The following is a 72,089-nucleotide window of genomic DNA, read 5'->3' as shown; positions in this document are numbered from 1 at the left end:
CTTAAGAGCCTTTGATGTGGGTCCTTGTCCAAGTATGCTATATCAACTGGATCACCCTTGTCCACATACTTGTTGACATTCTCTCAACAATTCTCATAGATTGGTGAAGTACAGTTTTCCTGATAATTCTGTTTATTATAGTTTCAGCCAATTTGCCTGGTCCTGAAGTTGGGCTTACCAGCCTGTAATTGCCGGGATCATCTCTGGAGCCTTTAAAAAACCAAACACTGCCTGCCTCCCCTTTTCCAGAAAAACAGCATTACATAAGCTATTCACCAGTCATCAGGTACTAAGATTTAAGCAATAGGTTACACACCCAGTTAGTCCTCTGGCAACTTATAGACTAACAGACGTATTGGAGCATAAGCTTTCGTGGGTGAATACCCACTTCGTCGGATGCATGTAGTGGAAATTTCCAGAGGCAGGTATAAATATGCAAGCAAGAATCAGGCTAGGGATAACGAGGTTAGTTATATATTTATACCTGCTTCTGGAAATTTCCACTACATGCATCCGACGAAGTGTGTATTCACCCACGAAAGCTTATGCTCCAATATGTCTGTTAGTCTATAAGATGCCACAGGACTCTTTATCGCTTTTACAGATCCAGACTAACACGGCTACCCTTCTGATACTTGATACCACAGTTAGTAGTTCTGCAATCTCACATTTGAGTTCCTTCAGAACTCTGGGGTGAATACCACCTGGTACTGGTGATTTTATTACTGTTTAATTTATCAGTTTGTTCCAAAATCTCCTCCATTGACAATCTGGGACAATTCCTTAGATTTATCCCCTAAAAAGAATGGCTCAGATGTGTGGATTTCCCATATACCCTCTGCTGTGAAGATCAATGCAAAAAATTCCTTTAGCTTCTCCACAATGGCCTTCACTTCCTTGAGTGTTCCTTTACCACCTTGATTGTACAATGGCCCCACTGATTGTTTGGCTGGCTTCCTGCTTCTGAAGTGCTTAAATGTCAATTGCTGTTTATTTTTGTGTCTTTTGCTAGTTAGCCTTCAAATTCTCTTTTGGCCTGCCTAATTATATTTTTACGCTTGACCTGCCAGAGTTTATGCCCCTTTCTATTTTCTGCTGTAGGAGCTGACTTTGAAATGTACACCAGTATCTCATGGGAGCTTCTTATTGAGGGTAACCATAATAGCCATTGAGTCCCATCTGTATATGTTAAATAAAAAGTTTCCACATGTTTTCATTAATTATGTTGATGGCATCTGTGTACCAGAGGAATGAGCACTGAAGAAAATGCAGTTAGTCATTGATTCAAAATTGTTCACCTAGAACTGACAGCATTTTAAGGTTAACTACTTCCCTTTGCTCCCCCACACATGATACCCCTGGTTGTTTCGTATTTTTAGCTGTAAGTGCTTCCCGTCATCAGTGCTGGGTTTTGTTCCCTCAAGAATCCTAGTATAAGTAAGGTTTTAAAATGAATAGCAGTCACGAGATCTCGGTGAAAGTTAAACTGAGCAGTGTTAAACTAAGCTTCTGCCTCTTTCTCCTGTTAGATTTAAATGAATAGTTGTGAAAGATGTCACATCACATGTGCCCGGAGCTGCTCTGCTTACCCAATGGACAGACAAAGTGATACTTCTCAGGGGATGGTATCTTTAATATAAGACTGCTATATAATAAATATTTTAACATATCAAAGGTAGGGATGGCTCCCTCCTGGAGAAGGGAAAGTGCAAGAATTAAGTATTAATAACTTCATAGTGGTGAAGCAGCACTAATTTGGTTACTAGATAATGGTGGAATGCTGTAGAGCCCTGTTTAAGGGACAAATGGAATCTACTATTCATCAGGTTTCAGAGTAGCAGCCGTGTTAGTCTGTATTCGCAAAAAGAAAAGGAGGACTTGTGGCACCTTAGAGACTAACCAATTTATTTGAGCATAAGCTTTCGTGAGCTACAGCTCACTTCATCGGATGCATTCAGTGGAAAATACAGGGAGGAGATTTATATACACAGAACATGAAAAAATGGGTGTTATCATACACACTGTAAGGAGAGTGATCACTTAAGATGAGCTATTACCAGCAGGAGAGCGGGGGTGGAGTGGGGGAGAGAAAACCTTTTGTAGTGATAATCAAGGTGGGCCATTTCCAGCAGTTAACAAGAAGGTCTGAGGAACCGGGGGGGGGGGGGGGGGGGAATAAACATGGGGAAATAGTTTTACTTTGTGTAATGACTCAACCACTCCCAGTCTCTATTCAAGCCTAAGTTAATTGTATCCAGTTTGCAAATTAATTCCAATTCAGCAGTCTCTCGTTGGAGTCTGTTTTTGAAGTCTTTTTGTTGTAATATAGCGACTTTTAGGTCAGAGGTCGAGTGACCAGAGAGATTGAAGTGTTCTCTGACTGGTTTATGAATGTTATAATTCTTGACATCTGATTTGTGTCCATTTATTCTTTTACGTAGAGACTGTCCAGTTTGACCAATTTACATGGCAGAGGGGCATTGCTGGCACATGATGGTATATATCACACTGGTAGATGTGCAGGTGAACGAGCCTCTGATAGTGTGGCTGATGTGATTAGGCCCTATGATGGTGTCCCCTGAATAGAAATGTGGACAGAGTTGGCAACGGGCTTTGTTGCAAGGATAGGTTCCTGGGTTAGTGGTTCTGTTTTGTGGTGTGTGGTTGCTGGTGAGTATTTGCTTCAGGTTGGGAGCTGTCTGTAGGCAAGGACTGGCCTGTCTCCCAAGATTTGTGAGAGTGATGGGTCGTCCTTCCGGATAGGTTGTAGATCCTTGATGATGCGTTGGAGAGGTTTTAGTTGGGGGCTGAAGGCGATGGCTAGTGGCGTTCTGTTATTTTCTTTGTTGGGCCTGTCCTGTAGTAGGTGACTTCTGGGTACTCTTCTGGCTCTGTCAATTTGTTTCTTCACTTCCGCAGGTGGGTATTGTAGTTGTAAGAATGTTTGATAGAGATCTTATAGGTGTTTGTCTCTGTCTGAGGGGTTGGAGCAAATGAGGTTGTATTGTTGAACTTGGCTGTAGACGATGGATCGTGTGGTGTGGTCTGGGTGAAAGCTGGAGGCATGTAGGTAGGAATAGCGGTCAGTAGGTTTCCGGTATAGGGTGGTGTTTATGTGACCATCGCTTATTAGCACCGTAGTGTCCAGGAAGTGGATCTCTTGTGTGGACTGGTCCAGGCTGAGGTTGATGGTGGGGTGGAAATTGTTGAAATCATGGTGGAATTCCTCAAGGGCTTCTTTTCCATGGGTCCAGATGATGAAGATGTCATCAATATAGCGCAAGCAGAGTAGGGGCATTAGGGGACGAGAGTTGAGGAAGCGTTGTTCTAAGTCAGCCATAAAAATGTTGGCATACTGTGGGGCCATGCGGGTACCCATAGCAGTGCCGCTGATTTGAAGGTATACATTGTCCTCAAATGTGAAATAGTTATGGGTGAGGACAAAGTCACAAAGTTCAGCCACCAGGTTTGCCGTGACATTATCAGGGATACTGTTCCTGATGGCTTGTAGTCCATCTTTGTGTGGAATGTTGGTGTAGAGGGCTTCTACATCCATAGTGGCCAGGATGGTGTTTTCAGGAAGATCACCGATGGATTGTAGTTTCCTCAGGAAGTCAGTGGTGTCTCGAAGATAGCTGGGAATGCTGGTAGCGTAGGGCCTGAGGAGGGAGTCTACATAGCCAGACAATCCTGCTGTCAGGGTGCCAATGCCTTCAAAAACAGACTCCAATGAGAAACTGCTGAATTGGAATTAATTTAGGTTTGAATAGAGACTGGGAGTGGATGGGTCATTACACAAAGTAAAACTATTCCCCCCCCCCCCGCCCCGTTCCTCAGATGTTCTTGTTAACTGCTGGAAATTGCCAACCTTGATTATCACTACAAAAGGTTTTCTTCCCCCTCCCTCCCCCGCCCCCCCGCTCTCCTGCTGGTAATAGCTCATCTTAAGTGATCACTCTCCTTACAGTGTGTATGATACACCCATTTTTTCATGTTCTGTGTGTATATAAATCTCCTCCCTGTATTTTCCACTGAATGCATCTGATGAAGTGATCCGTAGCTCATGAAAGCTTATGCTCAAATAAATTGGTTAGTCTCTAAGGTGCCACAAGTACTCCTTTTCTTTTTACTATTTATCAGCGTCTCTGTCCAACGGATGACACTAGAGCTACTGGTGAGAGTAACACTTTAGAAGGATAGTGTCAGGTCAAATTTAGACCCAAATTTAAGTTTTGACAAAATTTAAGAACAAAGGAAGTACTTCCATGATATGTTTTTAAATTCAAAAAAGAAAAGGTACGTGCGTTTAAAGAAACAGACATTCCTCTGCCGTGCTGGCAACCCAAACATTGTAGCATTGAATTAGAGCCGTGTTTCTTAATCTTTTTGTGTTGGCAGCTGCTTTTGGACTTAAAAAAAAATTGTGACCCTCCTACCTTAAGCTCAGGGCTTTGGGCTTCAGCAACCGCCTGCAGCATGGGGCTCAGGGCATGGGGCTTCAGCCCTGCTCGGGGCATGGGACTCCAGGCTACAACCCCGCTCGGGACTGAAACATCTAAATTAGCTTCGCAAGTCCCCTGTGCTGTGGGGCCCCAGGCTTCCTATCCCCAAACGTCAGCCCTGCTTGTGACCTCTTAAACCGCTCCCATGAACCCTAGGTTAAGAAACTCTGGATTAGAGAATGAGAATCTGAAAGTGAAACTGGCTGGTGTCAGCTGAGCTATTTTCCATTCTCAAAATTGAGAGCAACACAGTCCTTAAATAAATATCTGAATCCCTAATTGTTTTTGCTAAGACAAGCGGCTTCCTTGATTCATTTTTAGAAAGAAGTGCGAAGCAAGTCTTTTGCGAAGGTCTAAAGTGTTCAATATAGTTTAGGAATATACACAACGTTCATCACAGTGATATCTGAATACCTTATTCAAAAGTATGATGCCAAAAAGAGGGCCCAAGAAAAAAATACAGGAATTTGATACCCCCCAAATATGATGATTTGGCATCCAGGGTGCCCACCTTTAACATAGGAAGAAGTAATTGAAAAAGTGCAGGGAAGGAAAAAGCATGGATCAGTGAGAGAGCCCTAGCCTGTGAGGTCCAGGTTCAAATTACCTCTCTGCTACAGTTTTTCTGTGTGATGCTGGGCAAGTCATGTAGTGCTAGTTTCACAAAGGGGACTTAAGCATTGCAATTCATTGAGCCAGAGAGAAAAAAGCAAGAGATTGATGCTATAGGCTGCTGGTTAGCGCACACACCTGGAAAGTGGGAGAGTCAAGTTCAAGACCCTATTTATTTATACAGAGTGGAACAGCCTCAAAAGGAGAGATCTGTCCCAGAATACCCAATAGCCTGGCAGTTAGCGCACTCTCCTTAGAGCAGGGGTCGGCAAACTTTTTGGCCCAAGGGCCACATCGAGGTTGGGAAACTGTATGGAGGGCCGGGTAAGGAAGGCTGTGCCTCCCCAAATAGCCTGCCCCTGCCCCCTGTCCGCCTCTCTCCCACTTCCCCCCCGACTGCCCCCTCAGAACTCCTGACCCATTCAACCCCCCCCCCCCCGCTCCTTGTCCCCTGACCGCCCCATCCTGGGACCCCCTGCCCCTAACTGCTCCGCAGCCCCTATAAAACACCCCCTGCTCCCTGACCCCTATCCACAACCCCACCCCCTGACAGTGCCCTGGGACTCCCATGCCTATCCAACCCCCCCCCAATCCCTTGACCGCCCCCCCCACAGAACCTCTACCCCATCCAACTGTCCCTTATCCAACCCCTCCCCCCGCCCCGCTCCCTGCCCCCTTACCAGCCGGAGCTAGCCGTGCTACCCGGCAGAAGCTCGCTGCCTAGAGGGCCCGGGGACTAGCTTCCCCAGCCGAGAGCTCAAGGGCCGGGCAGGATGGTCCGGCGGGCCAGATGGGGGGAGCACTGGCCTGCTAACCCTAGGGTTGTGATTTCAATCCTTGAGGGGGCCATTTAGGGATCTGGGGCAAAAATTGAGGATTGGTCCTGCTTTGAGCAGGGGGTTGGACTAGATGACCTCCTGAGGTCCCTTCCAACCCTGACATTCTATGATTCTGTGTGGCCTGCAGGCTGTAGTTTGCCCACCTCTGACCTAGATGGAGCTACTATAAGGTAGGTGCATAACTGGTTGGAAAATCATTCCCAGAGAGTAATTATCAATGGTTCAGTCATGCTAGAAGGGCATAACTAGTGGGGTACCGCAGGGATGGGTTCTGGGTCCAGTTCTGTTCAATATCTTCATCAATTATTTAGATAATGGCATAGAGAGTACACTTATAAAGTTTGCGGATGATACCAAGCTGGGAGGGGATGCAAGTCCTTTGGAGGATAGGATTAAAATTCAAAATGATCTGGACAAACTGGAGAAATGGTCTGAAGTAAATATGATGAAATTCAATAAGGACAAATGCAAAGTACTCCACTTAGGAAGGAACAATCAGTTGCACACATACAAAATGACTACCTAGGAATTAGTACTGCAGAAAGGGAACTGGGGGGTCATAGTGGATCACAAGCTAAATATGAGTCAACAGTGTAACACTGTTGCAAAAAAAGCAAACATCATTCTGGGATGTATTAGCAAGAGTATTCTAAGCAAGACACGAGAAGTAATTCTTCTGCTCTACTCCGTGCTGATTAGGCCTCAGCTGGAGTATTGTGTCCAGGTCTGGGCGCCACATTTCAGGAAAGATGTGGACAAATTGGAGAAAGTCCAGAGAAGAGCAACAAAAATGATTAAAGGTCTAGAAAAGATGACCTATGAGGGAATATTGAAAAAATTGGGTTTGTTTAGTCTGGAGAAAATAAGACTGAAAAGGGACGTGAGAACAGTTTTCAAGTACATAAAAGACTGTTACAAGGAGGAGGGAGAAAAAATGTTTTTCTTAACCTCTGAGGATAGGACAAGAAGCAATGGGCTTAAATTGCAGCAAGGGTGGTTTAGGTTGGACATTAGGAAAAACTTCCTGTCAGAGTGGTTAAGCACTGGCAGAAATTGCTTAGGGAGGTGGTGGAATCTCCATCATTGGGGATTTTTAAGAGCAGGTTGGACAAACACCTGTCAGGGATGGTCTAGAAGATAATACTTAGTCCTGCCTTGAGTGCAAGGGACTAGATTAGATGACCTCTCAAGGTCCCTTCCAGTTCTATGATTCTATGATTTTAAGCGATTATAAGGGATAGCAAATAGAACAAAGCGGATTACTGAGCAAATAAAAACAAACACACAAACTAGGTTTAATACATTAAAGAAAATAGGCTACAAATAGTAATTTCTCACCCTTAATGTTGTTTTATGCAGGTTGCAGAGTTTCTTGAAGGTAAACTGCACTGCTTGCAGGTTATATCTCCAGATATACCCTTCACAGGGGGCTGACCTTTCTCGCCTGGGCTCAGCCCCCTGCTCCTCCCTCCCCCCAGCTTAGTTCCTTTGTTTCTTCAGGTGATTTCAACAATCTTCCTTCTTGGGTGGGGAGACAGTGGAGAAGAGCCAAGATTAACTCACTTCCCAATCTTAAAGAGGATTTGCATATGGGTCCAACGTTGTTTGCCAGTTGGACCCTCGCCCTCTTTATGGAAAAACACTAGACGTTCAAGTTGGGGTCTAGTACCAAGTGACACGATCACCTGACCCTGCAGTGTCAAAGCAGCATCCCAGGAAACTTCTCAGGGAGGAGTGAGATTAGCATCTTCAAAGTCCTATTGCCCTTCCTAATGACCCAGCCAGGCTGATTCTGGGCAGATGGACAGTCCCAAGGTGAAAACACAGTTGTAATTATTACATAGTCAATATTTCTAACTTCAGATAAAGAAATGATATATGCATACAAATTGGATAATCACATCCAGTAAATCATAACCTTTCCAATGATACCTCACATGACCCATCTTGCATAAATATAAGTTATGCCATATTCATATCATAAGAATATCTCTATGAAGAATATGGGGCGTAATGTCACAGTAGGAGACGTGGATAAAAGCCCCTGATTGAAATCAGTAAGAGTGGGGATTCAAACCTGGGACTCTGACATCCCCAATGAGTGTGCTAAACATTGGACTATTGGGTAAATTGGCATCCATGAGGAGTCAGCTAACTTGCCCCAGATGTCTTTTGTGCAGGTTCAGGCCCCTGCCAGATCAGTCCCCATAGATGAGCTAGGCAGAGGAATGCCTAATTTGAGAATTCCAATAGGACTTTGGCATGAACAAGGGTGCCCAGCAGCTGGGCACATGTAAGCAGTTTTATGCATGCCTACAGGCAGAAATTTAGACACCTACAAGGATAGGCAGCAGCTGAGCAGTGGTTCTGTGCCTGTCAGTGGTGTCTAAGTGTTAGTCTTTGGCACCCACAGAAGCAAATAGGTGCTATGTCCCTTTGTGAATCTAGCCCTTAGCCTCTGTGTTGCATTAGCAGAGTGAAGGTGAATGAAGGTGAAACAAGTAGAACTGTTCACCTTTCTGGAGCAGCCACTCCTGCAGGAGGTGATTGCAAGTGCCTCAGACTGTCCTGTTCTGAATCAGGGAATCTGTAAAGTCCCCATAATTGCATGTAGCAGTCAGTGTACATAAGGCAGTAACACAGGGGTCTATCCCTTCCCCTTCAGACTAGTCTCCTAGTGAAAATCCTGTGTTGCTCCACATTTTTGTTTTGCTTTGGAGAGCAATAGTTCCCCAGAGCTCCTAAGACTCCTATGAGGCTTGGGGCAGTGATGAGCTTCAAAGTGTACTCCTGGGGGAATTCTGCGACAAAAAATAAAAAATTCTGTGCACAATATTTTAAAATTCTTTATATTTTATTTGCCAAAATAACACTACATAATCATGCCAATTTCAATTCTTTTGGTAATTTATTTCAAAATACCTGCCAGCAACTATGTCTGTGATAGTACAGACAAACAAAAAATTCCCCCAGGAGTAGAGTTAAAGGAACCCCTATTTCTCTGACCCCTCCCGCTCAGAGCCCAGAAAGGGGGCCAGACATCCGCACCCCCTACCTCCCAGAGCCCAGCCACAGGGTGCCCCCCACCCAGACAACCACACTCCCTACCCCTCCAGAGCCCAGCTGCAGAGCCCCCCCCCCCACCCAGACGCTCACATACACCCACTCCCAACCAGAGCCCAGCTACAGGGCCCAACCCAGCCCAGACACCTGTACCCCTTATCCCCCAGAGCCCAGCCACAGAGACCCCCCAGCACTGAGTTGCGGGGCCTTCCCCAGGCGAGACACCCACACTCCCTAACCCTCAGAGCCCAGGCATAGGGCCTCCCCAGTGCCCAGCTGAGGGCCCCCCAACCCAGACACTCGCACCCTCTGCCCCCCTCAAGCCCAGCTGCAGGCCCCCCCAACACTCACCCACCCAGGACCCCAGGTGAGGGCCCCCCCAGCCCAGACACCCACACCCCCAGAGCCCAGGGATCCAGAGGGAGAAACAGCTTGATGCTGGGCCCTGGGCTTGTATGGAGTTTCCCGCACGCTGCCTCCTTCCTTCAGGGCATGCTGAGAAGCGCAACTGCTGGGAATCCTCAAGCTCCTCCCCTCTCTTCCCCCATCAGTGTCTTCTATTTATGAGCTGGGCTCTGCCAGGTCGAGTGGCCCCTAGTGGCAGACAGCAGCTCTGCAGCCCATTTCTGTGGGAGAAAAAGGAAATTCTGCACACACAACATTAATTTTTTGCGCAGATACTGCATGCGCAGTGGTGCAAAATTCTCCCAGGAGTAAAAGTGCAGCTCTCTCTGCTTGTTCTCAGATAAAGTAAAATAACAGTTTTTACTTTCCTGTGGTTGTCATCCTTCTGCATGGCCAGGTCTGGGTAGAGCTCCAACAACTTCTTCCACTGGGTCCGTTGCTGGGCGAGGTTGGTGTCTGCAAAATCCAGGGGGCTGGAGGGCTTCAGATTCAACAGCTCACACTGCCAGTTGCTGCACTGCAGTGAATGCACAGCTCTGCCTCTGCCACCATGTTTGAATAGCGCACAGTAAAGCTGAGTACAGGTTAAATCAAACAGGTTGGTCTTTATCAAACCCGGTGCACTGCACTGTCCATGTTGGCTCCCAGTGTAACTCCCCACTTTCCCTGATGTCCAGTCCCTCCAGGGAACACGGGCCCCCTTACTTTAGTTCCACTGAAGATGAGACACTCTGTGCCTCAGTACCCCATCTGTAAAATGGGGATAATAGCACTTGCTTATCTCACAGGCGTGTTGTGAGGATACGACATTAAAGATTACGAGGCACACAAATGGTATGCTGATAGAGGAGTGGATTAGTAGGGGGTGGATAGTGACTGCCATAAAGGTAAGAATGCAAGCATGAGAGGAGGTGGCATACAGGCAGTAAAGCAAGGAATAGCGGGGGGGGGGAGGAGGGGGTGATTCTTAGGGGAAAGGTCATCCATGGTGTGGGGGAGCTGGGAACTGGTCACCTCAGGAATGAGGGGAACTGTAGAGTAGGAGCTTCTGGCTCGTGAAGGAACAGAGTTTCAGACAAAGAACTGGGGAAGAAGTTCTGATGCCTATTCTCAGGTCAGCCCAGCTTCTGAACACTCACTGACCCACGCAGCATACAGGGGAAGTGGTGGGCAGTATTTGGATAGGCAGCTGACTGGCCTGGGGGTGGACAAATAATGCCCAACATATTAAAATAAAACACAAAACTGGCAGGGGGAGGGGAAAGGAGTCATACGACTGCCACTCGTTTGAGGTTTTCTGGGCCTATAATTGAAATTATTCTGAAGCCTATGAAAGTGCCCATGCTATAGCTGGCACAGAGATGACATTTTGAAGCAATGTAATAATGTTTTCATGTGGCTTGGAGAAAAAGAGACAGGGCTGAAAGGGGTGGAGGAGGGGAAAAGAGAGACAGGATATGACAGTAAGGTCTGAAATAGCACATCCTGAAACTGAGATAAAGGAAAATAAATCTATGAATAAGCATTTGAGGCTACACTGCTAAAAGGTGTCTGCAAGCAGATGTAAGTAGGGGAATGGTCCCGCTATTGTGGGGAACTTTTCTGGCTTATAAACTACCCAGGTGAAATGGGCTAGCAAAAGGATCTGAGTCCTCACTCCCACTTCCTTTACCCAGAGGCCTGCCTGACTTCAAGGACTCCCCTTCCACTCTCCTGGGTGGCAAAGTCCACGTAACCCCAGCAAGGCTGGGCCCAGGATTTCTGGGTGGCTTGACCCCCAACCTTGTTATGGTCACTTAGGGCAGGGGTCCCCACTCCGGGATACTCTCTCTGCACTGGATGATTCCCTGACCCACTGATCATTACATACAGTTCAAAGCAAATACAATTGATAAAACAGCAATCAATTAAAAAAAATAAGGGAAAAATGGGAAAGGTTAAAGGAAAACACATCACCCCATTCTGTGGCACGGGGGCATCACAACCAGCGTCTCTGGAATGTAAGGGAAGTTCAGTCTGTTCCTCACACGTCCCAGGCCTCCTGCCCAGGCCCTGGCTGTGCTGCAGGGATGCTGTGGATAGGACACTTGCTCTGGCGTTGGCCACGCCCTCAGGCTTTAGGTGGCAGAACCCTTCTTCCCAGCGTTGTCTCCACCCCGTCGGGGTTACGATCCCCTTCCAAGTCTGGCCTGCCAGGCCTCTTGGTTGGGGGCGTCTCCCTGTGGTGGGCCTCTGCCCAGGGTACCCCTGGCTCTTCCCAGCTGCTCACCGCACCCGGCTCTGGACTGCTCCAGCTCCACTCTGCCTCAGCACTGCTGCTCTGCCTCCAGCTCCCTGGGCTGCTTCTCTGGCCCCTCTGGCTCTGGTTGCTGCAGCTCTGCTCCCAGGACAGGTCTGCCTTCTGGGCTGCTTTTGTGACTCTGCTCCCAGCACTGACCTGCTTCCTGGGCTGCTTCTCTAGCCCCTCTGGATCTGGCAGGGCTCTGCTCCCCAGCTCAGCTGCGGCCCCTGCTCTCTCCTGAGCTTGGCCCCACGCTGTCTGACCCAGGCAATACCAGGTCACAGGGAGGATGGGATCCACCCACCCTGGCCTCCTGACTCCCTGATTAGCCTGCCTACCCGGTCAATCAGGCTGATCTGGAGCACTGACCTATTCCCATTGCCCCTGTGGACTGTCAGTCTCAGAGTCCTGATTTTCCATAGACCCTTCCCCTTTCTTTTGGTACGGAGAGCTAGCCAACCAAAATACCCCCACTGAGTTTTAGTATGGGGACAACAGTCCCCTTACACGGGGAAGAACAAATGCTTGAAGGACAGAAAGTAGTTCCTCTCTGCATGAGAGAAGAGTAAAGAGACGAACTACACTAATTAAGAAATATTTTCCATCCTTCTCATCTAGGATTTATTGACATTTTTGGAATGCCTGATCATTTTAATTCAAAAGATGGCTGGATTATATTTTACATACTCATCTCTAAGATGGAAATGCTGTAATATGTAGGGATCATTTTAACTACAGGAAATTTGTAGAAACTACTTTATTTAGCAAAATAACCATATGACTTGCCAGAAGCAGCTGTTTGATAACTATCCACCTGTGATTTGTTCAAAGGCCTTGTGCCTGGCAAAAGGTCTCCATCCATTTCTTTGTTGGCAGGGTATCTACATAATTAATATCCAAAGGGAACACTGAAGGTTTATGTTGTCACACAGACACTAATATTTGTCTTTTGTTTCACACAGGTGACAACTACAGGAGAGGGTGCCCTTCAGAAGTTGACCAAATAGGCATTTAGGTACTTTTACGTTGGATATAGATCTGGCTACAATCCCAACAACAAATAAAAGACAGAATAAAAAACATCAACAAACAACAGAAATGAATTTCTTAAGGAAGTAGAGGATTCTTTTTTGAGGCCAGAAGTATTCCTGGGTTCAAAAAAGAATTAAATAGGTTCATGGAGGATACGTCCATCAATGCATATTAGCCAAGATGGCTAGGGATGCAACCCCATGCTTTGGAGGTCCCTTAGCATCTGACTGCCAGAAGCTGGGACTCGATGACAGGGACTGGATCACTCGATAATAGCCCTGTTCTGTTAATTCCGTCTGAAGCATCTGTCACTGGCCACTGTCAGACAACAGGATACTGGGTTAGATGGACCATTGGTTTGACCCAGTAATGTCATTCTTGTGTTCTTTTGTTAACCAGCAGGGGGAAACAAAGAGGAGAGTCAGCACTATGGCCCTGAATCATAGTCCATTGAAATTTAGTGACTTTGGTGAATTTTGGATCAGGCCCCATATTGATCAGCCATCTCTTGTGAGCCACAAGCAAGTGCTCCATGGACCACAGGTTGGGACCACTGTCCTACAGTATTCTTACATTAGTTATAGTCCTTTAGTCAAAAATGCTGAGGAAAAGTGGCTTGATCTGTTGGAAGGACTCTCCTCTCTCATATTATCTGATGGAAACAACATTCCTGTAGCAATAACAGTCTCACTTATATGACTCCATCAGCATTTATCTCAGTAAGTACATGTTTAGGAGTGGGTAGTTCTGCTTTGAATTGTGTCTCCATGGAATCTCTAAGATGCATACATTATTATTTCCTTTAACACTAGTGTCTTCCCGCAAAGTTTTGATTGATTGGCTGGCAAACCCATAGCATATAGATGAGTATTGTATTAACTGCCCTATGCATATGGATTTATTTGATTTTTGAAATATTCTCTTATGCCACTTTGCTTGCTGCTAGTAAAGTTATAACATAGCACAACAGTTGAAAATAGGCTAGGATGGAATGGAAAATCAAGTCCACAGCATTTTCTAAGTTTACATATCCTGTTCAGGTTTCAGAGTGGTAGCTGTATTAAACTGTATCAGCAAAAACAACAAGCAGTACTTGTGGCACCTTAGAGACTAACAAATTTATTTGGGCATAAGCTTTCGTGGGCTAAAACCCACTTCATCAGATGTATGGAGTGGAAAATACAGTAGGCAGGTATATATACACAGTACATGAAAAGATGTATCCCCACCACTAGCCGTCACCTTCAGCCCCCAATTAAAACCTCTCCAGCGCATCATCAAGGATCTACAGCCTATCCTGAAAGATGATCCATCACTCTCACGGACCTTGGGAGACAGGTCAGTCCTCACTTACAGACAGCCCCCAAACCTGAACCAAATACTCACCAGTAACTACACACCACACAACAAAAACACTAACCCAGGAACCTGTCCCTGCAACAAACCCCATTGCCAACTCTGTCCATATATCTATTCAAGGGACACCATCATAGGATTTAACCACATCAGGGGCTCGTTCACCTGCACATCTACGAATGTGATATATGCCATCACATGCCAGCAATGCCCCTCTGCCATGTACATTGGCCAAACCGGACAGTCTCTACACAAAAGAATAAATGGACATAAATCAGACGTCAAGAGTTATAACATTCAAAAACCAGACGGAGAACACTTCAGTCTCCCTGGATACTCAGTAACAGACTTAAAAGTGGCAATTCTTCAACAAAAATACTTCAAAAACAGACTCCAGTGAGAAACTGCAGAACTGGAATGAATTTGCAAACTGGACAGCATCAAATTAAGCCTGAATAAAGACTGGGAGTGGATGGGTCACTACAAAAACTAATGACAGGTTTCAGAGTAACAGCCGTGTTAGTCTGTATTCGTAAAAAGAAAAAAGAAAAGGAGTACTTGTGGCACCTTAGAGACTAACCAGTTTATTTGAGCATGAGCTTTCGTGAGCTACAGCTCACCTCATCGGATGCATAGCATATCGTGGAAACTGCAGAAGACATTATATACACACAGAGACCATGAAACAAAACTTCCTCCCACCCCACTGTCCTGCTGGTAACAGCTTATCTAAAGTGATCATCAGGGAGGGCCATTTCCAGCACAAATCCAGGTTTTCTCACCCTTCGCGCCCCCCCCCCCCCACAGACACACATACAAACTCACTCTCCTGCTGGTAATAGCCCATCCCTCTTTGAAACCTCTCTTTATAATGCGCATGATAATCAAGGTGGGTCATTTCCAGCACTAATCCAGGTTTTCTCACCACCACCCCCACCCCCCCCACGCACACACACACACCCCCCTCCAAAAACCACACACACAAACTCACTCTCCTGCTGGCAATAGCTCATCTTACAATGTGCACAGCAATAATCCAAGTTTAACCAGAACGTCTTGGGGGGGGGGGGGGTTTGTAGGAAAAAAACAAGGGGAGATAGGCTACCTTGCATAATGACTTAGCCACTCCCAGTCTCTATTCAAGCCCAAATTAATAGTATCCAATTTGCAAATGAATTCCAATTCAGCAGTTTCTCGCTGGAGTCTGGATTTGAAGTTTTTTTGCTTTAAGATAGCAACCCTCATGTCTGTGATTGCGTGACCAGAGAGATTGAAGTGTTCTCCGACTGGTTTATGAATGTTATAATTCTTAACATCTGATTTGTGTCCATTTATTCTTTTACGTAGAGACTGTCCAGTTTGACCAATTTACATGGCAGAGGGGCATTGCTGGCACATGATGGCATATATCACATTGGTGGATGTGCAGGTGAACGAGCCTCTGATAGTGTGGCTGATGTTGTTAGGCCCTGTGATGGTGTTCCCTGAATAGATATGTGGGCACAGTTGGCAACGGGCTTTGTTGCAAGGATAGGTTCCTGGGTTAGTGGTTCTGTTGTGTGGTATGTGGTTGTTGGTGAGTATTCGCTTCAGGTTGGGGGGCTGTCTGTAGGCAAGGACTGGCCTTTCTCCCAAGATTTGTGAGAGTGTTGGGTCATCCTTCAGGATAGGTTGTAGATCCTTAATAATGCGTTGGAGGGGTTTTAGTTGGGGGCTGAAGGTGACGCCTAGTGGCGTTCTGTTATTTTCTTTGTTAGGCCTGTCCTGTAGTAGGTGACTTCTGGGAACTCTTCTGGCTCTGTCAATCTGTTTCTTCACTTCCGCAGGTGGGTATTGTAGTTGTAAGAATGCTTGATAGAGATCTTGTAGGTGTTTGTCTCTGTCTGAGGGGTTGGAGCAAATGCGGTTGTATCGCAGAGCTTGGCTGTAGACGATGGATCGTGTGGTGTGGTCAGGGTGAAAGCTGGAGGCATGTAGGTAGGAATAGCGGTCAGTAGGTTTCCGGTATAGGGTGGTGTTGATGTGACCATCGTTTATTAGCACTGTAGTGTCCAGGAAGTGGATCTCTTGTGTGGACTGGACCAGGCTGAGGTTGATGGTGGGATGGAAATTGTTGAAATCATGGTGGAATTCCTCAAGGGCTTCTTTTCCATGGGTCCAGATGATGAAGATGTCATCAATATAGCGCAAGTAAAGTAGGGGCGTTAGGGGACGAGAGCTGAGGAAGCGTTGTTCTAAATCAGCCATAAAAATGTTGGCATACTGTGGGGCCATGCGGGTACCCATAGCAGTGCCGCTGATCTGAAGGTATACATTGTCCCCAAATGTAAAATAGTTATGGGTAAGGACAAAGTCACAAAGTTCAGCCACCAGGTTAGCCGTGACATTATCGGGGATAGTGTTCTTGATGGCTTGTAGACTGGGAGTGGCTAAGTCATTATGCAAGGTAGCCTAACCCCCCCCCAAGACGTTCTGGTTAAACTTGGATTATTGCTGTGCACATTGTAAGATGAGCTATTGCCAGCAGGAGAGTGAGTTTGTGTGTGTGGTTTTTGGAGGGGTGTGTGTGTGTGGGGGGGGGGGGGGTGGTGAGAAAACCTGGATTAGTGCTGGAAATGACCCACCTTGATTATCATGCGCATTATAAAGAGAGGTTTCAAAGAGGGATGGGCTATTACCAGCAGGAGAGTGAGTTTGTATGTGTGTCTGTGGGGGGGGGGGCGCGAAGGGTGAGAAAACCTGGATTTGTGCTGGAAATGGCCCTCCCTGATGATCACTTTAGATAAGCTGTTACCAGCAGGACAGTGGGGTGGGAGGAAGTTTTGTTTCATGGTCTCTGTGTGTATATAATGTCTTCTGCAGTTTCCACGATATGCTATGCATCCGATGAAGTGAGCTGTAGCTCACGAAAGCTCATGCTCAAATAAACTGGTTAGTCTCTAAGGTGCCACAAGTACTCCTTTTCTTTTTTCTTTTTACAAAAACTAATTTCCCCATACTAATTTTCCCCTACTGTTACTCACATCTTCTTGTCAACTATTTGAAATGGGCCACCCTGATTACATTGGCCTCATTACCACGACAAAAGTGATTTTCCTCCCTTGGTATTCTACTGTTGAGAATAGCCCACTTCCACTTTAATTGAATTATCTCATTAGCACTGACCCCCCCACTTGGTAAGGCAATTCCCATCTTTTCATGTACTGTGTATGTATACCTGCCTACTGTATTTTCCACTCCATGCATCTGATGAAGTGGGTTTTTGCCCACAAAAGCTTATGCTGAAATAAATTTGTTAGTCTCTAAGGTACCACAAGTACTCCTTGTTGTATATCCTGTTCAGTTACATTGGTACAACTAAATGGAGTTCAATGAATTGTGCTGACACATCTGAGAGGAAGATTTGGCTCAATGTCACATTCATTCCAAGAGTCTGAGGTTTGACATTGCACTTAGCACACTGAATGTCATTCATTCAGTAGCTGTGTTGTCATAATTACAAAGGTGTTGGCTGAAAATTTCCCTCCCACAGATGGCCATTGAAATAGTTCAGAGTCTAGCACCATTTGACAGAGGCTAACACTGAGACTAGATCAAATCTGCAGACTGGCAGGAAAAACAGGTTTTTTTTAAGGGCTTCACTATTGATTTTCGTTAACTACAGTTTAAGAAAAATATCAGACTATGCATTACTAGGCCACCATTAATACAAGTGTAGGATTTATCCCAGTGCAAAAGCTACTCTAAGTAGCATTATAATGCCTTATCAATCAATAGTATGGATCTCATTTTGCTAATGAATGTGGATTCAAGCATAAATCTTTATGTGGTATGAAGTCTGACTAACTCTTACAGTAGTCAGATGAAACTTTACAGAAAGGTGATACTTTTTTTGCGTATCTAGCCTTATTTTAGGTAATGTTTTGACCTTGTCTTTCAAGAACATAAGGTATGTTAATTTTTGAAGCTATGCTATGGTGTCAAATAAATGAAAAATGTGAAAACAAAAAATCCATGGGAAAATTTTTTCAGAAGCATGTAAGTGACTTAGGAGTCCTGATTTCCAATGAGACTTGAGGCTGGGATTTTCAGATGTGTATAAGTGAGCTAGACACTCAACTTCCTCTGAAAGTAAATTGGAGCTAGGCATAATGAAAAAGAAGTCGGTGTGAGCTCAAAAGCTTGTCTCTTTCACCAATAGAATTTGGTCCAATAAAAAAGATATTACCTCACCCACCTTGTCTCTCTAATGTCCCAGGATCAACAGGGCTACAACAATGAAAGATCTTTCTTCATGCTTGATATCTTCATGCTTGATATCTGTATCACACTCACCCTGTGTTATTCTGTGGCTTCACTTGTCTTTGGTGCAAGTGCTGTGCTGCCTATCAGTAGTCTGCATCCAGCCCCCCTGTTGTAACGTCTGACAGGCATCAGGCATGCCCAGAGCATGCCTACAGGATTGGGCCCTGCTGGTGAGATACATGGTCCCCTACTTAATTTGAGAATCCTTCTTTAGCGTAAGGGAGGTTCTCTGAGCTGCTCACTAGTTGTGGGGCAGGATCAAGACTCAGGCAACTTTGCAAATGCTGACTGACAGAAACTTCATAGATTCTAAGGCCAGAAGGGACCATTGTGATCGTCTAGTATGACCAGCTGTCTAGGGGATGTTGGCTCCTGTGGGGTTACATGGCAGCTGAACAGCAGTTTTGAAAGTGTCAATGGCAGCTAAATTGTGGCGTTAAGCACCTTAAAGAGGCAATTAGGCTCCTAAATGCCACTGCCTAACTCACTTTTGAAAAGTTGACTGGAGCTCCTAAGTCACTTTTGAAAATTTTACTTGTGATCTTCCATCTGTCATCACAGCCCTCTCATGTGACCTGCTTCTTCATGGAGATATTCCATATATTTGTTTTATAGCAGTCTACATACATTTCAAATTGTAGGAAACGCTCATCTTCAGAATATTAACACAACATCTTAGGGTGACCAAATGTCCCAATTTTACAGGGACAGTTCCGATTTTGGGGGCTTTTTCTTATATAGGCACCTATTACCCCCCACCCCCATCCCGATTTTTCACACTTGCTATCTGGTCACCCTACAACAAATCTAGTTGCCCCCTTAATGTCATTTTTTATTGTTCCAGTGTGCATTTATCAGATCATGAATTACTGGAATGAGAAATCGTAATGCAAATTTCCAGTAAAATTAAATCAAAGTACTTTTGAAGTTTGGTAAAGATATTGTAATAAAAATAATTACCAAAAAAGTAGTTAGATTTCTGTCTGACAGCTGGATAAGGTAGATTAGGGGACAAAAGAATGCACTTTTCATTAAAATATTGGAGAATATGGAGTTAGCTCTCCAGCCTAAGGAGTGCTCTCTGCAGGCCGGTGTCTTGCCTGCCACTGGCTCCCATATCCCTCCTAGACCCCAGTGCCGGTTTACCCTGGGGTTCTGCTCCAGCAGTACCCTCACACTCTGGGTCTCCCCTCCTCTCCCAGGGGAACCCCCAACCCTCTTTGTTATTGTTTTAACCCCTTCAGGGCCAGAGCGGGGTGACCACCCTGCTACAGCATCAGAGATAGCACTTTAGTTACTTTAACCAAGAAGAAAATCTACAGCTGTCTCTTTGAACATGCTTTTTTAAAGAGAGCTAATTCCTGAGATGACCAGCAGGAGGTGCCGCGCCAGTGAGTTGTTGCTTCGCTACAGATGCCTATTGCTTTTATTTTAAAACTGAGTCTCTTTAAACAAACTGAGGGACTTGAAATGAAGGATTAGATGGCTAAGAGGGTATTCACAGTTATAAGGAACCTTTTGCCAGTAGTTCAGTTTTCATTCAGGATGACAGTGCCTGAAACTCAGACTGTTTGATGACCTATGTGAAATGACTTTATCCTTTCAGTCTAGTTTCACATTACAAAAATACACCATAAAAATGAGCATCCCCTGTGGAATGGCTCAACAACTTATCTATACATAGAGGATTAACTTCATTCTCAGAACCTGGGTGGTGGTCCTTCCAAGTCTAGGTTGCACAGACATCAGAAGGAAATCCAGGGCTGGCAGGTCTATGGACAAGAAGAAGGTGTTTTATAAAGTTTAAAAAGGACAAAACAAAACCTTGCATTATTATAGCTCTATAATTAATGCCAGGCAATTGATTTTATGCAAAGTAGGTCTCATCAAACAAACCTGATTTTATTCTTTGAGGAGATTACGAGTTTGGTTAATAAAGGTAACTGTGTAGATGTTATATATTTAGACTTTTGTAAGGCATTTGACTTAGTACTGCATGATGCTCCGATTAAAAAAATAGCATTATACAATATCAATAAAGCACATATTAAATGGATTAAGAACGGCTAACTGACAAATCTCAAAAGTACTTGTCAATGGGGAACCATCAGAGAAGGGTGGTGTTTCTAGTAAGGCTCTGCAGGATCGGTACTGATCCCGATGCTATTCCACATTTCCATCAATGATCTAGAAGTAAAAATAAATCACTGCTGACAAAATTTGCAAATGACACAAAGATTGGCAGAGTGATGAATAATGAGGAGGATTGGACAGTGATACAGAGCAATCTGGATCACTCGGTAAGCTGGGCCCACTCAAATAAAATGCATTTTTAAAAAGCCAAATGCCAAGTTATACATCTAGGAACAAGGAATGCAGGCCATACCTACAGAGGTGGGGGACTGTATCCTGGAAAGCAGTGAGTCTAAAAAGAATTTAGGGATGTATTAGACCCCTAATCTCACCATGAACTCCCAGTGTGATGCTGTGGCAAAAAAGGGATAATGCAATCCTTGGATGTATTAACAGGAGAGTGGGGAGGTGATTTTACCTCTAGAGTAGCATTGGTGAGCTCAATACTGGAATCCAGTTCTGGTGTCCATGTTTTGAAAGGATGTTGAAAAATTGTAGTGTATGCAGAAAAGAGCCACCAAATTGATTTGAAGGCCGGATAAAATGCCTTACAGTGGAAGATTTAAAAATCTGTTTAGTTTATCAAAAAGAAGATTGAGAGGTGACTTGATTACAGTGTATAAGTACCTTCACGGGAAGAAAATACCAGGCACTAAAGGGCTCTTTAATCTAGAGGAGACCGGCATAACAAGAATCAATGGCCGGAAGCTGAAGCCAGACAAATTCAAATTGGAAATTAGGAACTTTTTTTTTTTTTTTAAACAGTGAGGGCGATTAACAAATTACCAAAGGAAGAGGTGGATTCTCCATCTCTTGATGGCTTCCGATCAAGATTGGATGCCATTCTCGAAGATAAGCTTTAGCCAAACAATTATGCTTTAGTCAAACACAGTTACTCGGCTCCAGTCCAGGGGTAACTGAGTGAAACCTGAGTGAACTTTAAGGGCCTTGAAATACAGGAGGTCACACTAGATGATCTAATGGTCCTTTCTGGCCTTAAACTCTATGATAACATCTATTATTCTTCCCTTTATGAAGAAAGTTTCCATTAGAGTAGGTGGCAGTTCCTGGATTATGATGATAAATCACTGTAGAAATAGACAACAGCAAGCAAGAAAGAAGGAGATGATTATCACTGAGCTTCCCTGTTCATGTCAGAATGGTTTATTTTTGCCTCTCTTGATAACCTGGGAAATCTCAAAGTGGGCAAATACATCGGCTGTTTCCTGAACCTTCCAGCTGTAAGCAATGGCAGGTTAGGGTGTGCATTGCTTGATATATTTTAGGTGTGGTGTGAGGCCCTGGGCCTAAAGTTAAGTGCTTTCAATGGACTGAAAGGGCACCAATAGCCATGTAATGTAAATCTTGTTGTGGCTTATTGCTGGTACAGTATGTTAAAAAATGGCAGCAGATATTTTGGAACATTAACAAGTTTAATTTGAAAAAGAAGGAATCTTATGTAGGTATCACTATGCCAGAAAAAATAGTTGCTTACAAAAACAAATTAGAGGGCCTATTTCAGCTCTCCCACCAGCTTTACACTGAAATAACTCCTCTGACCTTGGGGGAATTGCTCAGGTTCTAAACGGAGGTAAAGTGGAGGAAACCAAGCACAGGTTGTTTAAGAGCAGGAGCCTGAGTTGATCTCATACTAGTTTTATTTCAGTGGAGTAACATTTGGTTTATAGTGTGGCAACGTTTACCTAGGCTTGTCTTAGGTTGGGTGACCCTAGATCCCACATAATCCGGTTAAAAATAAGATTATTTAAAGCAGTAACTGAAAGCAAGAAAATTACATTTTTTAAAAATGTATTGATGCCTCAAGTTGGGTCATTTGTGGGGACTGAATCTTTTTCTAAAACAATGGTAAATTAACTTAGGGAAGAGTTAAAGCAGGTACAGTTAACATGTATATGACTGACTGACTGACTAGGATGCAGTATCCTGTCCAGGGGTTTTATTTTTGTTCCATTGGTGTCTGTGATGGTGCATCTTCCCCCACTTCCCAGTCAGGAAAAGGCTAACGAACAGCTCTGGGATCAATCAGCACTAAATAGTTATACCTACAGAGCCTGTTCCACTTGGATAAATTAGCTTAAAAGAGAGAGTTTGTCACTGGAAGGGGAGGCAACCAGAAGAAAAGGTGCCATGCACCAGAGTTAGCAAACTCTTCCAACAGAGCTGCTGAGAGGAAGACAGTTTGTGAATCTCTGCTGCCAGCAAGGACTCATCAGACTGGGTACAAGCAGATCGCTGCTGGGAGGCACTGAAGATAAGCCCTGACTCTGAGTCTAGCTGTACCCCATCTTCATAAACAAGATTCTTTTTTAACCACTTGGAGACTGAACATCCCAATAGCTGGAAGGACTTTTTGGAGTTCCAAATGCCCAAATGTGACTAAAAAGAGCCCAGCCTATGTGGTACCTGAGAGAGAAAGGCATGACAACTTAATGAAATAAAGGAGAAGATGAGTTTCAGAAGGTGAAGATACAATGTGATCCCAACTGTTAGTCCTGCTGTTAGCAAGAAGCGAAGCCTATTCCCAATATAAATATTAAAATAATACTTTGCATTTCTTTTGAGCATTCTATCTAAGGATATCCATGCCCTTTACAATCGGTAATTAATTTAGCCTCATTAGCATGCCTGTGAGGTAGGCGAATATTATTTCAATTTTACAAATGGGAAAAGTGAGACAGTCAACATTTGACTACTCAATGTTAAATAAACAGAGCGGGGGGAGAAAATGAGATGGGAGGAAGCTGACATATAGACTTGCTCCATATTCTCTGTGTGGTGCAGCGTGACCCTAGAAAAGGGATGCCTGAGACACAGGCTAACTTCCAGCTATCCTGAGATACCAAAACCCAACTGTTAGCCGGGGTTATTTCAACCCAAAGCTCTTGGTAACTTTTACTCTGTGCAAGGTGGTGTCAGGAAATAAATCAGGGGAGACACGTCCATCCCACCGATAGATGGCTGGCACAAACAGGACAACACAAGAGTGCTTTCACTTAAAGCTAAACTTTACTTAGTCTCAAGCACTTATACACACGTCCGCAAGAGGTTAGTAAAACGCCCCCAACCCTTGATAATTACCAAAGCTGAGCGTGGCTCTCGAGTGGCAGCCTGTCTGCCGCTGGGAAACATAAGATGCATCCAGAGAGAGAGAGTCCAGTCCTGAAGAGTCCCACTACCTCAAACTTTTTCCCCTTATTTATACATTAGTAATAGAATGACATGTCCCTTAAAGCAAACTTGTTAAGTAAGCAGTTTCAATGGTTAAGCGAGAGGTTCCTTCTGATTATTGATTAACCAGGTGTGGGTTTTTCCAGAGTTTGCAGCCTTGAGGCCCCAATAGACATTCCTGGGGCACATCCTGCTCTTCTAAGATGCATGTATTAGCAACTTCAACACAATTCTTATCAGGAAGGACGCGGGGTCAAGCTGCCCTTTCTGTGGCACCCAAAACTCCCTCCTCCCCTCCTGCTTTGGTCAAACTGAGAGTGCTGAATGGCCAATTTACAGCCTGCTGACTTCGCTGCTTTTAGCAATAAGCCATAGTGGTTTCAGGCACTTTACTGGTTTGCCAAAGTCTCCCCGTACACAGTGACTTTGATCATCTTGTCTAGGATTCAACCCCACATATTACAGAAATGGTTCCAGCATTCCATCACACATGCTATCTTTAGAATGCCCTAGTGTAGCTGCAGACTGAAGAATTTGTTTGTTCCTTTTTCTGAAACTGCTGCTTTCTGCTTCACCCAACTCAAAACAATAGAGTGCTTTGAGTGCACAAGTTTAAATCCCTGGCCCTTTCCACATCCATAGATAACCACTGACTCCTTGCCAGTTTCTACTGACCTCCATCATTATCACTCTCCGTGTTAGATTTAAGCCATGAAATCTATATACCTATTATTTCTAGAGCATCCACCGCTCTATTATCTATACATAGTTTTCTTCATTCTTTCATAAGATATTTAGAAAATCTATACTAGACTAATTTTTCTACTGTTTACAGGAAAAAGTCCTGATATGATTTATTTAAATTATATACAAAACTGAAAAGATTTATTTGTACCACATAGAAGGTTAAACACAGTAAAGGAAACATTATAATGAAAGAATATTATGAAATAAACCACAATACTGAGAACTAGATTAGAGGCATTGGTAATGCAAGGAGGAAAAGAAGCTATAAAAAACACAAAAAGAGATAAAGCCCAGTCCTAACTGCTCTTGTCACCCTTTAACTTTGATAGGAGTTTAACTTGAATAAGGCATGTGTAAACAGTATACACATTATACATATAAAAGTAAATATACAACCTCATTTTTTTGGAACCTCATCTAGAGACTGGTGTCTCTGGCAGGTGAGAGCATTAAATCCTAGGTGAGAACAAGCCAAAGCACTGTTTCCCTATATAAACATCAGACCTCCCTCACTTGCCCAAGCTCACTGAGAAGCTTGAGCAGAGACAGGTGACATTAGCCAGTCTTTCCCTAATGGTCTCACATAAAGTCACATAACTTTGGGTTTCATCAGCTTGGTGCTGGATGCATTTTTACAGACTAAATGGTGCTTTCCTTAGTACCTCTTGGGTGTCAAACAATTCCTTTTGTGAACTACAAGTAGGCCCTAGGGTAGATAAAATTCTGGGATAATTAGATATTCTCTTGTTTTCATCACGTGAAATCAACTGTACAAGTCCTGAGTCATTATTCCCGCCATTACAGCATACCAGTTTCCGCCTAGTCACAAATGCAGGTCTGCACTCTGAGTAAGGGATTAAAGCATTTAAAAAAAGCAAGCCACCTGAAAAATATGTTGTGTAATGATACAATGAAGAGTAGCAGTTTAGTTGGCATTTGTAGTAACAGTGTGGCCCTTGCTCACGTTTTTGGCCCCTGCTGCCGGCAGCCTCATGATAGCACGAAAAGTTGCAGGAAAGTTTCAGACCAGTCAGGGGGAAAACTCCCTCCAGTTGGCTGCCTTCCCCACTTCCCTGCCTCCTGAGGAAGAACAGCCCATCATAGCTGCAGCAGGAGGCCAAAGAATCCACAGAAGTTTATGGGTAGGGGAGCAGAGAGAGGAAGCAGCTGATATCATTTGCATGAGAGGGAATAGGGGAAGATAAAGCAAAGAGCCCAGCAACAAAAAGCAGCCTTGCTCCCTCCTCCCTTCTTGTGAAAATAGAGTGGTTCTCTGCACTCCTCTCTCCTTCTCCCTGCCTCTCTATCCCAACACCACTAGGCCTGGGAAGGGGGAGAAACAGAGCCCTGCTGGAGGTACCGCCTGCCCCAGGCCTTGGGGGTGTAAGAATCCCAGAAGCTGACATACCACCTGGCCTCGTAAATCTGGGATACAAGGGGCAGAATTGAGGGCTGACAGGGTACAGAAATAATTAGTTGGTAGTTTGGACACTAGCTCCAAGCTCCACACCATCAGGCAACATGTCATACACTTTTGTATCAACTTTACTGCTTGGTTCTTACACTTCATACAAATGAACAACTCCCCCCAAAACTCCACCGCAAGTCTCAGAGCCTGGATCAACTGACTTGGGCTTGCGCTACAGGGCTAAAATTAGCCATGTGGATATTCCTGCTTGGGCTGGAGCCTGGGCTCTGAAACCTGGTGAGGGAGAGGGGTGTCATGGAGTCACCGGGTGATACTCTGGTGGAACTACTCCATAAGAAGCCAGTCAGCACTTTGGTGTAGCATGCCTCCTCTCTCTGAGCATACTGTCACCAGGGCAAGAAGCTTACACAGCTTCAACCTTCCTGGGTCTGACCTTGGAGCATTCAGCATCCCCTTCCTCACCGTGCGCTTCCCGCAGTAAATCCACCTGGGCGGGGCTGCTGGGAAAGCCAGAGAGCCCTGCACCCAACTCCACAATCAGATGTGACTCTCAGCCAGACAGTAAAACAGAAGGTTTATTACTCAACAGGAACACAGCGTAGACCAGAACTTGTTAGCACAGAAATCAGTGACTTTCAGCCAAGTCAATCTTGGGGAGTCCTGGGCCTGATGCCCTGGACTCCCCCTCTTCCAGTCCCCCCAAGCAGACTGCCAGCTTCCAGCGACCCGATCTCGGACACCCCCATTGCTCCTCCTCCTTGTCTTTGTCTTGCTTCCTGGGCAAAGGGTCACCTGGTCATCACCTGGTTGCATCCCCCTTCTGGGTCTCAGGTTACGAAGGGCACCGGTCATAACATATGCGCAGGCAGATGGAGCAGTCTCACCTGCCCCAGAGGTCTCAGTCAAAGTCACATACCCCTGCTCCCACCACCGAGGTATTGGTGCAGCACACAGGGAAACTGAGGCAACACAGTATTCATGCAAAACACTAAAACTCACATAGGCTCAACAGTAAGACTCACATACAACATAACAAGAGAAAATCCCCACTTCGTCACGGGGGTCTCAGAACCCAGGGTCAAGCCTGAATGAGAACATCTGTGCTGCTAATTTTAGCCTCATAGCACAGATCCTACAAGCCTGAGTCAGTTAACCAGGGCTCTTTGACTCACTGCTGCAGTGGTGGTGGGTGGTTTTGTTTTTTGGGGTGTTTTTTTGCAGTGTAGACATATGCCATGCTGTCTGGAGTGCTTCATGACCATGAGTGCCCACCTCAGAGCAGACTGTCAAGAAGGAGGGCCGAGACTCCAAACTGGTTGTATATTCTATAATTAGATTCCACCAACCTATTAACAAATGTGAACTCCTCAAGCACTGTAACAGTCTTACCATGGAGTCACAGACAGTCCATTGGGCATTCCAGTCTATCTTGCCACCCAGGCAAGCTGGACTTAGTGACAGTTAGTTGCTACACACCAAAGATCACAAAAAATTCAGGTTGCTTCCAGTCCCAAGATGCCAGTCACTTACCCCAGGTCAATTGGTATTGTAGATCTCACACCAAAGACAAACACTTGTAGCTAATTCTACAGCAAACTAACTAAGGATTGATCAAAAAGAAATGAGAGTTGTTTACAGGTTAAACTAAACTGGGAGGAGAGGTAGATATGCTGGAGGGTAGGGATAGGCTACAGAGGGACCTAGACAAATTAGAGGATTGGGCCAAAAGAAATCTAATGAGGTTCAACAAGGACAAGTGCAGAGTCCTGCACTTAGGACGGAAGAATCCCATGCACTGCTACAGACTAGGGACCGAATGGCTGGGCAGCAGTTCTGCAGAAAAGGATCTAGGGGTTACAGTGAACGAGAAGCTGGATATGAGTCAACAGTGTGCTCTTGTTGCCAAGAAGGCTAACGGCATTTTGGGCTGTATAAGTAGGGGCATTGCCAGCAGATCGAGGGACGTGATCGTTCCCCTCTAGTCGACATTGGTGAGGCCTCATCTGGAGTACTGTGTCCAGTTTTGGGCCCCATACTACAAGAAGGATGTGGAAAAATTGGAAAGCGTCCAGCGGAGGGCAACAAAAAATGATTATGGGACTGGAACACATGACTTATGAGGAGAGGCTGAGGGAACTGGGATTGTTTAGTCTGCGGAAGAGAAGAATGAGGGGAGATTTGATAGCTGCTTTCAACTACCTGAAAGGCAGTTCCAAAGAGGATGGATCTAGACTGTTCTCAGTGATACCAGATGACAGGAAAAGGAGTAATGGTCTCAAGTTGCAGTGGAGGAGGTTTAGGTTGGATATTAGAAAAAACTTTTTCAGTAGGAGGGTGGTGAAGCACTGGAATGCATTACCTAGGGAGGTGGTGGAATCTCCTTCCTTTGAGGTTTTTAAGGTCAGGCTTGACAAAGCCCTGGCTGGAATGATTTAGTTGGGGATTGGTCCTGCTTTGAGCAGGGGGTTGGACTAGATGACCTCCTGAGGTCCCTTCCAACCCTGATATTCTATGATTCTAAAGCATGTAAACTTATTACACAAAAGAGTTACCGTCTATAGTTACAAAAGTTGACAGAGTGGTAATCTGTCAGCACTGAATGTCTTTTAGGGTTAACTCAGGTTGACCTTGGGGATCTCTGCTGCTGTTTCATAGTTCTAGCCCTGTCAGTGTCCAAACAACAAAGAGATGAAGATTTTTGTCATTTTTAAAAATTTCTTTCTTCTAAAATTCAAGCTGATGGGATGAGCCCCTTTGCATGTTGCCTCTTCATAAACGTGAAGGGGAAATTAACAAAAGTCTTTGTATTATGATTTCCCATTTAGTTTTAATAGGCCTTCTTGATGAGCAGGAGATGATCCCTCCTGACAGGTTCACAGTTCCAGAGCAAAGGTTTTTTACAGTTATAAAGCACAAACTTAAATAGTATCTTTATCACATGCTATATAATACTATAAGTGAGATTAATGCATGAAGCACCATACAAGCATTTCATAAAGTCTGAACACTAAACCGTGTTAGAAGTTCAATACCTGTCTTAACCATATTAACACACAGGTGAGCTGGACTAGTTTCCAGCAATGAATATGTCAATGCTTGGCTGAGGCCTAAAGCCTTGGCAAGAGCAGGCACCTGCTCTGCCAGTGTCACAACACACCCTTTTATAAAAGGTATTTGGCAAGATCTGGGTTTTGGAGAAGCAAAAGTGTGTGTGAGACAACAAGGTAGCTCAAAGCTGCTCACTTGTTTGCAGTGGGCAAGGGAGTTCAACCCTCCCGCACCCTCCCCCAAAACCCATGATTTCATTTTGTAAATCATAATGGGGGGGGGGGTCTGATGATTTATGAACTTTCAGGGTGTAGGTTTGAATCCCAGTTGAATCTTATTTCTTGGCTTCTATTGCAAAACCTGGGTGAGGGTTTTGAAGGCAAGGAACTTTGTCACTGCTTCCAGTGGCTACTCTTTTTTTAAAAAAGCTCTGAAAATGATCATCATTTTAGGACTAATGCAGCCTGGCATGTGTGTTTTAGAAAGAAACCATGCAGCACTGTAATTTTATATTAGACAATGGATTACAACAGAAAAGTAAAATATTAGAAAATCTTTTTCTTTCAAATAGAACTTAGTTTTAGTCTAATTTAAACTAATGATTAACTATTTTAGTTTCTACTGACCTCCATCATTATCACTCTCCATGTTAGATTTAAGCCATGAAATATTGAATAGAATGATGTCACACACACTGAATCCCCACTTCCGTCAGTGGAAGTACTCTGGATTTACACCAGTGTTACTGAAAAAGAATTTGCCCCACTATGTTAAATGACACTAAAAAAGCAGTAAAATATATTTTAAAAATTATAAAACCCTAGGGAGACGTAACTAGACCAGATCATCTGAGCAAGATACATATATTTTAGTAGCTTATGAATCCCTTGAAATAAAACCATAACCAGACAGCAAAACTTAAGTTCCCCACTGCGGTAATTCACCAGGGGAAATCTTACTTCCTGCCCAACACTAAGCATCCGTATAATCATTTAACTAAAAAGCCAATAGCCAAAAGAATCATCATGGTTAATCATCAGGGAGTGGGGAGGGGAGATGGGGGGACAACACTTTTCTACATGTCATGTTATTCAGGCAGCACAGGCTGGAGGAGGGGGTAGTCTGGGTAACATGACGTAGGTTGTCTTTCAAGATGAGACATATGGAGTTTTTTGAAAATTAACATTGGAACAAAAGGCAGTCACCATAAAACTCCCGAGTAAAATTACCTGATCTTATTTCATGTTTCTTTTTGAAACCCAGAAGTTATCAAAGAGGATACAGTAGGTTATCTAAAGCTACTGCTTGAGAAAAACCCTTCGGTCCCCAGCAAACACTGGTGTCATGACAGTATTTATCACTAATGAGGGAGAAAACATGCACTAGGACACAAATTACTATATCTAGTCATGCTAATTTTTAAACCCTTCCCACCTACAATATGTTTACTGTATGACATGTGACTCTAGCAAGATGAAAAACTGAGCAACTGGGTTTTTAAATCCTCTATTTTTAATCCCCTTTTAAAAAAAGCCTTGTTAGTATAACACAAACTGAAATTGTGACTCTTCGGTTGTGTGGTTTTCTATTATGTTATAGTGAAGTACGCTGGAGTAAAACGGTACGGTTCCTGGGGCCCTCCCCAAACCAAGATATGCACCTCAGACCTCCTCACTTAGGCACATGCAAACGTTTTTGCAAGATCGGCACCTAACTTAGTGTGGTGTGGTTCTAGTCACACTGTATAAAGTTAAGCTCAGTGTAAGGACTGGGGCCTTAGATACTACAGTGCTATATTGAATCATAGAATATTAGAGATGGAAGAGACCTCAGGAGGTCATCTAGTCCAATTCCCTGCTCAAAGCAGGACCAACACCCACTAAATCATCCCAGGCAAGGCTTTGTCAAGCCGGGCCTTAAAAACCTCTAAGGATGGAGATTCCACCGCCGCCCTAGGTAACCCATTCCAGTGCTTCACCACCCTCCTCATGAAATAGTGTTTCCTGATATCCAGCCTAGACCTCCCACACTGCAACTTGAGACCATTGCTTCTTGTTCTGTCATCTGCCACCACTGAGAACAGCCTAACTCCATCCTCTTCAGAACCCCCCTTCAGGTAGTTGAAGGCTGTTATCAAATCCCCCCTCACTCTTCTCTTCTGCAGACTAAATAACCTCAGTTCCCTCAGCCTCTCCTCATAAGTCATGTGCCCCAGCCCCCTAATCATTTTCATTGCCCTCTGCTGGACTCTCTCCAATTTGTCCACATCCCTTCTGTAGTGGGGGGCGGGGGAGGGCAAAACTGGACACAGTACTCCAGGTGTGGCCTCACCAGTCAGAATAAAAATACCTTAGAAATACTTAAGCGAGCTAAATAGACACGGCTATGCCAATGACCAACATTGTAAATAAATAGAACTTTATGCTAGGTACTTATATGGCTCCCCCCATATAGTATCTGAGAACCTCACAAGATAATAAAGTATTTATCCTTACACCACACCTCTGAGGTAAAGAAGTGTTTTTATGCCCATGGGAAAGTGAGGGTATGGCTACACTGCAATTAAACACCCAGGGCTAGCCCATGTCAGGTGACACAGGTCAGCAAGGGGTATTTAATTGCAGAGTAGACATACCCAAATTGCCCAGAACCTTAAAAGCATCTAAGTATCTAGCTGCCTCTTTAGGCACCTAAGTCCACCATTTAAGCACCAATCCTATAGGCATGATCAGAGCACGCCTAACATCGGTTACCTGCCCAGTCCCCTCATCAGGAGGCAGGAAACGGGTAGGTTGAAGGGCAGCAGAGCACCTGTACAAAAGACAGCTGGGTACACAGGCACACCTAGGGCAAGCATGGGACAGGTACTGAGTGTGAGCAGGAAACAGAGAGAGAGTTTCAGCTGCTAAGGCATAGGGCCCTCCAGGAGAGGGCTCGCAGCTGAGGATCATGAGCAGAGGGAGGCACCTAACTCTGGCTCATCTGTGCACTGATTTCAATGGTAATTTTGAAAATTTTCTCTGAAAAAAAAAAAAGATCAGGCCACCCATGGCATTTAGTTTCCTAAAAAATAATATAGTCTAATTTTAGGTGCCCAATAAGGCTATAATGAACATAAGCACTGGTAATTTGGGAAGTAACTATCCTGCACATTATGGGCAAAAGTCTCAGGTGTGTAAATAGGTACAGCTTTACTGAAGGAAATGGAGCTATGCTGATTTACACCAGCTGAGAATATGTACCACCTGCAGCATATAGCCCATGGAAACCCCTTATGTTGCATGTGGGATCACACTTTATTTTTAGAGATCACTGTATATGCCAGGTCCAGGCTGTGGGCAGCTTGGCCTAGGGATTAGCATCAGGCACAGACCAAGGACGCAGGAGCCAATTAGCAGGAATTAGGCCAAGTCAAGATACTGGGAAGCCAGGTTACCAGGAGGCCAGAATCAGATGACAGAACTGGAGGACAGGAACCAGGAGGCAGTTACCAAGAGTCAGGCCAAACCAGGATACCAGAAGAAAAGAACAGGCAGGATGCAGCCCCACTGTTCGGAGAACTTCCAGTTTCTGCCTCTTTCTTAATTAGGGGCTGTGGCCCAATCAGGAGCCTTGGAGTTCTCCCAGAGCATAAGGGTAGGGCTTGAGCCCCAGTTGGGCTTCATGGACCCTGATCCCAGCTGCTGCCTGCAAGCTGCCAGGTGGAGGATTGGAGTGTGAAGATTCCCAACACTTCATGTGGTGACCCCAACACCCCCCCCCCCCCATGGATCTGGGTTCAAGGCCTGATATCATGTCATAATGACTTAGTCTTTATGGCCACTCATTTGGGAAACTGGAAATCTGTAATTTACTCCTAAATTTCTATTAGCACTCACTGCTATCAGTGAGTTGGTGTGCTGCTGTCTCGACAACCAAGAAGAGGGGATGGTTGATTATACTCCTATTGACTTGAATGGGAGTCACTTGTATCCCTCAGCAGGAGAATTAGGCTTTGGACATAAGGATTTTTTTCTGAAATAATTTTTCCATACTGCTAGTGTGTGGAGGGGCATTTCTTTGTTTTTAGATCTATAGTCTAAAGCACTGATGGCTATTTTGGAATGAAAGACTGCTATGGTGTAAATTACTATTATTATTAGGTAATTGAGACTAACTCAGTCAGCCAAACACTCCTCTCTCATTTCCATTTGATTGTATTCCTGATTTTCAAAATCCTTAACTTCAGAGATTGCTACTGGATTAACGGCAGTCTCTGCACTGAGGCGTACAGGGACTATAACAAGACAGGCTAATTAAATAAGACATCTGACCACTGGCTGAAGGTGATGATGGGAAGGATTGACACAAACCCGTTTACCCCTACTCACATGGCTCTATGACCCAAAGTAAAAAATGTGACGTTTTATGCTCTTGTGTGGGTGTACTGCCTCAGCCATGATCTTGTTCTTATACTGTAAGCTCTTCAAGGCAGGGCCACCTCTCCTGAAGTTATTTGCATGGTACTACCACAATGTGGCTGTGACCCTGGCTGGGGCCTTTGGAATATCAGAGTTAAAAAGTAACTGTAGTTAGGTGAAGTCTATTTTTTTCATGAGTCACATGTAGCTTCATGCTGTCTCACTGCACTGTTTCTCCCTATCGGCCTAAATGGTCCATTACCCTAGATCAGCACTGTGAAAGCGGTCTTGCAGCCTAGTGAAAGATCAACACAGGCATTTCTTCTGTGACCTATGCTAAAGGATGGCATGTGACTTTCTTCTTTTCTGGACCAGAGGTTATCTACTAGCATAATATTGCATTACAATGAATTGCCATGTCTGCTGGTGTTTAACCTCAAGGTCACAGCTAACACGCTGACCATTCATTTTCCCAGCTTGGCTCACATTAGAATCACTGTATAGTTAATAGGGCACCCGGGCCTTAACAAAAATAAAAATGACTCCTGTGTGACACCATATTACAGGGATTTATAAAGCTACAAAAGACTGTTTCCAAGCCCGTTCTTTCATAAAAGTGTTACTTTTTTGGTAACAAAAGAAACCCGGTCAAACTAGGGTTTTTATTTAGTCATCTAACAGCAGAGCTCTTTAGTAGTAGTCACAAAGGGAGAAACCCCAACTATATTCTTCTCTTGCAATACAGGAAAGAAGAAATGTAGAAGCCCAAGGAGAAATACTAGGTGCCCAGGCAGAGATCATCAAGCTTCAGAAGATCAAAATCCCCCCCAAAAAGATTAGGGAAATACCAGGGTGTGTGAAATATATTTGCTCTGTCGTTCCCCCACAACTAGATCACATGAGACAGTGTGTGTGCTCATTTACATAAGAGACATCAGAGTGATATAGACCTTCATGTGACTTTAGAGTTATGAGTAATGGCCCCAGAAAGCTGCAGAGAAAATATCATGGGGATTTAATGCTTTCGGTCGAAAGAACTTCCTTCCTGGGCTGAGAAGTTCCAAGCAACAGGGCTGATGGTTCTTAGCTTTCATTACTCACCATGGGTTCAGGTCCTGCTGAGTGTCCTGAACTCACACAGACTTCAATGAGAACGGAAGTTACTCAGGATCCACGTCCATAAGGATGTTGTTTGCTTCACATGCAGTATCCTGAAAGGTGTGGAGCTCTTTTTGCAAGACCACTGACTTCAGTAACACTTAAGCATGCTCACCAGCAATAGCACTTTGCTCCTCAAAGGACTGGGCTACATGGTCCAAATTCAGGAAAGCACATTCTTATGTCTTGTTCAGGACTACGCTTCAGGGCATGTTTAACTTTAAGCACATGCTGAATTGCTGTCCTGAATAGAGATGCTTTCCTGGATCAGTGCCTGTGCACCTAACTATATGTTCTTCTCCCACTAATCATGAATGTAAAATATCAAAGTTAATCCTTCAATAATTTATTTCTTTATATTGGAGAATTTTTTTTTGGCAGTTATACATTTACTTAGTCAACGTTTGTGAAATTCAATGAGTAAATTATTATACTAAAAAAATTCCTAAAATGTGCAAATTTCAAGTTACATAATTTGAATAATATAAATATCTTAACAGTTTCACATTTATTGTAAAAGTTCACAAATATATATAAAAAAGTTCAGTAACGAGTAGTTTTGGGTTGGACACAGTTGCAAAAGATTCCATTTGAAAAGTAGATCAGAGCAGCTGTTGTGCATGGTGCTTCCTCCAAAATAATAGCAGCAATAAAAGCTGAAAAACTCAGGGATGGGGTGGGATGAAAATCAGAGGAAACAAGGCAAGTTTGCTAGAGAAAGAAATGTAGCTTGAGAAGTGGAGGCCTGAACTCCAGGAGTGAAATCCTGGCCCCACTGAAGTCCATGGCAACGCTCCCTTTGATTTCCAACCTCAAACAGCAGCAACAAAAGCCAGGCCATACCATTCCTGCAAATGTAAATCCAAACCTCACTCTAAAACCAGGAGGGATACAAACTTGTAATCATTAGACATGGACAGCAGCTACAGGAGCCACAAAAGTGGCCACTGTTGTGTACCGTGGAGCTTACTTTTAAAACCTTCCTTACATTTTGGGGTTGGTTACAAAGTAATCTCTAACATATGAAAGAGTAAGCGGCAGAATTGGTCTCTCAGCTGCAGGGCATGGGCTGGATCTCATGAATGACTGTATGTATATATTTTGTCCAGGATACTCTGCCGCTGTAGAAAACCAAAAATAAAATAAAGTCCTTCAGCTGAACAAACAGATACCCTGGAAGGCATAAAAATATCTGAGCAGCAACTGCAGAGATAATCAGGGCCCAATCCTGAGATGTGTTGTGCCCTTAACTCCCAAAACAGGAGGTGATGGTTCTGACCGCTGCACAAGAGGCGCTTGTCATGTTGCAGGATTGGGCCCTCGATGCCAGAAAAAGGGGGGGGCAATAAAATAAGAAAAGAGCAGCTTGCACAGCTCTGACTGCAATGTGCTTCCTCCTACACCAAAGCAGACAGGGTCAGTTTGGCAGCAGCACTGAAACCTAGGGCTGTTTCTCATACCTTGCATTTCCTTCCCTAGGGGATGGGGAGGGGAGTGTTCAGGCCTCCCTTCATGTAAATGGATTTGTAGCTGATGGTCATAGGCTTACTCATTGGGTCCCTATTATTTCTGGGTTTTGGAAAGGAGGTACATTGGTTAAACATGTTGACTGGGAAGGCCGCGAGTTGTCCTTCATTTCTGACTTCTTTCTGCCCAGGGCTCAGCAAACACAGAACCAACCAGAACACTCTACATGCAAGACAGAGCTCTTAGACAAAGGCAACTAAGCAAGCAAAAACAAATTTCTTATCTACGTCCTCACCCCCAGCTTGCACCAGACTCCCCTGGACGAGAATGGAGTCCTCTCAAGAAAGGCCAGCCTCACACTGAGCAAAACACTGACTCAGGCCAATTCAAGAAGCTCTGCATCTCAGACATTGGTTGAACGTTCTTGCACTCTGAATGATCAGTTCTGACAAGGTGCAGAGGAGGTATTAGTGCAGAGGCAAAGTCCTCTGTATTCAAATGCTTTACTTTGCCACAGTATGCACTCTAGGAATTTTAAATCCGAGAGGAGAGGGAGTTTGGAGTCAGCATTATAGCAGATCATTCCTGCAAGATTCCTCTGTGCGGAAAGCAAACTGACTTCTCATTGGACCATGTATGCAGTGTTTGTATTAAGTGGATATTTATTCATACTCATGGACGTAAATATGTACAAAACCAGACAGCTTATTTTCCCCCTAAAGCCATATATATGTCACACGGTTCAAATGGACCGTGCCATGGCTGGCCTCTTAAGTGTTTTGGACATAGCACCATTTCAGCGAGGTAGAAGCAGATGTTGCTTCCTTGCTCTTTGCCAGCACTTCTCCGCTAGCCATATAGCTGTTTGAACCGGTAGCATTCATTGCAGTAGCCATTGCACTTATTATTGCCATAATGATCACAGCCAGTGGCTCGGCAGCGCTGTTTCGGAGGCTCTTCTACAGCTGGCCCTCTAGGATTCCCAGACTGAACTCGCTGGCACTCCTGACACAGCTCATCGTTTCTGCAGGCTAAGTTGTTCCTACAAGAAGTCGTGGCACACTTTCGCTTTTGGCTCCCCACTGTTGATACCTGTGAGTCTCTGTGTTGCCCAGTTCTCTGTAAAGGTTAAAAAAACAAAACAAAAAAAAAACCTGTCAGTTGCAATGCTGGCAGCATAAGTGGCTTTTAATTGCTTTGGACGCTGCTATGTTTTGGTATTTAACCACTTCAGGTTTGTTCAGTATATAGTGGCAGCAAGAAGTGCTGCAGCACTATTTACAAGAGCTTTCCAAGAATCTGATTTCCAGAGCACCAGCCTTTTCCATTTCTAGGTAGAGACTTCCTTCTTCTGAGACTACAGTAGAGCACAAAGCTCCAAGCTTGTTATGGGCCAGGATTTATCAGACAGAATCTTAAAAGGCTTTCATTTATTATAAAAAGTTTCCTCCCTGAAAACTCTCTACTTAACACCTCCGCCCCCCCGCTTCTCTCCAAAATTAACTAAATAAAGGTGATGCTGGACATTACTAAAGCTGACTAACTTGCCTGATGTGGTTTCACAGCTGTGAAGGGGGAGATCTCCAAAAGCACTCAGCATTGGCCCATTTATTCCTAGTGAACTTGATGATAAAACTCCCATACACTTAAATCTGAGCAGAGCTAGGGCAACACTGAACACAGTTGAAAAATCCCCTCCCCCTTTGGAATCAATATGAAGCAAGGCTAAATCCTCTATACAGTAATCTTGATGTGCTGTACTAGATTTTAGAAACCGTGAAGTGACTTGGCTGTGTTGCCTCAAAGGAGTGTCAAAGAAAAATCTGTAGCCACTGATGCTGTTCTTCTATGACTGCTCCAAGGCTTTTCATGCTAATGGGACAAAGGCTCTTGTAAGATATTTTGTGGTGTTCATCACCACAGTGTCTGCTGTAGATGTAACATGGGAAAGACTTCCACACCTCCCTGGTTGCTCAGTTCCGGAAGGCAGAGTAGTGACTTACTCAAAATTTTCCTTTTCAGAAAGTGGAGGTGCAGTAACGTGGGGATTTTCTATTCTACAGTTGAAACTGTTCATTAAGATATATTAGGGTGAAGGGTACAGGGTTCAACACTGGGGGAAGATTCCCATAGTTTCACTTACTTCAGATTGTCCCACTAGCTGCTGTTCAGTCCTTATGGCTTCACGGAATCGCTGAGTCTGTGCTTCAATAAAACATTTCTGACAATATCCTTCAAGCATAGTGCTGCCCAGGGTGCCACATTCTCGCCCCAGGCAGGAAATGGTGTTATGGAATGTGGCAGCAGAGGTCCCAGGCTGTCCAGAAGCAGGAGAATTCCTTTGAGACCTTCTCTGATGAAGTAGTGAGGCACTGCCTACCACACAAAGCAAGAAGAGAGAGGTTATTTGAATGAGAACAACACTTTTGATTACAGGAAAGGCAACACAGAATTCTTTGGTCTCCCAAACAAGTCATCTAGCCTCAAGTAGGTATGAGGCCACCCCAAATACTCAGAACAGATTCACCTTTTTTAAGATATATAAATAATGGTGGCTACTAATTTTATTTTTAAATCAGAAGTTGCTGAAACAATTCAATCAAAGTTTGCCTCCTTCTGTACTTTCAAGTTAGATCACAGTTGCTAAAAGGACCAGAAGAATAAACCTGACCTCACTGAAGTCAAGGGAAATTTTGCTGTTGACTTCAGTGGATCCAGGATTTCATCCCAATATTTCCCTGCAATTTCAGTGGAATGTTAAATAGAAATGGTAGCGCAAAGGACCAGCAATGAATGGGTTACATTTCACTGGTTTATTAAAAAGCCTACATAGACAGATTGCTGTGGAATACAGTATACACAACTGGAAAAAATTATGTTGTGAATGACCTCTGAAAATAAAAACTGCTAACACACATAACTGCTACCACATGATCTACCAGAGAGCTTCCATAACTTGAAGGTATGTGAAAAGTTTCAGACTGTACTCCACTAGTGTCATCAATGAGCTATTCTGCAAGACAGATGCATTATTTCCCTTCCTACACTCATCTCTTGGTACTACCCCCGAGAGATCCTTGCTCATTTTAGAGAAGAGTAGTAACGGGTAAAGACTGTATCCTTTGATTTAACTACAGAATATTGCCCATATGAGGGCCTGACTTCACATACAACACAGAACTAATAAAATATGGTTAAAATAGGCACATTTTAATAATGTAACTTCCCAAACGTGACCACTACTAAAGTGACTGCTGATCTTCTAATATATAACCACCTTTTTTTTTTTTTTTTAAACAGAGTCTTTCTTACTTAACTTGCACAGGTAACTTCAATAGCTACATCAAGGATGAATGTGGCCCTTGCATTACTAATGAAACCTGACTTTAGGCAGTGACAATGAAGTCGTATTTGACTGATTCCTACAACTCCTATCACTGTGACATTAAGGCACTTTAATTACAGACAATTCACAGCAAAACACAACTAAAGTGGTTTATGGGTGAGATTTTTCAATAGCACTCAGAGCTGGCCTAGCTCTCCTTCCACAGTAGTCAATGGGAATTTTACCACAGACTTCAGTAGGAGCAGAACTGGGCCAATCCTGAGTGCTTCTGAAAATCCCACCCTTATCTTGTACCATGGTTTATACAAGAATAAGTGTGTCAAGGATATATTCTCATCACATTAATGCTGCTGCTCTACACCATTGGCTGGCCCATCCTTGATATTTTTGTATTAGCACCACCTCCTTCCAACGCCTCCTCTCCCCCACAAAAAACTCCCACAAAAACACCCTGTATCTTCAGAGACAATGACCTGAAGCTAAGGTGTTAGGGAACTAAAACTAGCTTCACTTACCACTGTTTTCCCTGTACTCAAAGAAGCATAGAGTGCAAAAGCCTTCATTCTGAGGAGTCCCAAAAAACTTGCAGCCAGGTTTTCTGCACTGGCTACTTCCATTCCTTTCCTCCGAATTGTGAGCAGCCTGAAGCATTACTGCAGAAGGCAGCTCGTTGCTGGGTGCTGCATGACAGGAATGCTGAAGGAGGCTCTGCGATAGCTGTGAAGGGTCAGAGTGAGATCTCTGATGGAATGTAGGCAGGAAGCCAGGATGGGCAATTGACAGCTCTGTGGTCCTTTTGAGACAAGAGCTGCAGATGCCATTAAAGGTCCTGTTCGTGTCCTGAAGGCAGATTTTACATGTCACACTGTTTAAATGTCGCAGGTTGTCCAAGTTGTTAGAAGGACTGAGCTGTCTGGAATTGTGGCAGCGTTCACAGAGTCCATTGTGTTGCACATTTAACGTAAAAGGGCAGTTTGGAGTCCTGCATTTCATAGCAGTGGTTTCACTATACAGAAAAAGGCTTGGAGCTGTTGGAGGAGCAGAATGAGGCCCTGTCACTGGCTCCTCAGATAGCCCTCTCCCGGGCTCACAAAACTCAACCCTAGATGAGCCTGCTCCAGTCATCCGTGGCTTTTCAGATGCTGTTTTGGTGCTTGGTCTCCTTGGTTTATTTCCCTGTTGCCTCTGCTCAAAGCACTCATGACAATAGGGCTGGGTGTTCACAGACATAAAGAAGGGGCAATTGGGAGTTTCACATTTCACCTCTACAAGAGACAGCTGAGGTAAGGACAGTTCCAGTCTATTCCTGGTGGAGGTCTCCCTTGTAATAGGCTCATTGTTCTCTTGCCATTTCTTGTACTCATGCTGGACCAGTTGAAAGTAATCTTCCACCAGATTTATATCTTTGGGTAAGTTGCCTTCATCTAATCTGAAGACCAAATAAGAAAACAGAACAATCAACATGTATATAAGTGTCTGAAAGGGGCAAGGAGTGGGCATGGTATTGAATATAAGCAACACTGGACGAGGACATATAAATTTAAGGAGGTAAAGAGATAATTATTACATATCCATATTGCTGAATTAAAAATACATGATGGTAAATTGTAGCTTTGAGTGACATATTTTGAAAGTTAGGTGTCTAGTAAAGTTAAATGGAGCCTTTCACCTCTAAATAGTGGTTTGATACAATCCTAGTTGGTAGTATTCTCAGAATGCTGGCCAATGCAGTTTTCAGCGTTTAGATGTAGGCACATTACAGCTCATTTGTAATGGAGTAAATTGATGTTAAACTCCAAACTCTTAGCGGCCACTGAAGTCCAGCACTCCAGGGCTCAGCTCAGAGTAAACTAGGAGTTTTGTAGGACCCACCAGCCCACTTTGCAAACAATTTCCATCTCTAAAGATGTTGATACATATTTTTTAAATGCCTACTCCCATTTTTGCTTTGATATCTAAAACTGGAAACCCTGCTTCTGTGAAATGAGCAGATGGTGGCTCAGAGAAGTTCCTATTTGTCTAGTGTCCACATCACAAAAAAAATACCCCACACTGCAATTACGTTAGAGGCCACAATTGAGCAGATGTGGAGAAGTGATCCATTCGGTACAGGGTTGAGGCACATGAGCCCAGCAAAACGGGAGAAGTGGTTTTACCACTGCCTACGCTGCACGTGGGTGGGGAATTTTAATTTTCAAGGTGGTCAATCCAGAACCTTTCAGGAGCAGAAAGAACACTTCCTGCACACGGGGACTGGAGTGAAAGGGAGGTTGCAGGGAGTCTCTCCCTCATGCATCTGTTCAGGAAGTGGGCAGAATGTTGCTGTTAGTGTGCCCTCAGAGCAAGGAGGAGGTTAGCACAGCCAAAAGCCCTCTACACCCAAAGGGGCATATCCTAAGCATAAGAGGGTGGGCATGGAGTCAGCCTCCTGCTCCTCCACACTACACCCCTGCAGTGTTCTGCCTGCGGCTGCACTGGACAAGCACAATGCCGGAAGCCAGTGCACTCGGCCACAACAGCTGCACACTTTCCCCAGTGCAATGAATGTGCTTCAAGGCACAATTTGCCCAAAAGCTATTTAAACAAGAATGCGAGTTCTCATTTTCAGTCACACCCCTTTACCTACCTGGCAGACAACAGGACTAATTTATTAACTACCTTATGAAACTAAAGACTGGAAATTGCAGAATTTAAATTTGAGCCTGCTTCAAGCTAACATCTTATGCCACCAAAGGTACATTATTATTAATAGTGACATGATTTCATAATGGTGTATATAAATATGCATGTTGCTGAGAAAGAAAGGAAAGACTGAATACATTATCCTATAAGACTTTTATCAGCAACAACTATAAAGCTGTAGGAAGAGAACACCACCACTCACTTTGCAGCATTAATTAAATGAGTTGTACCATGGTCCCAGCCTTGCACCGGAATCTCTATCACCATCAGGTACTCTTTCAGTAGCTGCTCCTTTCTCATCTCCTCATTGTCCATCAGAAAGTGCACCTTCAAGTCTTCAAACCTGCCTCGTTCACTGCTGACCAGTGGGACAGCCCGGATTTCTGTGTGAAACAAAACGGGTGAGTTTTACCAAATGGGAATAACCGTGAAATATGATAAACAGAATGAAGGGATGATATTTTGCTTACTCTGAAATTCAGCAACAGTGCCTGTAAAGAGCATGCATGATTACATCCCTGTTCCCAAACAGTGCAGATGGAATGAAGACGCTCACAAGGGCATGCCGAGAACCATTTGGGGTTTCAATGTCCTAATACATTTTTTTATACTTAACCTGGATAGGACAGTTTAGTTTCTTGAACCTTATTACAGGACAATTTCCCAGTATGAATCTAGAAATGTGTTCTCCCATTCACAACAGGGTACACAAAAAACACACGGACAAACACACAGACACAGATGTCACTAACCCCAGCCACATGATGTAGACGAGCCCTAAAAAGTGCTTCCTCTGCTACAGGGCACCCAATTAAAGTCAGTGCATTGCAATAAATTTCAATACTCTGCAGCAAAGGCAATGCTTCAGACTGAACCCATCTCTAGCTAGCCATCCACTAAATGGTGCTTTAGTAGCAATAGGTACTGTGGCTCCATATGACACAACCTTTGATTCCTCTCCAGAAGCCCTAGCACAACGGTCCCCAAACGTTTTATGTCCCACCCCCGCCCCCCATCTGTAATATAATCTGTCCGTGCCCCCTCCTGGGAGTCGGGACTGGGAGCGGGGCCGGGGGCTGAGGCTGTGCCTGGAGCTGCTGCTGGGGCCGCGACCAAGGCCAATAGCTGCAGCTGGGAGTGGGAGCCGTGGCCGGGAGCAGGGCCAAGGCAGGAAGGCGGGAGCAGGAGATGCGGCCCGGAGCGGGGCCAGGGTCAGCCCGGCATTGAGGCTGGGAACCAAAGCTGGAGACGTGCTCCCTCCCCACCCCCCCCCGCACAGGGGCTGGCCCAGGCCCCACTGTGCCCCCCCAAAAAATGTTCCTCCGCACCCTCCCCCCTCAGGGGGCAAACCCCACAGTTTGGGAACCGTTGCCCTAGCAGGTATATATATATATCACGTAAACTATTTACATTTTGAAGACTCTGTTGAACATTTAAATAGGAATATATCATTTACATTTGTTGTGTCCATTTTAAATGTAACTCTTGATCAGATTATATTTTAAATGTTTTACTGTCAATAAATGGGGGGGGGGTGGAAGCGGGGCAGAAAACACACAAATACCAAAAATCATACAAATCCTACATACAGCCCAAACAGATAATTTGAATACAACATACCTGGCCCACTGTCCTTCAGAGTGACCAGTGATGTGAAATGCATACTGTCATATCCCAGGACAATAGGATATCTATAGCATTCTTCAGCTGGCCAATGGAGAGGCAAGTAAATTCCACCGACGTTCAGTGGGGAAAAGCTTGAACCAGACTCCAAGCTTCTCAGCATTTTATCTATTTAAGGAAAAAGCACTGAATATTAATAAGGTCAAATTCCTTTCAACTATGAGACAAGTGTAATGTGTTATTTCTGTGGTTTTAAAAACACTGCAACAGAACATTTACAAAGACATATATTTTGCACTTAACATTAAGTCATAAAAGGCAACTGGCATGGAGGACTCACCTGCAAGAACTATGATCGGCCTTCTGAGGATGTTAACAAGGACAAATATATGGATTTCTTCCAGCGCATTGTACTGAAACCCGCTTCGGGCCACTGATGTTTCTGTGGATGTCATTCTGACGAGGTTCTCCCATTCCTCTTCCCAGTTCTGAGGAAAGAATTAAATATTCTTTAGCACCAGCTCACAGACATGTAGATCAAGAACTGGTTGCAGCACAGCATATCAAAACCTGTCTCCAAGCTATTAATCTTTTTCTTTTCTTCCAAAGAAGAAGTTTCTCAAGCTATCTACATAATGATCCTTTTTTTCTTCTTAGGATTGTTGTCATAATTGTCTTTCACCCTATAGTCCCACCCAAGCAAGTAAACATGACCAAGTCTTCGCACTCAAGTTCGCTTACCCCGATGTCATAGCACTATGCAGTCAAGTTAATTTACCCTGGTGTTATAGTGGAGTCCTGTTTCTACAAACTCCTGCGATTTAAGTGTCTCTCGTTGCCAACGAAGCTTAAAGTTGTGCGTATCCACTTCCTTCAGAGCGCTGAACAATGTTTTCCGCAGGACCAGGTCAACATCTTGAACACCCCACATGTACTGGGATGCAGCATGCAGGAGGCAATTACCATCACCTATGGGAAAGTTACTGGTTACTTTTAAAAAAACAATTCTTTAAGAAGTAGCAAAAGGAACAACTGACCCATAAAGCACGGTGAACAAATTCCAAGTTATATAGTTCAGACCTGATCCTGAATTCCTCTCAACAGCCTCCACTAGTGGGGTTCCTAAGGTGGAGCTTAGAGCCCCTCTCCTTAGGAAAACCCTGAGGGACGGACGGAGGGGATGCCAAAAACTACCACCCGTTCCCTCCTGAGTTGACTCTCCGCTAGATGCAGGGGGGCAGGCTGTGGTAGGGAGGTATAAATCCCACCTTTCCTGCTCCAATCTGGGTAAACTAGCCCATTATATCTGACACTGATGGGCAAAAGGATGAAAAATTACAATAAATCAACATGAGCTAAATTTTGGAGTTATTTGCAAATGCCTCATACATAACTAAGTTTATCTTAAAAGGATAAATCAATCATAAATTTAAACAAAACTACAAAATTTAAGAGAACGTATTAAATAAACGCAGTAAAGAGAGGGATTTCCTCTACTCTACAAGCATTGTTTACTCCTGTTTAAGATGCAATGTAGAAGACAGGGATTGAAAATACATGGGTCCAGATTTGGGGACTGTGCCAAATGCATAGCCCGGGGGGGGGGGGGGGCAAGTCTAGGGCTCAACTATAGTGGATGACACTGCACTGCAAGGCCTTGCATTTTGCTTTGTTATATAATGACAGAAGAGTCCTGTCAAGAGGAAAAGCAAAAAGAAAGTAATAAATGACCTACATGAAACAATCTCTGCTGCTTTTCTAGGGCACCTCTCACCCTAATGCTGAAGTGTATTGTTCAATGTCAGGTGTCAGGTTAGTGAAAAATGTCAGAGACTTGTTTCTTTTTGAAAGACAGAATAAAAATGATAAATAAAATAATAATTTGGTCTTCATTTACACACAGCCCCTTCCATTTAAGAATCTCAAAATACCTTACAAACATTGACTGAAGCCTCATAACTCCACGGAGAGGTAGGAAAGTATTATCCCATTTTTCAGAAGGAGAAGCTGAGGCACTGGGCTGGGGTGGGCAAACTACGGCCTGCGGGCCGCATCTGGTCCCTCAGACCTTTTAATTCAGCCCCCCGGGAGTGGGATCAGGAGCTTGCCCCGCTCTGCCTGCCCGACGCTCCCAGGCGTTCAGGTGGGACCTGCGTGAGGGCATGCATGTTACTGCAGCTGCACAACCCAAATACGCCATCAGAGCCTGGAACATGTAAGCCCATGTGCCTGCTACTTGTTGGCTTAGGTTATTCTGCTGTTTTAATAGTGTTAATTTTCCATTGTTGAGGATAAAACGAAGAGTAGCTGGCCAGGGAGTGCCAGCTGCATTGTTTACATTAATCAAAGAGGGTGTGGAAAGGAGGTAAGTTTGGTTTAATTATTGTAATACTTTGTTATGATGGTATATTTATAATCGTAAGTAAGTTTTAATGTTGATTTCCACTAAAATGTATCTTTATTAAATAAAGTGTATTTGAATATATCTGAATTGTTAATTTCATGAGCATTCATGGCCCACCATACAACTTCCATACCCAGATGTGGCCCTCAGGCCAAAAAGTTTGCCCACCCCTGCTCTGGGCAGTTAAGTGACTTACCCAAGGTAAACACAAGAAAGTATGTTAAGAGCTGGGAATAAAACCTGTTTTTAATCCCTCCCCCAATCCTGGGCTTTTAACCACATGCCCCTTCTTCCTCCCCAAGGGTATCCTGAAAGGAAGACACAAAGAAACTATTCTTGGACACCATTGGGATTCACTGTTCACTACAAAGGGACGTAAGTCATCTAAGGACACGAAGACACATTAATTTCCTTGTACTACAACATTGCAAGGAGGTTAACAAAGAACCAAGAATTTGTATTTGTGGTAATTTTTTAAATCTGAAGATACCAACAAGAAATTATTTCAGATTATTTCCAATGTATCAGTTTGTTACATACATTAGGAGCTTTAAACCCCTTCCCATTCTCATGACTGCTGTTTTCCAAAGGCCTAATCAAATCAAAGCCATGCACAAGGTCTTGAGCACTCCATGAATCCTTTGTAAACTTGTAATTGGTTGCAGACTTGCTGAATAATTTTAGGCCCTCTGAATAGGGTGAAATTCATTTTCTGATTTCCTAACCTTCTCTTGCAAAATCTCATTTAAAATGAAACCACATATTTTGGGCTCAGAATCAGGGAAAAATACACAATATTAACTGAAAAGTCTTCTGCCTGAATTAGAAGAAATTTGACATAAAAGTAAGACAAGTAACGCATCCTGTTAAAATTTTCCCTTTGCAAAATCAAAAGCAAAGATAAGATTTTTTTTATTATAGCACTTACTTTCAGTTCTTTATTGAGAACCACCCGTACAAAATTCCCTATACAACACTTGGAATTCCCCAGGGTTAAGTTATTTGACTAGCAATTGAGCAACAGCTATTGTACTTCTTGTTCTGATGTATACACATCTGAACTATGAAGTACATACTGGACTTTCCAAGTGGGTGTGGTTAGGGTGAGCTGGAATGACTGCCTAATCATTATACAAGTGAAATCTCTACAGCCAATAGACACTGGAATTTTTTTTTAAAAAACATGGTTTCAATTTTTATACCTCCTACTCCCTTCCTCATTTACTCCATTCTCATATTCTCAGAGCATACATGGTGAATCACCCAGATATATACTCTTTTGTACATATTAGGTAAAGTTCACGTTACCAAAATCCTAGAAGAAGCATTTGTTTCCTTGGCTCTCAAAAAACTGCAGCTGTAAGGAGTTCTAAATAGCAAATCCGTCTTTGACTAAAAACTGTCAAATTCACTCTGTACACATCTAAAGGTTAAGTAAATGAACTCCCTTAAAAACGTTGTTTTTATGCTATGTGAAAAACTTGTTTCATTCATTAAGACTTAACACTGTTTCCAGGGAAATTAAGGGGTTCCTGCACGCCCCACTCCTACTCTGAAGCATCCTTCCCTCCAACCCACACTGTTTATCTTCTTTGTCCTGAACAGGCCTTGTGTTGTGGTGATTTTGCATAAACCACAGAAGGTAATGAGATGCATTTCTTCTTCCCCAGTGCCTTGCGGTACCAACAGCCCCTACTGACCTGGGAGCAGTGCACTGAACTCAATGCAATTAAAAAAAACAAATAAATCACAGTTTTAACATCCCAGAAATGCCTCTAGTACACACATGTACAAGCGGTAGACAAGTCACATTCTGAAACCATTGCATTATATCCATTTCAAATAATGTCCTCCACTCCTCACCCAATCCAGTAAAATATATTCAGCGGGTGCTGTGCAGTTCATTGTTATGTTAATAGCAGGATTGGGCCTAAAATGTTTCTATTCATTTCAGGGAGCAATCCACTAGGTTATACGTTTTCTTAGTTAATCTGTTTGACTGAAATATATTGTGGGTGAGGCAATATATTTTATTGGACTCCTTTGCCTCTCTAATATTCCGGAACCGGCATGGCTACAATTATACTGCATGAAATAGATCGTGTGATACAACACTTGTGACAAGATTACTTATTTAGTGTTTGCAAAATGCTGCAACAAGTGCTAAATGTGGCCTCAGTCCTGCGATGAGCTCCACATGCGTGGACCCCCTGCATCGGCTCACGGAAGCCAGTGGCACAATCTATGTGGGGTCCATTGCGGCATCAGGGCTTCTATTACAGACGTATAGACCTATATTGTTTTCTTAGTAGTTGTGTTAGTTACCACTAGACGATGCTTCTATGTTCATGATTATATCTGTATTACTCTTCATAAAATTTCATCATATGTAGGAAGAGTAGCAGTAATGGGACACTGTAGATTTTGAGAAAGAAATATGAATTAGGGGGACTGGGTAGTGTGTATGTATGTCCATATGAAAAGAAATGATTGAGGAACATGCAATATTTCACAGCTCACACTCTCATATCCATTAGAATTTACCGCTAATTAATTTAAATATAAAAGTCTCTTACGCACAAAATCTTTGGACTCTAGCCCCATGATCTACTATATTTGCCCTGTTTTCTTTAGGAGATACTATAAGACACACATTTATAAAACACCTCTCCCAAATCATCCCCAAGGTCCTGAAATAATATAAAATATATTAAAAGCAGTACCACATGCTACTTTTCTTTAACTCTCATTTAAAATCAAGGGGAATTATGCACCTCGCTATACATGTATGTAACTGTCATTAATGACAATCGCAGCTATGCACAAGCAGGGAAAAAAGAAAGCCCTCTTATCCCATAACACAATTCAGCATTAGTTAGCTTAATCAGGGGATGACTCCACAGCCAGAGAGCTAAAGGCTGGAAGTCTAAGACACTCCAACTGATACAGTACTTAGAGTTATACCAAAAAAATCACTAACAACTGAGTTCAGCCTGCAAACTACAATGATGAGGGGTCATAGTACTATACTAACTGCTAGTACAGAATCAGGTCCTTAGAAGGCACCATGGAAAATGCCGGCATTGTAGGAGTTGAAGTCCTCATCGATAAGGACATATCACTCTACCATACCAAAGATTTATGATATTATTAAACGTCCATGAACCTTTCAACCTGTTGACATATCAGTGACGCACACCGTGCATCCTCAGAGATTAAGAATTGGTTTGGCATATTGTGTTAACAGGATTTTGATTTGTGTTGCTAAGATAAAAAAAAGACACGTTATTTTAATAAAGCAACTACGTTTTTATTTTAGCAATGCAAACTACAAGCCTATTAACACAACGTGCTACGTCCTTATGACCCTGTCTTAATACTAGTGGAATGACACACACATAACTTACCATTAGTCTTTAACGGCACAAGTTTCCTAACTTCCCTGCACCAGTTCAGCTTCCTCTGATGTTCCAGTGAGCTCTGGGTGGATCGGTCAATTAAAGCTTTCTGAAGGATCTCCCGAAACTGAGGACAAAACTGGCACATTCTGAACATTTCTACTGTATATCTGTACATAGTTTTAAAGTGATGAATTATTCCACTGGCGGGTTTGACAAGGTCTTCAGGAATTCTCTCCCTAATCTTCACGGCTTTCAGCATATTGCTCAGAGACAAAGCTTGGGGAAGAACTTGTTGGCCAGCCATTTTCTGAGAAGAAACCTGAAGGAAAAAAAGAAAAAAAAAGACCATTCTTTTAGTCTTCCTTAATGTACATCACAGGACTCTTGCTGGTATAGATATTTAGACTGCAAATTCTTTAGGAAGAGATCTTGTTTGCAACTTTGTCTGTAAACCACACAGTCCACAGTGAGCACTATATAATTAATATGAAATCCATACCCAAGAATCTCTTAGCATTACTCAGCTATAGATCCTCAACTACTAATCACAGTCTCTTTACTCTGTCTTCTCTTTAATAAAAAAGAGAATATATTCATAATGAAATTACAGCACTTTTAAAGGAGAAGTTTAAATGAAAGTGGGGTGAAGAGGAGGGGAGATCAAGAGGATGGGAATTTACAACAAGAGCTTTGTCTAATCGGCAATGGAGCAGGGTAATCTCCAGTGAACCTGTTGAACTTTAAGTACACTTTACGCTTTCAACTTGATCATATGCCAGAGAAAACTGATTCTGACCACTTCAGATTTACCCATGAGTAGCAGAGCTTACATAAAGCAATGTGATGTGCAGTGCAAAATTAAAAAGCGCCCAGACATCTAGAATAATTACATGTAATGTTAGCACCCAGCCCAGGCTTATAACTTCATATGATGTTTAAAACTAACACAGCAGCAAATGAAACATTTCTAACAAGGCAGGCACCTGGTATAGAATAAGGCACCTACATAAGAGGAACATTCCTTAGGTTATGTTAACGCTAGAATTATTGCAGAGGCACATGCATGTGTGCGTGGGGGTGGGGAGGTACGGAATTAGAGGCCCATTATTACTCAATGGTAAATCAGCAGAGCTGAAGAAGCATTTCCACTTCGCTCAAAAACCCCAATATTTTTCCATTGTGGGGCAAGTAACGCTCACCGCCATTTGCCCCTTTCCTCATCGCACTGGATAGGGCGAGGAGAACATAAATCCATAGATCTGAAAGGTATTCGACTGGGGACCAGACGTCTTACGCTTGTTCTAGGAAAATCAGGTCTTTTCACAGTGTCAGGCTAGAGCCAAGTGTGAACACAGAGTACATGCACATGCCTGTACTTCCACTGGTTCTCTCAGTGCTCACCCCTATTCAATGTTTTAAAATTAACTTTTTTCTAGGAAAGTAAATGCATATAAACCTTAAATGTTCCAGCACTTGAGAACCCAGCAAGTCTTTTCTCATCAAATGTCTTAAAAGAATATGACACCTATATTGTGATTTCTAATTTTGGGCCAAACAGAGAGGGGCCAATGGCAAATGAAAACCAAACTTCACATCTGTCAGGAAATTGTCCTCTCAAGTGATAAGAACCTGGAGGGGCACAGAGCAAGCAGGGGGAAAGGTATTACAATCTCACAGATACACCAGGAAGGGAACCCCCTATCTGCAGAGGCAGAGATACCCTGCATGGAAGACTGCTCCTCCACATACCTATATTGGCCTCCCTCTACATCTGCCTGGCTCTGGTAGCTGCCATTGTGATAGCTCCCCTGCAGCTGGTCAATAGCTACAAAGGGAACTGCCTAGCAGTTATTATTGCCCCAAACTGCTCTGCCTAGAGCTGCTTTGCACATCCCCTACCGAGACTCTGTGATGGAAGAGCTCAGTGGGCATGCTTAGAAGAGTTTCTATGGAGTCCTGGGTGGCAGTGGTGGGGTGTCTGATGCTGAAAAAGCTGTATACCCCGTATCTGCTCAACCCGGGGGAGTTCTGTCCTCTGCTCATACAAAAGGGGGTGTGAGATATGGCCATTTGTCAGGGCCATTATGTCTTGGAACATGCAAAGAAGGCACCTTTTATAAGCCAAGACTGCGTATTAAAAACATACATGCTACTGGATGTTTTTATAAAGTATATATGTTAACTAACTCATGTCCTGTCTTGTCCATTTCCCCCAGTCCCAAGCATCAGTAGAACTGCACCTATTTTCCAGATCATACAAATTGTTAAAGTTAAGAATGGAATGAGAGAGACAATATAAACAAAATATTAGAAGGTCATCAATTTATTATATACTATAATCCCAGCTGCACTTTTCTTTACCCTCTTCAGCAGCTTCCAATCCCTGATCTATCAAACCCTTACGTATGCACGGAGACTCATTGAGTCAATGGAATTTTTTGCATGAATAAGGACTCCTCACCTGATTATGTGTTGCAAGTTTAGGCCCTGGAAATGGATCTTTCCAGTATTAAGAAACAATGAAACACCCAGTTTGTTTATCACTAAAGAAGGTGTATTAAATCTATGTTATTCAGAACTAGATTTCCACCTCCCCTTTATTCCAAGTGCATTCCCGCCTCCCTCCATTACATGTGAAAGCTGCTGTCTGTGCCGTTTATGATTATTAGTTGTCAATTTAAAAAGAACGATTTTAAAAAAGTGTTTAAAATAGTACAATTTAAAAAACAAAACAAAAAGCAGTTTATACCCAGATAAGATAAAGAAACCAAAGCACAGAAAATTCTTCAAGATGTTAAAAAACAAATAAAAAAATCTGATCTAAGTCATTTGTATGAACTCTGTGAAAAGGAGCAACCAAAAATTATTTAAAAATCAGCCTTCGTATTCAATAATACTTTTCATATTTATGTAACCGCACACAGAGCATTGGATGGGACTCAAGAGACCTACGTTGTATGCCTGTCTCTACCTTTGGCCTGCTGAGTGATCTTGGGCCAGTCACATCACCGCTCTGTGCCTCAGTTTCTCCAAATGTAAAATGCGGATAGGATAAGGCTACCAACCAAAGCACTTTGAGATCTACTGATGAAATGTGGTATATAACAGATGGGTATTATTAGGGCAATCTTGCCAGATACTTTAGTACCCTCAAATTTCATTGACTTCAGTGGCGCAGGGATGGTCTTTGTGTGGGCCTTGTACTTTGTATGGCACATTGTCAACGTTTAACAAATAATAACAATTTTAAAAGAATGGGAGGTGAGGGTATTTAACATCTCATGCAAGGCAATCAACATCTAGCTGGATCTGGCTTTTTGGTGAACTATGATGGTCTGATTGTGAAAGAAACAAATGGGTGGTTGTGTAATTCACCTAGCAGATTGAGGGGGCATTGTTTCAAGGTGAAAAGTTGGTTGTCAGGCATGAGCAGGATTTGTAAACCTAATAGAAATATAATAGCTTGGCTTTTCAGTACACCAGAGAAACCACAAAAAAGGCCACCGTAGGCCACTGGGTGGCAGGATGTGGGACACCAGGTCCAAACAAGATGGGCTGGTCAACAACTTCATTAGAAGCCTTTTAGGTAATAAGTGTATAAACCAAAAAAAGTAACATCTCTGAATGCTAACTACTGTAACACTGATTTTTTATTAGTTTTTATCCAAATTAATACCAAAAATTATCACTGTTTAATTACAGTTGATATATATCATCTTCATAAAGTATCATAGTACACTTTACAGCAAGTGGTTGAATAAGGAAAGAACACTTTACAGAACTGGGTACAGGTAAACAACCAATTATGCTCCCCTTTCCATGCAAAATTCCTATTAATTTATACTGTGTTCAGTTATCCTGTCTTGCCACAGTTTCCTACCTAGCTCATGAGTGTGATAGGAAGTTTGATTCATTGATATTTATAAAGTACAGTACAAATTAATAAGTGTTTAGCAACTTCTATTCTAGGGGCTCAGATGGAACGTGCTACATAAGTGAAAAGTATTATATATTAATGTACTTTGTAACTAAGACCAGATTCTTACTTTAAAAAGAAATCCGGAACTACTAAGTAATCACAAGGGGGTGTTTTTTTTAAAAATCGCAAATAGAAGGTTTAAACATATGTTTACATACATTATACTTCTGCTGTAAGATTTTAATAGAACAGACCCTGGTTCTGAGTTTGCAGTCCAGCTCTGTACCCCCTACTGGGCAATTTGACATGTGTACATGCAGCTTGTTTTTCTTCAAAATTTCTCACTGCTGGAACCTAGCAATGGTGGGAGCATCAGTTTAGACAACCCACTGGTGTTTTACCCACTGTGTTGTTGAACTCTACCCAGTACGGGCCCAAATGACAGTGGCAACCTGTCTACACTAACACTCCACCAGTGTTATAATGGTGGGAAACTGGAACAAAACTGTTAGCGTAGACAAGACGATAATCGCCAATCCACTTCTCCTCCTCCATCGTTGGTATTCCATAAGCCACCAAATAGTTACACACGGTACGTTTTTAAAACAAGCAGAAGAATAGGTCTGTCATAACTACCTACATGAGCTGTCATCAATAATTATGTAACTTACAACACCACAGCGGTGTGTCAGTGCGTAATTACATGTATACGTGCCCCTGCTTCTGTCTGCTCTCCAAATCCCCTTTCCTCCTCCTATTTACGTGCTGGAATGGCCGGCGAAGTTTTTAAAGTCAAGAACACCCCAAACTATCCGAGATGGGGGCATGAAAACACAGATCTATTAGACCTGCTACAACCTGCTGCCACCGCGCGAGTCCGAGTATTTGCTCGTGTTACCAAACGGCCCTCTGAAGTGCACCCTCCGCCACAGAAACAAGCCAGAGATCCACGCCAGGGTCACCCCAGGGTGCTCCAGGCAAGGCCCGGAGCAGCCATCACGGAGCCGGCAAGCAAAGCCACTATTGCAAAGAGCAGCACAGAGCCCGGTACCTTTCTGCAGTAGGGCTCCTCCAACAGCGCGGCGCGGCGGGTAAAATCCTTCTCAAAACCAATGCGCCAAGGTCCGGGCAGAGCCAAGCTGGTGAGCCATGAATGCCCCGACCAGACGCGGTTGCAAGAGTAGCAGGCTCCTCAGCAGCGTCTGGCTGGGCTTCCCTCAGCCGCCCCCTCCCTGCTGCCGCTGCTGCTGCTGCTGCGCTGGCTATAAACTGGAGTAAAGACTCTTGTTTTTTCCTTTCTATTTTACTAAGCAGAGAAAAAAGCCCCCAGCACAGCGGGGATTTCCACCCCCGCCCCCCGCGCCAGGGACTTTCCGACCTGTGACACGCCGCCGAACAGCTGCCGCCTTCCTGCGGCGCGGCAGAGCGGCCCCTAGGTGGCGCTGCGCCAGCGGGCCGGCCCCGCGCCCAGCGCCCCGCCGGCAGATCACACAAGCCCGGCCGCCGCCGCCGCCCCGGCCCGTCCCGCCTGAACCGGAGAAATTCCTCGGCGTTTGCCGCGGGGCTTGCCCGGCGTGAGTCACCGCGGGGCATTTCGGCGCCGGGGCGGTACGTGTTGGGGCGTTATTCCTTTCCCCCCTCTCCTCTCCGCACGGCGGCAGCGGCGGGGATCAGTTGGCCCGCGGGCTCCAGCCCTCCCTCACCTTGCAAAGCGCAGCTGCCCGGCGGGCTCGGGGCCTCCCGCGGCAGCCCCCGCCCCCCCGGGGCCAGGCTGTGAGCCGGGGCTGGTCCTGCACCCCGCGCAAGCGAGGGCTGAACGGGTGGATTTGAGTCCAAACAGGACCCAGTCGTTAATTGCGTGTCAGGCGCCCTGCCGGTGAGACGTGTCCCGACGCTTAGCCCTGGTGTACCCACCAAAATTATCCCTGTTTACACGGGCACCGTTAAAGCGGTTCAGCCTTCCCAGGGTGTAGGTAGTGGTATTAATAGGGACTACACCAGTGCAGGAAGGCACCCTCATACAGGTATAACTGCACCTACACCGGGGCTTGTGCTGGCATAACTAACCAGCAAATACACCCATACAAATGTGTCTGTAACTCAGGCCTTATTTGCACCATTAACTACCCAGGGGTGAATAATGTCAGTCTGGTGCCCTAGGTGCCTGAAGCTCTGCCCTCATGGCCCTGCCCTTGCACTGGTGACTCTTCCTCCCACTTAGAGTGGCACTGATTGGGGGGGGCGGCTTTCTTCCCTCCCAGAAAGGCAGGGGGCAGTAACACGGAGCCCTTATCTCTTCCCTGCCAGGAATGACAGTTGTCCCCCCTTTCATGATCAGTGTGGGTTCCCTCTCACCCCCAAGAGAGGTACAGGTGGTGAGGGAGGTTCCCAGTATTTACCCCACCTGCTGGGATTATCTGCTTGGGTGGGTGGGCCAGGACCACTGCACTCTTCTCTTGCCACACAAAGCTCTCTGCTGGCAGGGTCCCCCAGAAAAGTAGGTCATGGAGCTGACACTCCATTAAGATGCATGGGCAGTTCACCCCATTCATAACTATTGTTTCAGGCTGTCTGCACACTCAAACAGCATCGCTACTTTGGTTATACTTTGTTCACATTTTCAAGCTTTACTTGGTAACTCTGATATTTGTTTAAATGAAAACGTTAGATTCTGCTGTAATCCCATGACTCCAGGGGATGGGGCCTTAGGCGTTGGCCTATAATGCTTTAATATGCCTTAATCTGGTCTTGCAGGTGAATAGTTCCATTGTAATTGACCACAGGACTACTCGCATAAGTAAAGTTACTCATATGAGGATGGGGGCCCAACACTAAATTCATCAAGACAGAGATCTATAATTTGTATCTCTTTGTAAAGATTCAGTTATATTTATCAGGCTATATACATTTGTTAATTAATAAGCACCAAGTATTTTTTAAAGCAATATTCTCAAAACTGTGCCTTGGAAAAGCTCAATAGTTGCTTTCTAACATACCATAAACAAAGCAGCCACCCATTATTGCTGTTTGTGTAAGTGCTTGTACAGAACAAACAACAGGTTCATGCCCAGAAAGCTGACAACTTAAAGGCACACACAAGTGTAACAGAATCCCACACAATGGAATATCATGTAGTAATAAAGGGCCTGATCTCCCATAGTGCTGAACTCCTCCCAAGGTACTGAGCACCCCCCATTGACTTTTTTGGGAGCTGGGATTGCTCAGCACCTTGCTGTATCTGGCCCAAAATCTGGAATGTTATCACAGAAAAAGTGGATTTTTTAAGGAGGAAAGTGGGATTCAGGCATTCATATGCCTTCCCCTTCTCTCTGCCCCGTGTTCACTGAATCAGGGCTGTGCTTGGGAAAAGGGTAATCCCCGTATAGATTAAACTAACTGATTTATTTTAACTTTTTTCACTGCAGTTCCATCTTTAAGGTGCCCTGCTGCCTAGTTTCAGAGTAGCAGCCATGTTAGTCTGTATTCACAAAAAGAAAAGGAGTACTTGTGGCACCTTAGAGACTAACAAATTTATTTGAGCATAAGCTTTCGTGAGCTACAGCTCACTTAGCTCACGAAAGCTTATGCTCAAATAAATCTGTTAGTCTCTAAGGTGCCACAAGTACTCCTGCTGCCTAGTGTAATCCACAGCCTGGAGTTATTTGCAGAGGCTCCCTACACAAGGCATGGAGAGAGTTAGGCGCCTAAGAATGGGAAAAGCCAGCAAGATGAGCAGGGAGCCGCCTAACCTAGTCAGTAGGAAATATCAGTGTAACAGATGCGGCTTAAAACCTGCCCTATAAAGAGACTTAGGTTCCTAACTCTGGGCTATCCGTTTGGGATTCACAGCCATGATCCCTCTCCTGGAGTTAGTCAACGCAGTCCTTTCTCAGAAAACACTGAGGAAGTGGTGGTTCCTCCTCCTCCCCTATAACCAAGTCCTTTGCTCACTCATTCATAATGCAGGAGACCCAGGTTCAAGTCTACCCTCTGGGTGCTTTGGAAGAAGGACTTGAATCCATATTTCCCACATTCTGGGTGCGTGTTCTAGCTGCTGGGAGATAGGGTAAAAGGTGGCTCTTCCTCCAGCTGTGGTTTGTGCAGGCTCCAATCTGGTAGGCAAGCCCTATAGATGAGGGAGGCAGGGGAATGCCTAATTTGAGAAGCCAACTGGGCTCATGCCCACCAGCAGAAATTTAGGTGCATAGAGATCTTTACCAGTAGAAACTTAGGCACCTAGAGAATGTAGATGCCTTCTGCCAAGATTCCTTCCCCACTCTGAACTCTAGGGTGCAGATGTGGGGACCTACATGAAAGACCCCCTAAGCTTATTCTTACCAGCTTAGGTTAAAAACTTCCTCAAGGTACAAACTTTGCCTTGTCCTTGAACTGTATGCTGCCACCACCAAGTGTATTAAACAAAGAACAGGGAAAGAGCCCACTTGGAGATGTCTTCCCCCCCAAAAAAATATCCCCCCAAGCCCTACACCCCCTTTCCTGGGGAAGGCTTGATAAAAATCCTCACCAGTTTGCATAGGTGAGCACAGACCCAAACCCTTGGATCTTAAGAACAATGAAAAAACAATCAGGTACTTAAAATAAGAATTTTAATTAAAGAAAAAGTAAAAGAATCACCTCTGTAAAATCAGGATGGTAAATACCTTACAGGGTAATCAGATTCAAAACATAGAGAATCCCTCTAGGCAAAACCTTAAGTTACAAAAAGACACAAAAACAGGAATATACATTCCATTCAGCACAGCGTATTTTACCAGCTATTAAACAAAAGGAAATCTAACGCATTTCTAGCTAGATTGCTTACTAAGTTTTTACAGGAGTTCTGAAGAGCATTCCTGATCTGTTCCCAGCAAAAGCATCACACAGGCAGATAGAGCCTTTGTTCTACCCCCCCTTTGAAAGTAACTTGTCTCCTCACTGGTCATTTTGGTCAGGTGCCAGCGAGGTTATCTTAGCTTCTTAAGCCTTTACAGGTGAAAGGGTTTTGCCTCTGGCCAGGCGGGATTTTACAGTTCTGTGTACAGAAAGGTGGTTACCCTTCCCTTTATATTTATGACACCTTCAGGGTTAGGCAGATGAGTGGGACTTTGGGGGAATCTACATTTTGGATTTAGGCACTTAAATTCCTTTGTGGATCTAGTCCTAAGTGATTTACCTGGTAAGCAGGCAGACCTAGAGGTGTGGTTTATCCAGTGTACCTGTTATATGCAAGAAGCAGCAGCAAGTGGCACTGGTCCCCTTCAATTTTAGCCCTGGAGGGAAGGAAGAGTGAAGATGGGTATGAGTAAGAAAATTATTTAGACCCTGTCAGGTATTACCTGTCTGTTCTGAATAATGGGAATGGTGGGCTCACAGTGAAGTCACTGGTTTCAGAGTAGCAGCTGTGTTAGTCTGTATCCGCATGTCACTGACTATTAGGAAATACCTGTCAAGGCAAGAGGTCATTATTGCTATTACAAACCATGAATATAGCTAAACATGTATAATAATCTTCTTAGCCTTGATTAGCTTAAAGGTGAGCTGCACGTTGCTATGGATAGGCATTGTGTTTATAGTACAGGTCTTTTCCTGGCAAAGAATGACTGGTGCAGTAACCAACAGCACAGCAGGAATTCATTTGGGACTATCTTTTTGTTCTGGTTCTGTACAGCTGACTGAGATGAAATTACTATAAGGCGGGTGCAAGACTGGTTGAAAGACCATACTCAGCAAATAGTTATCAATGATTCATTGTCAGATTTGTGGGGGGATGTATCTAATGGGGCCATGCAGGGGTCAGTCCTGGGTCTGGTACTATTCAGTCTTTTGCTAATGACTTGAATAAAGGAGTGGAGGGTATGCTTATAAAATTCGCAGATGATACCAATCTGGGAAGCGCTTTGGAGGACAGGATTAGAATTCAAAACAACTTTGACAAATTGGAGAATTGGTCTGAAATCAATAAGATGAAATTCAATAAAGCCAAGTGCAAAGAACTACACCGGAATGGAAAAATCAAATGCATAACTACAAAATGAGGACTAAATTGCTAGGCGGTAGTATTGCTGCAAAGTATCTGGGGGTTATAGCGGATCACAACATGGACTCTGAGTCAACAATGTGATGCAATTATGAAAAAGTTAACGTTATTCATACATAGGACAAGGATGGTAATTGTCCTGCTTTGCTTGGCACTGGTGAGACCTCAGCTGGAGTATTTTGTCCAGTTATGGCTGCCACACTTTAAGAAAGATGTGGACAAATTAGAGAGAATCCAGAGGAGAGCTACAAAAATGATAAAAGATTTAGAAAACCTGACCTATGAAAAGATTTAAAAAAAACTGGGCATGCTTAGTCTTGAGAAAAGAAGACTGAACAGGGACCTGATAACAGTCTTCAAATACAGTAAGGGCTGTTATGAAGAGGACTGCAGTTGATTGTTCTCCATGTCCAGTGAAGGTAGGACAAGAAGGAATGGGCTTAATCTGCAGCAAGGGAGATTTAGGTTAGATATTAGGAAAAACTTTAAGGGTAGTTAAGCTCTTCAATAGGTTTCCAAGGGAGGTTGTGGAATCCCTATCATTGGAGGTTTTTAAGAACGGATTGGACAAACACCTGTCAGAGATGGCCTTGGTATACATTGTCCTGCCTCAGTGCAGGTGGCTGGACTTGATGGCCTTTCGAGGTGCCTTCCAGCCCTACATTTCTATGATGTTATGATCAGAGCTCCTAGAAACTAAGGTGTACAAATAATAATTATAATAATAATAATAATAATAAATTTGGGTTATAATAACCTTCTCATCAGCCAGCCCTTCTAGAGATTTTTCATGCCCCAGACAGCCTTGGAAAAGGTGTGACTCATCTCTAAGGGAGGAAGAAGGTGAGAGGGGAAAAGAAGGAAATTCCTTCTATTGTAATACCACAGCCTGAGGTCATGCTTGAGTTCAGCATCCATGACTTCCAGGGGTAATCTGGCTGCTTCACTGCTTGTCCTGACCAAAGAGTGCTGACGAGACATGCCTGACTATGAATGGGAGAAGGAGGGAGGAAAATCCCTAAAATATCTGTCAGACAGAGAACTGGTACTTACTACTGAGTCAGTTACTACTGGTAGAAATTACCCAAACTCACCGCTGCCACTTAGCAAGAGCTAAACTGTTTTGCTAATTTTCCATTGTACTCATTTGAATACAATAAAATAAACTCAGGATTCCCAGCAAGGCTTTTGGGGAGCAGTCAGCATTAGAGACTAAATTAGAATGTAGGGCATTCCTTGGTCCTGATCCTGAGCTCATATCTCTGGATTGTGCTTTGCTTGTCTTCCCCCCTCCCTCCCCCCAGCACACTATGGAAGTTTGGGAAATAGTAACAATTCTAAATAATAATATCTTTCCATCTAGGGTTTTGGATGGAAGCTGTCACTGTGGTATCTGAACACCTGAGGCTCAAAGGCGTCTGAGAGTTGCACAAAAATATATAGCTAAAATTTTACACTTTGGACAGAGAAACATGACTCAGTATTAATAACCAAATGCAATATGTGAGCCAGTGTAGAAAAACCTAACAAGCCACCAGCAATAAAGAAGCAGTGCAACACACAACAAAAATGTTTTTAGCCTTATCTAAAAAGATGCCATAAATGGATTTTGATAGCTAGTCAGAGAAGTGGAATGGTTGTGTGGCTAAGCTACTTGACTGGCACTCAGTTTTGAGTTCTGTTCTCAGCTCTACCAGGGCTTCCTTTGTGGCTGTGAGCAAGTCAGTTAATCTTAGACCCAGATCCTCAAAAGTATTTAGATGCCTAACTCCCATTGATTTCAGCGTAACTTAGAGCAGGTCTGCACTTACAGTGTTCAGGCACTGCATGCCCCCCAGCGTGAGTATAAATAACAGTGTAGATGGTGAGGCACTGCTTAGGCTAGTAGGGTTAGGTTAGGTTTCAGAGTAACAGCCGTGTTAGTCTGTATTCGCAAAAAGAAAAGGAGTACTTGTGGCACCTTAGAGACTAACACATTTATTTGAGCATAAGCTTTCGTGAGCTACAGAAGTGAGCTGTAGCTCACGAAAGCTTATGCTCAAATAAATTGGTTAGTCTCTAAGGTGCCACAAGTACTTCTGTTCTTTTAGGGTTAGGTTAGTATATGCCAGAACCCTAGGGCATATACCATGCATGGCTCTCTACACTCCTGAGCAGTGCCTCACATGTCTACACTGCTGTTTTTAACAACGTAATGTCCCGCTGCTGGAGCCTTTCCCCTCAGCAATGAAAGCCTCTGGCAGGAGGGAGGCTGCCAGAGTCTTTCCCAGCTGCCTGCCCACTGCCAGAGCCTTTCATTGCCACATGTAGCTACACACTGCACTGTGGACACAGCTTGCCTTTTATTGTGGTGTTTGGCTACACATGCTCTACATGCCGTCTCAAGTGTAGCCAAGGCCTCAGGTGCCTAAATATCTTTGAAGATCTGGGCTGTAGTGCCTCAGAGTATGTCTACACTTCGAGCTGGGGGTGTAATACCCAGCTTGTGGAGACATACACACACTAGCTTTGATTGAGCTAGCTGGCAAAAACTGCAGCGTAGTACAGCAGTACCAGTGATGGGGGGCTATCTTGAGTACATATTTGTCCAAGACACTGAGCATGTATTTAGGTGACTATGCCCTCCCACCGGTCACGCTGCTGCAGCTACACCCTAATTTTAGCACAGTAGCTGGATCAGAGCTAGTGCAAGTATCTCTCCTGAAGCACACCCTCAGCTCAAAGTGTAGACATTTGTAAAGGGGAGACAATAATATTTCCTTTCTCCTACGTTTATCTGTCATTTCTGTTTAAGTTAGATTGTAAACTCTTCAGTTTAGTAGAGGCTATTATTATTTATTTTTTTGTATTGTAGTAGTATCTAGAGGCCCCTGCCCCATTGTCCTACGCCCTGTACAACCTTTTTAAAAAATCATCTCTGCCCCCGCAAAAGCGTACAATCTAAGTAAACTAACTTTCTCTGGCTATGAGTTTTTGTATATCATAATGAGACCCTGATGTAAGTTGTGAGCTTTAAGCACTGCTGCAATACAAATAATCAAACATTTGAAGGGAGAATATTCCATGGTTTATTTGAGCATAAGCTTTCGTGATGCAACTTGCATCCGATGAAGTGAGCTGTAGCTCACGAAAGCTTATGCTCAAATAAATTGGTTAGTCTCTAAGGTGCCACAAGTCCTCCTTTTCTTTTTGCGAATACAGACTAACACGGCTGCTACTCTGAAACCATTCCATGGTTGTGTGTTCTTGACAGAGATGGGCCTCTCTTCTCAAAATGGGATGATTAGCACTTCACACCCTGCAACTACACAGAGCAACTGACTGTCCCTTAGCGAGAGTGGGCCAGTGTTGTTTTAGGTTTTATATCAGTTTGCATGCTGGGGTACGTGTCCTATTGCCCAAATCACAGGAGGGGGCTCCAAAATAGTATCAGGAATTCGAAGAGAGAACTCTCACTTCAGTGAACAGCTTTGCAGCTATGGAATTGCTCTTCCTTAATAAGAAAATGTGCAACTGAGGTGAATTATAGACAACGTCTCATCTAAAATGTGACCTAGTGTTATCACTGTTTTGTTTTCTTCTGGGTTTCCTGCCTACATGGTCACCAGACATCATGAGACCTCAACACCTCTCAGCCTGTGACTATAGTCTGAGACATCATCAGATCAAAGATATAGGGTTAGGAACTGTCGGCAAATCAAGCTATTTTGGCAGCCCAAAATAGCCCCTAGGGTTGCCAGCTCTGTGAATCTCTTGCACTGTGCAGCCACAAAGACCAGCCCTTCTTCTGAAGGAGGAAGTTCCTCCTTGGCAGTGCCCATATTACATGGCCACTAACCAAATTGCGTGGGTAGTTAGGTTTATGGAAATGGGGTCCAAGGACACACTTTCAGTACATTAATATGGATGAGGGATCTGCAATAATTGATTCATACCAGTCAGTCATAGACAAAAATTTAAAGGGATTCCATGGCATGAGAACACATATCCCTGGAGGAGAAGAGGGACCACCAGGCCAAAATTTCCTCCCTATCAGTGGGAGAGTGGATGAGAAGGGAGCATTTCTCAACCAACCATGCCAGTCCAGCTTAGCAAATACTATGATCAGGGGCAGGAGTTACCTTGAAAAAGCTAGCAAGGGAGGAGAGTCCCCTTCCTCAAATTCTTGTTTTTATTAGACAAAAAGGCAACCAGAGAGAGATCCATCTGTTTGACTGAGAGGATCATTTGAGGGAGTAACTCCAGCCTTAGGGTTGAAATAATTTGTGAGGTCAAGACAACATAGTCAGGGAAGAAGACTGGGTCCAGGATCCAGCTGGGAAGTTGCAGAGCTAATAAAGGCCTTCTCTTCTGTCTCCCATTCCCTGTACAGCTCCACAAGCATAATGAAATGGGCTGAGTTTCCTTAGACAAGTTGGCTCATCGACTCTTTGGCATTTTCAGGTTTCCTGGTCATACATAGCCTTGACCTTTAGCACTTTGGCTGAATGTCCCTGAGTCCTTTCCAGTCACCTTTCAGGGTGAAATCTGGTTTACCTGGCAGCTGTTATTCTGTGCTATAACAAATGCTGTTTATATAATTTGAATGTGAAGATTCAGTATCACTTTTTCTTACTTTTTTCTGATGTTTCCCATTGTATTTTCCTTTGCATTTTCATTTCTTAAGCCATCATTAAGCTCCCCTTTGCAATGTTTTAATCTTTTTTATTTTTGTGTGGTGTTCAAATAACACTATTTTAGGTAATTTCCATATGCTCTGTGAATATGTGTATGAATGACTCTGTATCATTCCTTACTAATATGGAAGAATCAGTGGGGCCTCTATCAGGATGGAAACAGCCCCCTCTCCTCATCAAAACTCTCAGAAATGGAATTGTTTAGGGCCTTCTTCATGAATCCTAAGTGATCACATTAGGGTACCCATTAGTGGTGAGTCACTCGCATGCTCCCCTTCCTCCTGTGTAATTTACAGTTTTCCCCTGATTCATCTTGCTGCTTTTCCTCTGCGCAGGGTGGAATTGTTTGTCTTCTGCTAATGCACTCCAGATGAAGATTATATTGTTATTGGTGGTTTTTTTAAGTAGCACACAACATTCATAGAGTTTCCGTTTAGAAGGAGCCATTATCATAATCCATTCTGACTACCTTAGTAACCCTAGCCAAAGAACCTCACCCAATCAGTTCTGCATCCTGCAAACCCACAACTAGACCTGGGTGGGAAATTGTTTTACCACCTTTCAAAAAAATTTAAGATTTCAAATAACTCTCCCATTCTAGATCGGGATGAAACTGAGACCTTTCAAGGTGAGAGAGAGACCCATCCTGAATAGCCGTGTGGTTAGGGCACTCACCTGAGATGTGGAACAGCTCCAACAGGAGAGATTGAAAAGAAGCCACCTGGTTAAGCACTCACCTGGGAGGTAAGAGACCCAGGTTCTAGTCCCTCCTCCAAATCAGGTTGAGTAGGGATTTAAACCTGGTTCTCTACAGGCCTACCTAGACCACCAGGCCGTTGTCTCTTCTGGGGGCTGTTGCTATTTTTAACCAGAAAGTCCATTCTGAACCTAAGAGACCTTCCCAATGGAAGTTTCTTCAAAACCAAATCTTCCCACAAAACATTTCCATTTTTAATGAATCAGCATTTTCCAGCAAAAACAAATTTTTCAACAAATTCCCAACCAGCTTTACCCTTAACTTCTGTTTCAGCTATAGCTTGTCATTTCAAAAGAGATTCGGTCCTGATTTAATCAGTGTGCAAAGAGGTCTCTGACCCAAAAAGCTTACTCTAAAGCCTAATTCAGAGTAAGTCTAGGAGATACAGACAGTCCCTGACAAGACCAGCAAAGCAGTTTTTCTAGTGGTTTGCCCTAGAACTGGTATCATTTTGGGCCCAAGAGCTTGTATTTTAAATAAATAAACCTGGGTTACGTTCAAAGTTCAAGTATGTGGACACATTTTATGGCAATAAGGAAACGCAATTCATTCCTGTCCTTTCAAAAGTTAAGGAAAGACATTTCCCGAATGTAAGGCATATCCTGTGCTCGGGGAATAACCAGCGATGACAACATGCCCTAATGAGTGTCCAGGAAATCTAGCCTCGCATGTCATATGGAGAGAACCAAATTCATCCTGAATCAGCGCAATCAGAATTTCCCCAAGAGAAATCCTCCAAAAAAGGATGTTTGGACGTGGATGGGAATTACAGTACTTTGTTCCCAAATGAAATAACAAGAGTGCCATGGTTTTGTTAATTTATAGGAAATAAACCTTATGAGGGAAAATCAGATATTTGCTGTACATATATGGGTTCAATGTAATGAACTCCAGTGGACCTGATTCTGACCTCACTTGACCAAGATTTACACTGGCTTAAGTCTATTATGTTCAGTGGAATTTCTCCAGTGTCAGAGAGAGGAGAATCAGGCTCACCATCTCGACAGTGACAGTGTTTATTGCTGAGACTAATAGTATCCTTTATTCCGATCTAAAATAGAGATTTGTGTGTAAGATCCTGCCATCCTCAAATAGGGAATGTTTTGGTAGTCTTGTTACATGCCTGGACTTCTAGAATAGCTGTTGCTACAAACCACAACCCACAAACTGCCTGCTATAAATTACAATTAGCCTGGTGCTCTCCTCTACATATTTGGGTGGAGGGAAGCAAAAGCTGTTGCAGATGGTTTTGAGAACACAGAAGATGGGAGCGTCTTCTCAGCATGCTACCCCATTCATGGGATCCCACATTATTATCATCATCGTCACACCTCTGAGTCCCAATCATGGACCAGGATCCCATTGTGCTAGGTGCTGTACAAACCAGCACTGGGTTTACCATGGTGTCAGTGGCTCCATGGCACCGGGGCCACACTCAGAAGGGACCCCTATGTCTGGACTGTGGCCCAACCTCTCCAACCTGCTCTGCCTGGGTTCTGCCTGGACGAGGCCCCACCCACCGGTCACTTCTCTTCGCCTCCCTCTCTCCCACCTAATCCCTGGGGTGTGAGTGGTGGGCTGGGCCCCTCAAAGCATGTGGGTTCTGAGGGGAGCAGGCCGGGCTCCCACTCTGTCCTGGATGGTTGTGCCGCTTCCGAGGGGCCAGAGGGATCCCTGACTGGCCCCAGCAGTGCTGCAGGCTCAGCCCATGCATGGACATAGTCACTGCCAGCAGGCCGGTGAGTGTGGCTGGGGGGCAGGAAGGGCGTGGTAGAGTGGGTCTCTGGAGGTTCTGGGGAGGGGGGCAACTGGGCAGTGGGGATTCTGTGGGGGGTACTTCTGGGGGAATGAAAACAGATCCCCTGCAGATTTCTTTGCTTCCCTTTCAAAAGTGACCGAGAAGCAAAGAGAGGGGGTTGGCAGCTGAGAACGCCCATGGGCTTAGTTTGGGGGGCAGAGGCAAGGCATGGGGGCACATGGAGTCACACGCCACTGCCTTCCCCCCTTTCTGCAAGCACAGAGCTGCCCGGCTGAAAAAAGAGGGTGCTGCTCAGAAGATGTCACTTTCTGGGTCCTAGTGCTGGTTGAGCTCCCTTTCTGCGTGCTGGGAGCCATCCTGTTTTCTAAAAAAACGAGGGGTACTTGTGGCATCTTAGAGACTAACAATTGTATCTGTACAACAGTGAGTTCCTATGGTGGGGAAGGGCAGGGGCAGGCTGGGGCTAGGGGGAAAGAGGCAGTGGAGAAGGAAGCGGGTGGGGTGGATAGGAGAAGGGGATGGGGGAAACGGGAGCAGGGGAAAGAGGCAGTGGGGACGAAGGGGGTGGGGTGGGGAGGAGGTGGGCCGGTGGGGATGGGGAAGAGAAGGAGAGGGGGGAAGCGGGGGCAGGGGGGAAGCTGGAGCCCAGCATGCGGTATCCCCTTGGCAGAAGCTGGGGCTCCCCTGTTAAGCAGGCCCATCGAACTCTCACCCTGACAAGCCCCACCTCCCCTGCATCTGTACCACCCCGATGAGCCCCCCTGACACCTTACCTACTGAGCCCCAACCACCTGCACTCCCACCCAAATGAACCCCACCTCCCCTGCACCTAGACGCCCCCCACCCCCCCGCTAAGCCCCAAACACCTTCACCTGGATCCCCTGCAGAGTCCCATTTCCCCAGCACCTGGAACCCCCCTCTAGTGTTATTGACGTGAACTGTGACTGTATAGATCATTGTTGCAATCAAGGTCCTGTAGTGGCACCAAACCTTGTATAAAGGGGGTCAAATAAGGTGTCTAAGACAAGGTTATGGTTTGCTGGTTATATGGTTATGGTTGTATGATTATGCTGTCTGTGTGCATGTATCATTTTGTATTTAAAGTTATAAGTATTGGCTCTATACTGTCTGTATTTCAAACTTATGCTATGCTTCTGGGTGACACTCCAGACAATTTGGTGTCAGCAATGCCTAGCCTGCTAGATGGCCCCTTAAGGCCCATCAACTATACAATTGACCCATTGAGAGAAGGCAGATACACCCTGTGACTCAGCAAGGCATGCAGGGGCATGCTGATGGACGGAAGTCTGAGGTTTTTTCATTCCATGTGCTGGATAGCTTGTCTTTGGAACAAAGAAAGAAAGGCCACATGGCAAGAGACTATAAAAGGCTGATGCGGCTCCTCCATCTTGTCTTCAGTCCTGCTTCTTACTTCCGGAGGAACCTTGCTGCAAACTGAAGCTCTGAACAAAGGACTGAATGACCCATCCCAGCTGTGGATGTTCTCCAGAGACTTGATTTGAACCTGCAGTTTATTCCATCACTGCTGCAAGCCGGAACCAAGAACTTTGCCATTACTGTATGTAATTGATTGCATTTAACCAATTTTAGCTCTCATCTATATTTCTTTCTTTTATCAATAAACCTTTAGATTTTAGATTTTAAAGGATTGGTAACAGCATGGTTTGTGGGTAAGATCTGATTAGTATATTGACCTGGGTCTGGGGCTTGGTCCTTTGGGATCGGGAGAACTTTTTTTCTTTTACTGGGGCATTGGTTTTCATAACCATTCGTCCCCATAACGAGTGGCACTGGTGGTGATACTGGGAAACTGGAGTGCCTAAGGGATTGCTTGTGTGACTTCTGGTTAGCCAGTGGGGTAAAACCAAAGTCCTCTAGAGCTGTTTGGCTGGTTTGGTGTGCCTTAGAAGTGGAGAACCACCAACCTGGGGCTGTGACTGCCTTGCTCTAAGCAATTTGTCCTGACTTGGTACTCTCAGTTGGGTCCCACCAAAGCAGGCATCGTTACACCCCCAATGAGCTTCTGTGCATCCAGATCTCCCACTGAGCTGCGCACACCTAGATTACCCCACAGAGAACTCTTTTACCCCGACCTGGATCCCCCCACACTAAAGTCCCTCTGCACTTCGATCCTGCTGCTGGGCTGAGAGACTGCAGGGTAATCTCCCACCTCCATGCAACCAGTGGCCTATGCTCCCCACTGCCATGTTGGAGCCTCCACATTTATTTATTGACAAATAAAATTTGCAGAATTTTAAAATATTGTGTGCAGAATTTTTAATTCAGGAATATGTACAGCTGTGAGGGTGGGACTGTGAGGAAGATGGTGGGCAGTGGGGAGGTCTATGGGCGGGGAGCACTGGGCGAGCGGTGTGGTATGCAGGGTGCTGTGCAGTTGTGGTGGGAGGCCAGCGGGGGAGGTCTCTGGGAGGGGTGGGGGCTGGGCATAGAGATCTGTGGTGGAGGTCTCTGGGCATAAGGGTGGGGCGCTGAACAGAGGCACAGTGTGGCGTGGGCCCACCATCAAGGGGAAGGGGCATGCTGGCAGCACAGGGCTGGGCAGGCCAGTGTGTGTCTGGCAGCTGCAGGTTTGTAAACAGTGCCCTCCTGCTGGGCTGCATGGAGTGGGGCTGCTCCCACCGTGCTGTGCCTCATTGCCCCCAGCCCGCCCTTCACTCTGGAGACTGACCATCCCGCCCCCCTGCACGTTGCCTCATGGGGGCCCACAAATATGTTTGGCGCCGAGCCCACAAAAAGTTAATCTGGCCCCGGTACAAACACAGAATAAAAAGCCAGTCACTGCCACCTTCATCACTGCTTCACATGGTTGGCAATACCTAGGTTGAAAGAGGGCTTATTGCTCTCCTAACAAGTATTCCTTTAAATCACCAAGGTCCTCATGATGGAGTATCTATCCCAACAGCACAAGGCCTGAAGAGGTAAACTAGACCAATTAAGTTCATAGGCTGCACCTGGAGGGAAGCCAGGGACTGATGAGACTAATGAAGCCCAGCTGTGGGAGGAGTGGGGCTAGGTATAAAGAGAGGAAACTGTGGTAAGAGGGGGCTGTTGGGGAGCTCTGGAGTCATTCCCTAGAGAGGAGGGGAGTCAGCTAGATACGAGTTGGAAATCTAGGGGAAGAGTAAGCCCTGGAATCCTACCTTGGACAATAGACTGTGGCAAGAACCTGAGATGGGGTGAAGTCGCCACACGGAGCGGAAGCCCAGTTGTAACATCATAGGTGTTATAACTCCATGGGTGGTCAGGGGCTCAAGCACCCATGAAGAAAAAATAAGTGGTGCTCAGCACCTCCGGGGCGGGCTGCGGCTGCTGCTCTGGTGGCCCTGGGACTAGCTGGCAATCAGCTGCTCCACATCTGTCCCCATAGGCGCCAGCTCCGTAGGTGTTCTGGGGCTGGAGCACCCATGGGGAAAAATTGGTGGGGTAAGAATGCTGGCTGCTGCTGGCGGGGTACTACCTTCAGAGCTGGGTGCCTGACTAACAGCCACCGCTCTCCGGTCACCCAGCTCCGAAGGCAGCGCAGAAGTAAGGGTGGCAATATTGCGACCCCCACCCTGAAATGACCCAGTGACTCCTGTGCAACTCCCTTTTGGCTCAGGAGCCCCAGTTTGAGAAATGCCGATCTCCTGTGTGAAATCTGAATAGTATAGGACGAAAGCCCACAAAAGGCCGGATTCTGCAGCCTGTGATGCCTTTTTCCTGGCTGTGAATTTGTAGGGCCCTACCTCTGGGTAACCTGTCAGGAGTTGGAGGACAGAAGATGGGGAAGAAAGATAGGGAAAAGTCATGGGAATCAGCAACAAGGTCAGAGCTTGAGTAGACCATGTCTGCTGGGCAGAGGTCCCTGGGCTGGAACCGGAGTAGTAGATGGGTCTGGGTTCTCCTGCTGGCCACTGGGAAAGTGGCATGGGCTGGGAAGTGGATGAGAAGACTGTCTGAGACTGCAGATAGATTGTTTGGCTGGTGGGTCTTTATTACCCTGGAAAAGGAGGACTATAGTGATGTGGCTGGACGGCTGAGCCCAGAGAGAGGGAGAACAACCAAAGGAGGGGGCATCAGACTGGTTGAGAGCCAATCCCCAGATGAGCTGCCAGGATGCACCCCAGTGATGAGTAGTAAACCTTGTGATAGTCCTACAGTATAAAAATGAGGCTTGCTGATTGTTCTATGTCAACGATACCCAGCAAAAGCACCACTCTGACTGTTTCCTGTATTTTTAGGGAATAGAAGAATTCCATTTCAGAAGATATTCCAGACTCTGCACTGCAGGGAAATCTTTGTACTTTTTGAGTGGCTGAAGTTATTTGGCCTTTGGCATTGAGCTATAACTGTTCATTGTTCAAAAAGACACCGCAGGTTTTGTCTAATTTTGTAATCAGAGAGATGAATTTAGATCACTATTTATACACTGGATTTGTGTGCCTTTCCTATTGCTGAATTAGATCATTTAAGCTGGAGAGCTTCTAAAATGAAACTCAGTCCATTAAGAGCAGGCTGAAAATTTGTTTACACTTTCTATAGAAGAATAGCTATGGTGTGGAAGAAGATTTTGCAGATTTTTGTTGTTGTTGCTTGACAACTGGGTATGAATCTAGGGATATTTCCCATTGTGGCCTGTTTCAAGGCTGGTCAAAAGTTCAGTCGCGGAAATACAGATACAGTACCAAAGGCTTTATTCCAGTAAGTGCTTGTCTGCCTCCTGAAGCAGTAATTGAACGATTCACCTAGAAGGCTAGTGCACAGCAGTTGCAAGTTGCCTTGCAAGTTGTTAGTTGTACGCACACTTCCTCTCTTCTGCTCATGTCATTTTTCCTTCTTATTTTATATGTATTACAAAAACAAACAAATCCCAAAAACAAAACACCCCCCCCCAAAGTTTTTAAAACAGATAAAAGAGAAAAACTAAGTAGATGATTAATTTTCCAAAACATTGTCATGAAACTTTATGAAAATACATGAGACATAAACACAAGGGTTTCGTGGTCATTAAAGATTCCATGGAATTTTTTACAGCTGTAGGTTATTAACTTTGCTGTCTTGACCAAACTTCAACTTGGGTAATTTTAGTACAGTACATCTGCCTGCCCAATGTCAGTTGGGTCGCAGCATTTTATCATTTCCTGTCTTAATGTAATGTCCTTGTGTAATTTTGTGCACTGTTTAGCAGCTTCCTCATTCCACCTAAGAGGAGGGTGCATTTTAGTGGTGGATGTAGCTCAGAGGGGGAGGGAGACATTATTGATTTGCATTACCTGGAGACAAACCGATACAGATAGATAGTTTTATGTAATATAAATAAGAAAGAGCTTAGAAGGGCCAGGTGGAGGGAAAATAGAATGACACAGTATAGTATGCCACCAAAACTAGGGCTGTCTGCAGCATATGCATGTCTGCAAGGTACTGTGGGAACATGGATGACATAACCTTCAAGAAGATGGGAGTCATCAGGGAGCAGCTCCTAAATTCAAAACTTTGTA

At 44.3% G+C, this 72,089-nt stretch overlaps 1 protein-coding gene across 1 annotated transcript; it reads right to left on the bottom strand.

Moving 5' to 3' along the window:
- Positions 1-35,125: 35,125 nt before the first annotated feature.
- TNFAIP3 (TNF alpha induced protein 3) lies at positions 35,126-54,615 on the bottom strand. Its single transcript, XM_074946971.1, has 9 exons — positions 54,393-54,615; positions 49,429-49,741; positions 44,396-44,586; positions 43,958-44,105; positions 43,615-43,785; positions 42,197-42,377; positions 39,828-40,741; positions 38,110-38,342; positions 35,126-37,085 (listed from the first exon to the last, which is right to left on the bottom strand). The coding sequence occupies exons 2-9, from the start codon at positions 49,724-49,726 to the stop codon at positions 36,816-36,818; spliced, it is 2,406 nt and encodes an 801-aa protein (XP_074803072.1). The 5' UTR covers positions 49,727-49,741; positions 54,393-54,615; the 3' UTR covers positions 35,126-36,815.
- Between the last annotated feature and the right edge of the window lie 17,474 nt (positions 54,616-72,089).

This window comes from Natator depressus, chromosome 3 (genome assembly GCF_965152275.1).
Source record: "Natator depressus isolate rNatDep1 chromosome 3, rNatDep2.hap1, whole genome shotgun sequence".
NCBI classification, from domain to species: domain Eukaryota; kingdom Metazoa; phylum Chordata; order Testudines; family Cheloniidae; genus Natator; species Natator depressus.
Note: the sequence above shows the minus strand (reverse complement) of the source record. Positions and strands in the feature narration are given on the sequence as shown.

What these genes read in the sequence shown, in the direction of transcription:
- TNFAIP3 (XM_074946971.1), bottom strand. Translation starts at nt 49,726, where the DNA reads ATGGCTGGCCAACAAGTTCTTCCCCAAGCTTTGTCTCTGAGCAATATG. An exon ending in TGTGCCGTTAAAGACTAATG is followed by an intron (nt 44,587 to 49,428) that starts GTAAGTTATGTG and finishes ACTTTCCCATAG; the next exon opens with GTGATGGTAATTGCCTCCTG. An exon ending in AGCTAGTGGGACAATCTGAA is followed by an intron (nt 37,086 to 38,109) that starts GTAAGTGAAACT and finishes TAACCTTTACAG; the next exon opens with AGAACTGGGCAACACAGAGA.